This window comes from Cydia strobilella, chromosome 7, assembly GCF_947568885.1.
Source record: "Cydia strobilella chromosome 7, ilCydStro3.1, whole genome shotgun sequence".
In the NCBI taxonomy this organism is placed as follows: domain Eukaryota; kingdom Metazoa; phylum Arthropoda; class Insecta; order Lepidoptera; family Tortricidae; genus Cydia; species Cydia strobilella.
In genome coordinates, this window is record NC_086047.1 from 2,519,824 (window position 1) to 2,591,912 (window position 72,089).

At 37.2% G+C, this 72,089-nt stretch overlaps 1 protein-coding gene across 9 annotated transcripts; it reads right to left on the reverse strand.

Annotated features, from left to right (window-relative positions):
- Positions 1-15,236: 15,236 nt before the first annotated feature.
- LOC134742906 (alaserpin-like) lies at positions 15,237-57,662 on the reverse strand. Of its 9 annotated transcripts, none has more exons than XM_063676106.1 (10): positions 57,545-57,662; positions 37,028-37,116; positions 36,062-36,205; positions 35,467-35,670; positions 34,840-34,938; positions 34,213-34,353; positions 33,487-33,696; positions 33,096-33,240; positions 20,806-20,930; positions 17,179-17,193 (listed from the first exon to the last, which is right to left on the reverse strand). In XM_063676106.1, the coding sequence occupies exons 1-9, from the start codon at positions 57,618-57,620 to the stop codon at positions 20,806-20,808; spliced, it is 1,233 nt and encodes a 410-aa protein (XP_063532176.1). In that variant the 5' UTR covers positions 57,621-57,662; the 3' UTR covers positions 17,179-17,193. The 9 variants fall into 9 exon arrangements, with proteins under 9 accessions (XP_063532174.1, XP_063532176.1, XP_063532177.1 ...); XM_063676109.1 differs by lacking the exons at positions 17,179-17,193; positions 20,806-20,930 and adding exons at positions 25,060-25,243; positions 29,439-29,557; XM_063676108.1 differs by lacking the exons at positions 17,179-17,193; positions 20,806-20,930 and adding exons at positions 28,229-28,428; positions 29,439-29,557.
- Positions 57,663-72,089: the final 14,427 nt, after the last annotated feature.

Sequence of the window (72,089 nt, forward strand, 5' to 3'; positions counted from 1 at the left end):
TGCTGATGACATTGTGCTTGTAGGTGAAAACGAACTAGAGGTGCAGAGCAGACTTGAGAAATGGCGGCAAAAATTGGAGAATGTTGGCCTAAAGATCAGCAGATCTAAAACAGAACACATGTTCTGCGATTTTGGCGGTCTCTCCAGTTTTGCTGCCATAGAACTCGATAGCGTTACATTGCCGGTCTGCTCCGACTTCAAGTACCTCGGTTCGCTCGTACAGTGCGATGGCGATATTGACCGTGACGTGAAAAACTGGATTAGCACAGGATGGATGAAATGGCGACAGGTTACGGGAACCATTTGTGACGCCCGTATGCCCCTTCGGTTAAAGGGTAAAATTTATAAAACGATCATAAGACCTGTCGTCATGTATGGATCAGGGTGTTGGGCCCTAAAGGTGACGGATGAAAAGAGATTGCATGTAGCGGAGATGAGAATGTTAAGGTGGATGTGTGGCGTGACGAGAATGGATAGGATAAGGAATGAGTATATAAGAGGAAGCCTGAAAGTTGCACCCATAACAGAAAAAGTAAGGGCAAATCGCCTAGCATGGTACGGGCATGTGATGCGGAGGGATGAAAGTCATGTGACGAGAAAGGTATTAAGAATGAACGTGGAGGGAAGTACGAGGAGAGGAAAACCGAGGAAAAGGTGTATGGACTGTGTGAAAGATGATATGAAACTAACGCAAGTGAATGATGAGATGACGGGTGACAGAGATGTATGGAAGAAAAAGACATGCTGCGCCGACCCCAAGTGAATGGGACAAGGGCAAGCGAATGATGATTAGCAATGAGAATGCTTTTGAAAAAATACCGGCTTCTATGTCCTGTCTACATTCTTCTTCTTCTTCCTCGCGTTATCCCGGCATTTTTGCCACGGCTCATGAGAGCCGTAGACTAGTTTTTACGAAAGCGACTGCCATTTGACCTTCCAACCCAGAGGGTAAACTAGGCCTCTTCGGGATTAGTCCGGTTTCCTCTCGATGTTTTCCTTCAACTAAATGATATTTCGTACATAAGTTCCGAAAAACTCATTGGTACAAGCCGGGGTTTAAACCCGCGACCTTCGGATTGAAAGTCGCACATTCTTACCGCGAGGCCACCATCACTCTCCAGCGTTCTTCTGAACAAATAAAACATTATTTCTTATCTAAATCTTACGTTCTATACTCTGAATCACCTATTCATCGCTCGATCGTTTCCTCCCTAAATAAGATTACACAGCATCCTCCAGGAATCGATGCCGGCTCCAGTTGTCATCAGCAGCTCCAAATATTTGAGCTCGGTCCTAAGCAAACAAACTTTGCGGGATGACGCCTAAGCCGTTCGACGGGTTGGTAAATTATATATCTTTTCATATAAGTCATTTTCGTAGAAAGGGTGCGAAAGTGTAAGGAGAGTAAGCAGAGTGTGTAGAAATTAATATAGTCTAATGTAACTACTTTATTTTTATTTTTAGTGTGTATATTTAGAGCATAATGGCAAATTTCTAAAGGATAAAAGCCATTTTCCAACACGTATCTATATATTAAGTATAGGTACATCTTTTCATACCCATCAATATCGTAATTGACGTAGAAGGAGTGTGATACAGGATGTGAGAATTTAATGTTTTATTACAATCTTTTGTGGCTAACTGTACGTTTTGAGCCACAAACATCTAACTGTTTTTGTGCTAAGTTGCCAACGCAACGGGCTGAACTTGACTTAAATTACTGAAGCAAAAAAGTAACGCACATTAATTTTGCTTTCTTTCTCTCATGATTTGTTAGGTTACTTATGTATGCCACTTCTCATGTCGACTTTTCTTGACGTTTAAGTACGTTTATTTTAGATCACATTAGCCTCTCAAACATACTCCAGAGGATATTTTCTCCGAGAGCACTTATATTTATATCGTCGCCTCTGAAGGCGTATAAGTTACAAGCGAGAAAGAGTACAAGTTGCACCCTTACTGGTATACTGTTCCCAACTTCCAACGTAACAGAGGACCTACCGCCAACACAGCAGTTCGCTAATTGCGGGCATCTTTCTCTGTCACTTTAATTAGGCCTTAATTGGAGTAAAAATCTAGTCGTCTTCAAGCCTAATACCAAGACTCGACCTGCTGGCTTTGAATAGCCCCGACGCATCTGGGTGCATGCTGAATCGGATAAGGACGGGAGTTGGGAGCTGTGCTTATTTATAGCACAAATGGAACTGGTACGAATCACCAGTCGGTCGGTCTGTCGGTGTGGAGCACCCGAGCAGACCGTACACCACACGGAATTTGACTGTCCTCTAACCAAATACCACGGGCAAGTGGAGGGATTTCACCACCTTAACCAAGGAAGCGGTACAATACTTAAAAACGGTAAATCTCTGAAGTAGAGTAACACAAAAAGCCATAGGAAAAAAATTCTAGTGAAAATTTAAAAGTGCACATAATGTGTAAATTAGCAGAACTATTATTAGAAGAATTTCAGTCAGAACACCAGAGGGATTGTTTGATTGCATTGTTTGATCGTACAGAGCTCTTCCTATATCAGTTTGTGTGCGTCGAATGTTCGCCTATACTCTGAAAGCGGTGGGATCAAAGCTTTAGCTAACAAAGGGATCGTTTTGCTACAAATTGATGTCTCCGGTTCAACGGAGGAGGCTCTGTTCTCTTTGTGTGCGATTTACGATTTCAGCTAAGATGTGTGAATTAAACTGTCTGAACTCTAAATTTTATAAGTAACTAAATTTTCAAATTCGAAGAATAAAATGATGCTTTTATGGATAAAAAAGTAAAACTATAAAACTCCCGTGAGACTCAAACATATTAGATTATTTTCCGAACCGAACGGCTCACCGCTGCGAACCGGGTCACTCACGTATTATTGAGCTATTCGACTTAATAATACGTGAGTGACCCGGTTTAAAATAATCTAAAAAAGTAAAACTTCAAATTAGATTAATAGCCTGTTTCACAACATCCAAGTAAAGTATTGGATAGCTAATTAACTAATAAATAAACTGCCAGATAAAACTACCTTAATTTGTAAAGGTACCAGTTATGCTTATTTGAAGATTGAGAAACGCCAACGATGACTTTATTCTTCAGATAAGTGGCAATTTAAGTAGCTTATTCAGGACTACTACTTGGACATTATGAAACAGGCCATTAGTCAAATTGTAAAACGTTTTAAAAATGCAAAATTTTAATTGCCTTATTAAATTACGGGAAACTAATGGGGAAACAAACGATAGCGTCATCTGAAATACAGGCAGAGACATCTATCGGTGAACAGTGTGACTATCGCTAGGGCTCACAACGGGACAATGCCTTCTATTAGCGCCATCTGTTTGCGCGCAATGGTATTACAGTATTAAACAAAATTTTGAATTTATATAATACTAGCTTTTGCTGCCCGCGACTTCGTCTGCGTGGACTGAGTAACAGCAGCTAAAGTAAGTATAGCGCCTGGAAAAATTCTCATAGCAATTCAATTTGAGCATATTATGCACACAAATTAGCAGGCACTTCATTAATTATCTCAATTCCACCCCGCTTTTTACTTTCCTAAGGGATGATTTTCGGGATAAAAACTATCCTATGTCCTTCTCAGGGACTCAACCTATCTCTGTGCCAAATTTCATCTAAATCGATTCAGCGGTTTAAGCGTGAAGAGGGAACACACAGACAGAAAGACAGACAGACAGACAGACTTTCGCATTTATAATATTAGTATGGAAGTATGGATATATTATGTTACTACGGGTTATGTTAGAAGGTTGATTAAACTTAACCCTTAACTACCTACGTCCGATTTCTATAGCATTACCACCTACGAGAGGTCATGTAGACCACTATTTGAAATGGGTCTAAAATATTTATAAGAATTATGTTAGAGGGACAATTATATAATATTTACCTATCTAATGGTTTAAAGCATTTATTAACAGATATCGATACAACATTAATCAATAACATATAACTTGAACTTAACATATAACATTTTTCTTACTTTTAACAAAAAAATCATTGTAAATCCTTTGGGACAAGGGATCACAAAATATTATTTGAATGATATATTTTTTTATTAATAAATCTTAAAGAACAATAATCAGTCTAGCTATTCAGCTATAATTTTTATATAAAAACGTATTATTATTATAAAATTGCAAGCTATTCAAATAGCTATTTTTCGCTGCAGCCAATGCACAGCCAATAAATACAATACTTACACATTTTATTCAATACTTCATGATGTCTGTCCTAGAAAGCTGAACTTTCCCATGTAGTCTAGGTTTTAGATACCTACATAGAACAGTAAAACTAATAAATCTGTAACTTTCACCCTCACACCTCTAAAAAAGGGGGTGGTTCTGAATATATTACAAGTAAAACTAGGACACTTCTCGATGTCCTGATGAGCCTAGGGTTTACATAAAACGCTGTACCTTAACCCCCCCTCCCCCTCCCCCCGCATGCTATCCTAAAACTGCACCCCTTTATAAAGGGGGTGCAGTCCTAAATACTTATACAGAACTAGTGTACCCAGGGCACTTCCCGATGTCCTAGAGAGCTAAAATATTTGGTATGAAGCCTATATGATTTCTATACAAAGATCATAAAAATTAAGAAATTTGTAACTTTTACCCTCCATCCCCTATTAGTGGAGTACAGGCATAACAATTTTACAAAGAAAAAATATAAAATGTGTTAAAATATTAAAAATTTGAAGCTCATAAAAACACACGTAACCTCCTAGGCAAGGTCTCAGAGACCAGCGAGATATAGTATATAACCACCTAGGCAAGGTCGCTGAGACCACCGACGACAGTCTTTTGCTCACCAAATTCACAAAGACACACGTCCGAAGGCGTCGATCACATGGCCGGCACTGAGACGGCTGCAGGGAAAGGTACAAGGTCACAAAGGTCCGTTCAATGAACACGTGTTGAGTTATTCACTATTTTGTATTTGCAAAGGTCTGAGAGACCTTGCGTAGGTGGTTAAGGGTTAAGTTTACCCGGGTATAACTAGTATTACCCAAGCCTTTTGGGTGAAGTACTTTTCATCATCATTTCAGCTCCATCTCGTTGGAGGCCTACCGGCAGTTCGTCTTCCGGTACGCGGACACCACTCCAGAACCTTCCGGCCCCACCGGCTATCAGTTCTGCGAGCAATGTACTTTTATATCTTTCGAATCACGTCTTAGCGGTGTTTTATGCGCTAGTAAATGTCGAGTGATAGATTTAATTTGGTACACCAATATTTTTCACCTCAACAGCTCGAGCATTAGGGTACTTGCTATTGCAAAACAGGAGCATTCCACGAGAATGTCGCTTACGTAACGCCATTCTTCAAATATTTCTGAAAGTGCTGTGAGAGCGATATTGTCTGGTAATATTTCATGACTTGTCTAACAAATTGGCAGTATGTTCTCGAGCTTTACGGATTTAATTGAGGTAGCTGCCAAGGCAAAAGCTTTACGTAAGCGACTTTCGTGGAATGTCCCCTAAATGTGCGAAATCGCATTAAAATTTGGAGACTAAAAGTACTTTGACAGTGTATGCCATAACACTTATAAGCGTTTTTAACATTCTTAGCGTTCAAAGGGCAATCTATTATATAATCACAACCGACATCGACCTTTGACGCTGAGCCTCCAATATCTTGCCTGTTTCAAAAATGTCCGGGCATTAGGGCCTATATTGTCTCATTTATCCTAAGGCACAAAAATAGATAGCTTGTGTTGATAGAAGTGTGTAAGGTGAGTAAAGAAAATGGGAGGAATGAAGAAATTCGCACGCTTTTAGTAAGCTTTGGAAGTGCAGATGGTCAAAGCGAACAGACCGGTAATCTGAAAGGTCACGAGCTCGAATCTAGCCAAAAGCGGGTAATTATTCAATTTTTCCTTTTATAGAAAAAGGTGTGTGCGTGTAATCTTTACGCGCGATTGAAGTAAAACTTTTTTGACGTTTATCGCTATGTTGGCACTTTGACATTGTTCGTATACTGAGTGTTACTTCCGTCAGAAAAAAAAATCTGAGTTACACATGTGTAGATGCGCCTAAAGAAGTTTTACTTCAAAAAGAGTGAACTGTGTCTAATTCGTATTATTCATAATAATACCTACGTACAAAAGATCAAACATATCGACAATAAGGCTGAACTCAGCGGTTGCAGAAGGTGGAGTACATTGTCACAGCGCCGATTTCAGTCCACTCCTGATATCACGAACCTAAATAAATCATCATGAATCAAGAACCTAAATAAAAGGGATGTCGAAGTTTTCTAAAAAAAAAGATCGGTGCACGAGTGGTTGTGCAACGATTGAAAATACGAGTAAATTATCATTTCGCTAATTTTTGCCCGGCGCGGCGGCCGCACTCATTAATTTCATTTTTTGTCCGACTTAGGCCAACCGCGTTTGAGCATTGGAATATTGCATTCTTCTATTTTTTCAAACAGTCCGCCTCTTATTTTGTAGAAAATGTATTTCTATCCCAATTTGAATACTAACTCAGGAACAACTTTGATATATATCAAAGAAAATCCACTCAAAATTGTCGCTTGCTTCAAGAGGATGCTTTTAACAAAATCAAATGTAGCATTATGTATATTTTAGACTTAGAATGGTGCAAAAAAGAATGTTAAAGGAACGCAACTGATTCAATTTCACTTTTTCTTTGCAGCGACTTCGTTAAGGTGAAAGGTCTATTTTCAAAGACTTTGCTAAGCAGGGCTGTCATTAAAGCGCCCTTCGTTTGGCGCAAAGTCAGCAAATTTTGTTGAGCGGCAATGTGTTAGGTAGTGACGGCGGCAGAACACACACTTTTTATTTATTTAATGGCTCAAAGAAAAAAATTCCTAAACGTTATTTTTGTGATATTCGATTTATCATTTTTACTAAATAAAATTAATTGCACATCAATGTATTAAAAAATCTTATAAAAGCTATTTTACTCGATTTAGATAGGACAAAAATAAAATAAAAATTAAACAGCAGAATCGGTTGAGTCTCGTGTTTATTTAATTCGTCTCCCATGTTCGTAGCTCGGAGCCCGAATTTTGTTAAATTTTTTATGCAGAAAATGGGACTCTGAACCCACAGTAATGGGTGAGTAAAATAAATATCACAGTGCTCCTTATGAATGAATAATATATATCGAGCTAGAATACTGCAAACACAGTGCTGGGAGTTTCACTGACTTCTTACCTGTATTTTCGGTGAATTGAAAAATTTGAAAATGCTTCACGATAAATTCGGAATTGTATCGCTCGTGTTCTTGCCGTCATATCATCTCGCTGCGGTATTGATTTTTTTTGCATCGGGATTGGACGAGAAAAAAGCAGCATCCGGAGCTACATCGTGCATAATTCATGGAAAGCTATTGCAATTTATTTTTATAAAGAAATCCAATTCGTTTCGTTTTAGTTTCGCTGCGAGTTATATGGAGAAATTGAACGTGTTGTTTCAATTTGTAAATATTGGCTACACTGTATTGCCCGGCTTTATTGAAATATATAGGTAGTAATAACTCTTTCTTTGTGCTATATATTTCATAGTTCCCTCATTACGCAGCGTGTTACGTAAGCGAACAACTCACGAACGCGAAGCGAAGCGGCGCGGCGCGGCGGGTTCACGGCGTGCGCAATGAGATCGCCCACGTAGGACACTTCTATAGGTATCAAAGGATTGATTAACCCCGCGCCGTGTTTGTTCGTCTACGTAGTACGCCGCGTTACGCTTTTTTATTTGTAACTATTTTTTTTAACACTTTGTAAACATAATTAATGTGATTAACGCCTTTACACTGCGCAATTCGCCACACGACTGAGCGCACTGGTGTAACTAAATGTAATTTTGACTCCAATGTATCGGCCCCATTCGTAGTGCTCGTAAGGCCGGTCTTTACGAAGTCATATATGTCTATGATGTAACCTTTCTTGTGTTGCAGGTGTCCATAGGGGACGCGGTAATTGCTTAACATCTGTCTGCTCGTTTATCTCATATAAAAAAACTACCTGTCTAACTAGTAGAGGATACAAAGAATAGTGTAACTGCGTTTTTCTGGTCCCGTCAGGTGCATAGTTAAATAAAGCGGGCTATTCGCTGACGCAGCTCACCGCTCAGGTAATTACGCGCCAGTGCTAATGAATAGCGTTTGTGCCCTGCAAATTGACGCTTTGACGCTGTTGTGGACTGATCAAATAGGATTAGGTAAAGGATGTTACTTATATTTATCTAGTTGAGCGTTGAGAAGTGTGTGTGGTGTGAGATTACAAGATAGAATTAGGAACAGTGTGATAAGGGAAAAGTGTGGACTGAGCGAAGAAGTAGTGACAAAAATTGAGAAAGGTATGTTGAGATGGTTTGGACACGTGGAAAGAATGAGTGAAAGAAGGCTAACAAAGAGAGTGTATATGGGAGAGGTAGAAACGGGAATTGGAAGGGGCAGACCTCGGCGGACTTTCTCTGATCAGATCGGGGAAATCCTGAAGAAAGGCCAGGTCAAGAGCACCCTAAACCGGCGAGCGTGTATGAGGAATGTTATGAAAGTGAAGGAAGCGAAAGAGGTATGTCAGGATCGTAGCAAGTGGAAATCCGTGGTCTCTGCCTACCCCTCCGGGAAATAGGCGTGATTATATGTATGTGTATGTATGTATGTATCTAGTAACATACATAAGTGATCTAAATCAGCTACTGACTGTGATATGTTTGCGTGGCGATGGACGGCTGTGTGCAGTGAATGTATGAGGTTTTGTGAGAGGATGGATGATAGGTGCTCAACTGTAATAATTTAGTGTTATAAATATATACTACTAGTTGTAATTTAAATGTAATTAACTTTCATGGCGCATTAGTTTTACACTGTAATGTCATGTAAATGTGTTTTCAATAAATAAACTACATTAGGTTATGAAGGTTATTTTGCTAGGTTTATATACAAACGTAAATCATATACGTAAGCTAGCCGATAGTTGTTTCAAAAGACTAGGCTTCGTGATCCGCAACGTCAAGGACTTCCGTGATGTTGAGGCCATAAAGCTTGTCTTTAACGCATTGGTGAGAAGCAAGTTGGAGACCTCGTCAATTGTGTGGAACCCGTATGAGTCGACTTACGCCTTACTTCTAGAGAAGATTCAAAAGGCTTTTCTTAGATTTTTGTATAAGAAAATATATGGGCTTTACCCATTTTTATATCCAACCAAGTTTTTGCTCGGAACACTCGGTTACAACTCTCTAGAAGTAAGGCGTAACTGCGACTTACTTGCTACCGTTTGTCGCATGCTGCGTGGCGAATCAGACTGCCCTGATCTTGTGAGTCGCGTACTTAGACTGCATGTACCGGATATCCCTAGGATTAATCTGAGACCGCGGGTGCGCCCACTGTTGGCGGTGCCGGCGGCGCGCACTGTGTCACGCAGAAATTCGCCGCTCCCTCGAGCACTGACATTACTCAATGCGCTCCTGACGTCAGCACCTGATTGTGATTTGTTTGCATGGAGATGGACGACTGTGTACCGTGAATGTCTGAAGTATTGTGAGACGATCGATGATAGGCCTTCCACAGTCGGTGTATAATACTATGTTATGTGAGGTGTTATTTCTGTTTCTTCCTGTGTATTTTGTATCTTGTACCTACTTTTGTACTATATTTTTCTGGAAATGAAATTTTCTGTTAGGTTAAGTTTCTCGGCGCATTGGTGTTTGCTGTAATGCCGTTTAACCAGAATTGTATTAAATAAATAAAAAAATAAATAAAATGGATACTACCCCTATATGTATCCGTCACTATTTGTTTCAGCTATGGTGGGATTGGACACTGGAATTGAGAAGGAAGTTGTTGCTCTGTACACTACTATCAGCTTTTAAATTATAGAGTTGACAATCCGAGTGTGTTAGGGCTGATACGACTGCGCGGGGTCCCTTTGTTTGACATAATTATTGAGTCATAATTTTTTTTTTTTATGTGATATTCAGCAAATGAGCAGACGAGCCGCCTGATGGGAAGCAGTCATCGTCGCCCATGGACGTAAGCAACATCACAGGAGCCACTAATGTAACGATTGTCATATTATCATTAGTCATCATTCTGAAACCGTTAACTTTTCAGAATTATCTATGTAGATAGATAGGTTAGGTTAGGTTTGTTTTATGCCAATCCTGAAAAGTTACGCGTTTTCGAGAAAAAACAAATTATGACTAACGAAAATGTGGACAAACAATACATTATGACTAAAAACTTTATGGGAAAGAATAGAGACCCTAGGACAGCACGTCCCCGTTCTGAGACGCCCGCACCCGTTCGCAAGGAGCGTGCCGTGCCCCCAGTTAAGCATTATGTATTGTTTTTGTATATATGTTTATTCGTATTTTGTTTTTATATCCATATTTTAAAGAGTTAAAAACCCTAACCTAAGAAGAAAAATAAATCAAGAGATATAATAATACTAGCATCGTCTGCGTGGAATTAGTAATTTGGGTACCTTAATCAGCTACGGCTGGTGATTCTATATTATGGGTGTTCACTATCACAGTAAAAAACTACACATTCAATTAACCGACACAAAATACGGTCATTGAACTCTCTTATAGAATTTCGCTATTACGAATATCTTGACGACCGATAGACGCTAACTGCAGTTCATTTTACAAATGGATTCTAGGTTGTGAATGTTGTTTTAAAATTTTATGGAAATATGTGCTAAATTGTTAACACATCGGTTTCGGTCCAAGCAAACTCAACGCACAGCCGTCGCCCGGCCCGCCCGCGCCCGCTCCAAACAAGACATATGTACTTAGGTAGGTAACACGATAAACTAAAACACCTAGTTACTTTTATCACAGCGACATAACACAACCACGGTGTTTTTGCATATTGATCTTATTTAATGACATATAAGTTTTTGTTTTTGACGAACATTGTTACGAAAGTTCAAGGTTTTCCTTTTATATTGAACTCGAGTCGATTTTGTAAACTTTTTTCACATTCTCCCGTTAAATTCATTCATTTTAAATACCTCACAACAAACAAATTATGTGCACTTACTGCTTAAACTCTTGGTTAATTATTTATAATAAAAAAATGCCAAAATTCCATTCACGCGCGTACTTTAAAATTGACTACTAACTAAGGTCTGTTTACAAACAAGTGACAATATGGCGCGCACAATGCGCGCGCATTCGACGAGAGGGCGCAAGGTCAAACGGGCTACGGAGCGCCGCTCCAATTTTACCTCTTTCTTCATAGAAAATCTTCTGTTTCACGTGCGGAACTGTAGCGAAACTTCTCTTTCGCTCTCATTGAATTTCCTATTGATTTTATGTACTAAATCTTTTTCATAGGAGCGCAATCCAAAGCGCTCCGCTTCGCGCGTTACCTATGATTCCTATGAAATTATAGGAGTAGGCCGAGTAGTATAGGCCGTCTATAAACTTATAATGAATAAAGGTAATTATTTAATTGGTATTTTACTTTTGTACGATAGATCTTAAAGAGTAATATATTAATTAGGCACTATAATTTCATTATGATTATTTATGGGAGTGCACTGCACAAGCGCTCCTTAGAGGAAGCCGCGCCTGACCTTAATTCTTAAACAAATCTGCTTTTTAATCCACCCTTTTGTCACCCCCAAATTGGTCCACACTATACATTTCCACCCCATTTTTTACACCCTTAAGGGATGATTTCGGGGATAAAAATTATTCTATATCCTTTCCCACAGCTCAAACTATCCCCATACCAAATTTCATCTAAATCGGTTCAGCGGTTATTGATTCCCCATACAAATTTCCACCCCCCTTTTCACCCCCTTGAGGCGGTGAGTTCTGGGATAAAAAGTATCCTATGTCCTTCCCCGGGACTCAAACTATCTGTATACCAAATTTCAACTAAATCGGTTCAGCGGTTTAAGCGTGAAGAGGTAACACACAGACAGACAGACAGACTTTCGTATTTATAAATAATATTAGTATGGATAATGATGATGGTGATATTGCGTATCTATATTGACTAGAGAAGAAGAAAGGAAGAACTGCCAACCGATGTAAAACTTAATTGCTAAAATCATCAAGTACAGTACATTGTAACAATAACATTTACATGAAGCAACAGTTGGTATTCCTATTCCCAGCAAGCTAAAAGTCGAATTTAATACCTATGCGTGTAATCCGAGTTTGCGCAATGCGCCGGGAGAAAAATGAGGACTACGTTTGTCTAGAGCAGCCGTCGCCCACTATCCTCTTAATAACACAATCTTAATCACATTATCCCAAATATCAGCTGAAAAATCAAAAATATTTTACCATTTTAGTCTCTAAAATAAAAATTGTATCGTGGACTGTTCCATCAATTAAATATTTCTGAGCCATTACGCAGGTGGCGGGCATCGTAATGGAACCCATTAGACCTCGATACAATGCTGCAATGCAAACTGTGCAGCATTGTATGTATTATTTACAGCTTGGATCGATCCATCGTTCAGTTCAGGACACGGCCAATTTTTGAGAAGCTAATCGCAGTGGAAATCGCCAGTTTTTTCTTAAAAAAGCCGCACATGTTATTTTAGTGAAATATGAAGAAAAAATTTAATATAAATAGCCTTGACCATATTTCTTTACTTACTTACTTACTCCTCTGGCGCAGCGACCCAAAGTGTGTCTTGGCCTCCAACACGACAGTTCGCCACTGATCCCGGTTCTGTGCAGTTTCTCGTCAGTTTCTTTAGGCGATCTTATTTATTTTTGTTCAGGAACATATTCTGTCACAAAATATAACTCATCCGTCAGACGTATCGGTGAAGGTCTATCATATATAACGTATCTCCTATTAGTCCTACTATACTATAGCATCACCGCCCTACTAGAGAGCAGCGGGGCGCCTGAGGCGCCGACGGTGGCTTGGATATGTGCAACATATATGGATAGAACTCGTTTGCCTAGGCAGATCATGTTGAGCCTAGTAGCATTTCAAAAACGTCGTATTGGACGTCCCTTGCTGCATCCTACCCCGACACATACATTATCAAGTCATAGACTATATTAGTCATAGAATGCAACAGAGACCTAAATGGAGACAGCCTATTCGAGAATTCCAAGAAGGAGATTTGGTTCTAATAAAAGATCAGAGGCTTCCTCCTGGTCGTTGGCCTATGGGACGAATTATAATGAAGTACCCGGGAAAAGACTAACTTACCAGAATGTATGACCTGCGGACCTCGTCAGGAGTTTTACAACGTTCAATTTCAAAATTATGTCCTTTATTATGCGATGTAGAAAAATAGTTTACGTCCGTGATAAGCCATTATTTTATTTTTAATTATGTGCAAGTCTGAACTTTAATTTAGTTTATTATTTTCTAATGACGTCAAGTCATTTAAGGCGGGAGTATGTTTAGTTTGATGTCCAAATTACTTCAAAGATGTCGCTGTTCCCGACGCAAACTAGATAACAGTAGTATTACTTAGAACCTATATAAGAAACTGTCGCATACCTATAGGAATAAATGATTGGTAACGTAGCAACGTAATAACGTTTGAAAGGAAATTCTCATAGAACAGGTACATATATTGCATGCTATAAATACGGCTAAATGTGTGATATTTATAATTATAATAAGACCTATTGTTAAACCACATTTAATGCAAATAAATGATTTATGATTTATAGAATTGCGCCACATGTTAAGAGTCTCTGGCAAGCTCGGCCGAATTTCACCTTCCCATACAAACGGAGTTCCGTCTCGTTTTAAAACTACGTATTGGACTATAATAAAACTTTGCACATACAATGACATGAGGTATATCTGCTTGTTTTTGCTCTATTTCGATTGTATATATACTAGAGCTATCTAAACTAATTTCAGACCTAGATATACCTTATCCTATTGTAAGTTCTAAGTTTCAGAGCATTCAGAGCAATGTAGCCAGTCGTTTTAAAATGAGAGCGTAACTACGTTTGTATGGAGAACCGAGCTTGCCGGGGATTCTTAAGAGGAGGCTATCGCAAAATTGTAGTTTTTATATCGAAATTTTAATACACAAGGGTAAATGTAATGAAAACATTCGCACGGAAAGGCAGATTCTAACCAAAACCTTAAAAGGTTTTACTCGTAGTTGGGTTGATAGAAAAAAACACGAAAGCATCTTATATCCATTTAATTTCAATTATATATCGATACCAAGCATACCACAGCAATATTTTAGTATAAATTAGCTAGTGATATAGCCGAGGAATTTGGAAAGCAAAATATTAACAGAAGTATAATTCCAAAGTAATTGAGGTAACATTAAAAGCCGCACGATCGCCCTTCGTCTCAAGTTTCGCGCGGCGCGCCGTCCCTTTTGTTCTATTCCAATTTCCTGGTTTTACGCCCCCTCTTAACTTTAATAACTAAGCTAACATTTCGGCTAGCATATGTACCTTTTAACTCAGCTATTGTCCGGCGCACCCAGCATTACAGCACCAATTTGTAAAAGCGTAATATCACTTAGGAATAAAACGACATAACAACCTACAGTTTTCGATAACTACAATCCCTTTTAGGTGGTCAAGGCTAGCACGGAAATTAGACGATAGACCACGCTTTTGTGCCTTAATGAACGCTGTCAGAGGAACAAACCAGAGATTAATGTGGGTTACCTTTAGCTTTCCATGTTATCTTTATGTTCGCCATTGTTTGAGCTTTGTCATGATTTCACTTAAACATTAAAACTGATATTTAAGCGAATAGGCTGTCGTGTTATCTTACATTTCTATTTTGGTAGTCGTTTATGTAAGGGTGAGAGAAATGATCTATTAACAGCAATGTTAAATAATGGCAATTTGTACTGAAGTTACTAGGTACTTTAATACTTTCAAGAACTTTAAGAGCTGCTGGTAGACATTTTGGAATAGGTCCTTGAGGCAAGTTGAAAATTTGCCTGATACTTCTATCATACCCTAACTCAGTACTGCAAGTCTGGCTGCATTTACAAAACATTATTATAAATTCGGTCCTATTTCAGTTAACTATATCCCTAATAACACTCATACCAAAGTGAATATATAGGAGAGGACTGTCATAGGAAATTTTGTAGTCACCTATAAAATAAAAATAAAATACTGTGTTGTTTAAATCGTACCTACCCTACGATTTAAACGATTTTTTTTAATAAACAATATGAAAACAGAAGATTACGACAGACTATGTACTTACGAAGACATTTATAAAAATAATAACTAACGTAACTACGGAACATAAAGCAATAGTCATTAATGTCTATATCTAGTTGGCGTAAACGCCGCTGAAGAGTGTTCTGTCTCCTGCCTGAAGGATGAACGAGAAGGGATGGTCGGCACGCAACTCGTATATTCTCGGGTTGACCACGAGACTCGTCGCAACAGCTACGAACGCTGGAATAGAAATTAGGTATTATTAACCACTGTATTGAGCTGCATAACCCTAAAATCCTTTCCACTGATCGCCATTTATACAGTAGAAAAGTGCGGGAAGCCATTGAAAAAAAAAACTGGCCAAGTGCGAGTCGGACTCGCGCACCGAGGGTTCCGTACTTTTTATTTCTTGTTGTTATAGCGGCAACAGAAATACATCATCTGTGAAAATTTCAACTGTCTAGCTATCACGGTTCATGAGATACAGCCTGGTGACAGACAGACGGACAGACGGACAGACGGACAGACGGACAGATGGACAGACGGACAGCGGAGAGTTAGTAATAGGGTCTCGTTTTTACCCTTTGGGTACGGAAACATTGCAATTTTAATCGGGACGAGGGTTTTAGGATCTCATCCACATGGAAACTAGTCATTAGTAAATGTAAGCGGAAACGAATATCGACGGTCGATAAAATAGTGTTGTTTCGACAACAGAGTAACATCTCTAACGCGCAAAAAGTTTAAGTAGATAAACAAGACTCGGCTAAAAGATGTTGATGTCAACTTTAGCCAGCTTCTCCGAGACCACGGGGACAATGCCGTCCTCGAAACGTAGAAGGTAAAATAAATATAAAGTTCAACGGGGCACTCGGTAAATTTAAGTTTAATTTCGCTTGAAATATGTCGAGGATACTCGTAACAAATCGAGCGAAATTCTATCTAAATTACATGCTTGAATGTCACAAGAGTTTTATAATTAAAATCTATTATTGTTTATAAACGTATTACCTACTTATGTCGTAATGTCGAATATAGGGTGATGAAACCGAAATTCTTTAACCGAATAATACGCCTTTTGAATCAGGAAACACTTGAGTTTTTTTTTATAAAAATGAGATCTGGACAACATCCTTTATATCAGACGGTAACTTGTTATAGACGTGAGGATCTATAATTTGGAAGAAGTTACCTGTTTTTATGCCTAAGTATTACTAGTACCTGCAAAATACATTCAAGAGCAATGAAAATGGGTCTATGCTAATGCAAGTTTCCACACAATGTTACCCATTTTTCTTACTATTGAGTGGTTTTAGGTTGGTTCTTTCATCTGGCAGTTGGCTGCATAAAGGTGACATTTGAATGGCAACTGCAGCTGCATTACGGTAGCGGCTTTACTGCGTCGGCGTGAACGCCGACGCTTTAACTTTGTTAATTTAATTAAAACGATTGACAAATTGGACGTTCAGCAGTAATGCAGCTGTATTTACCATCCGAATGTCACTTTAAACAATGCCAATATCTTATGGCAGAATTGTTGCAAAAGTGCCCGCTTTCAGCTTTAAATAATAGTTCCTAATCTCTCCGGTGGCGCTAGGTAGGCTCTGAGACCAAAGAGTATTGTAATATATAGGAGACTCTATGACATGAACCATAGAGGTTTAATAATGTAGATATGAAATGGGGGGAGGGGCAGCAAATAACCCGACCAAATAACGTATTTCTGGTACTGTCAAGAATGTTAAAACATGTTTTTAATTTTGTCGCATTGCGTATGGTCTGTCCCTCACGGTCGCACGGGTGCACATCTATATATAATACTAGGTGTATGGTCTAGGTACTTCAGTGTATGGTGGCGCCGCCTATTTACTGTCTTTTACGGTCACTTTTTGATACATGAAGATTCATTTCCTTACCTCTACCTTCCATAGATATAAGTATGACTGAAATAAAATGACAAGGGAAATTTCGATATTTTTTTATTATTTTAAAAATACTTATACACTTGTTCTGTATTTGTATTACAATGCGGCTGCACCAGCTTACCGATGTCCCTGAAAAAAAAAATAAGTTTTACTCAGTTTAATAGAGAAGAAGGTACATTGAACTATTTCAAAATATTTAGATGCCTGAGGAAGGACTCCCGAAGAGTCCGAAACATGTGAAACCGTAGTGATCTAAATATTTTAAAATATGTCTCACATTAGTTTAATTTCGATTATTGAAATATTTATTAGAAGTAAGTATAACACAGTAATTTATAACCGAGCATGTAAAATAGGTTGTCAAAAACCTGTTTAAGGTACAGTATGTATAAGTTACTGCATGGTTTACTAAAAAGGCTAGTGCTGCACTCTGGTGGCAGAACATTGCGGTAATATCCCCTATTGATACATCTGTCACACAACTCAACCCAATAAATCGCTCTGTCATTGCCTAGAGACCTGTATGTGTATATACCGGATGCGTGTGCGTAAACATGCATATGCACGTTGTAAGTAGTCAAGTAATTATATTCACTTTCAACAACACACGCACACACACACACACACACACACACACACACACACACACACACACACACACACACACACACACACACACACACACACACACACACACACACACACACACGCGCGACCTAAACAGTACCTATACACCCAAAATTGCACATGCATCACCTGTAAACCTAAGTTTAGTTATGTATGTAGTTTTAGTTTCACCCTGTCTTAAATTTAGCTTTGTAACTAGTATTATTGTTATTACCTACTGATTAGTAACTTCTTTAAATTTAAGTATAGTGTCTTATTGGCATTTCGCACAAATCATGTCACAGATATTTCGTGTCTGGATTGGTTACCTACGTGACAGGCCACGCCTAGTGTAGGAACCGGTGCAACCGTCATTGTAAATGCATAAATGTACATAAATTGTCCCTTAGTTTTTTGTCCCTTAGTTTTTTAATATAGCGATCCTTATGTGAGACGATACACCGCTTGCGTTACGTGTGCGTGCACGGCTCCAACATTTAAGCGTACGAGCACGTGCTCGGGCATCCCGGCGTGCTCTGGCCTTTAATCACTAAAGCAATGCCAATTTTGATGAACTGCATGCAAATCAGTTTAATCAAATGAAAGGACTAGGTTCTTTAAAATGTCTCAAGAGTTGAAAATGTTTCTTATTTTATGAGGATTCTCTATGATCTAGCAAATATTTTTATGTGTATAATTATAATAAGAGGACAAACGTTTTATTCGGAACAAATGTTATTTCTGTTATATATAAATTAGTTAAATACACAGGGACGTTATAGGTTTTCCTAATAAAATACATCAATGAATTTTTAACTCTAAAACTACTACTTACTACCAACTAACAAACAATGTATACCTATTGTTTGTTAGTTGGTAGTAATATTCACTAGTAAACTATAAATAAAAAATAATAATAAATAAAAAATATTGTCTTCGGTTACCGCGATAGTTACTCATGAAATAAAACTATGAAAACGGATTATATCGCGTATATTGAATTTATAATACATCCCGACGTTTCGAACTCTTTACAGCGTTCGTGGTCAACGGGTGACTGAGGAAAAATTACAAAATGCAAAAATACCCACATACTAAAATAATGAACAATCATAGACTACAAACTTTAAGGCTGGTTGTACATGCAAAATCGGTTCATAAGGCTAGTTATACACTATAATTATTTTTCAAGTAAAGATATATATATATACGCGATAAAAATAAACTATGCCGGCTCCAACCCTACACCACGGACCCGAGAAGATTTAATTCCCTCCTAAATTGTAGGAGGGTATCCCAATATGAGACCGGCAACAAACTCACCCGTCACCCGTTTTTCCTCAGTCACCCGTTGACCACGAACGCTGTAAAGAGTTCGAAACGTCGGGATGTATTATAAATTCAATATACGCGATATAATCCGTTTTCATAGTTTTATTTCATAAATAAAAAATAAATAATAATAATAAATAATAATAATTTACTACAATGTTCCTACATACATATTGTACTTATGTACAGGGAAAATGTGGTATGTAAATACGCTTTCGGTTTCGTAAATAGAACTTTAAAATAGAAACTTTTCAATTTCCATTTTGTATCCGAACTAGTTGGTTTACTCTTCCGTGTTTCAAACTCATCTTTGAAAGCGAAGCTATCCGGAGTGAGCAAATATGTAGTTACACCACTAGTTTAATTGAAATGTGTTTTCTCTACGTATATGTAGAGCGGTGTAAATGAAAACAATTCATTATTTTAACGAAACGAGAGTCAATCGCGTACCATAGGTACTTTTTTTGGAATGTAACGAATTTTCATGCTTTTCAGATTGTAAAGCGAGGTTTAGACTAGCAAGAACTGGCATGCAATTTACGTTACATTGCTGACTACTAAGGTAAACTGCATTCAAAATGTTTATCAGATACAGCAATGTAATGAAAATGGCATGCAAGTTCTTGCTAGTCTAAACCTCGCTTAAGACTTTATCTTCGTAGAATCCAGTACAAACGTAAACTATAAGTTTCATCACCCTATATTCACACTCTTTACGGCAAGAATGACTACCGTATGACATCATATTTTTCTATTTTTTCTTATATATATGTTACGATTTATTATGTATTTTTTCACTAACATAAAAAAAAAATTCTTGCCCTTCCGTTTTGGTTAGTAAATACAGATCGCGGAGAAACATGGATCAAAGATTTTTGAGAAATTGTTTTTTTTAACGAAAGCGTAAGAATTTTATGATGTGGTTGTACCTGAAAGTTTAAAAATCAAATTGATGATAAATGTTTCCCCATGATTCAAAGTAGCCTCAGTTTACAGTAGATTCAAGAAGAGTAGATCATACTTGTTATACACATTTCAAAGTGGGTTTAAATATTAAAGTCTATTTAATTTATAATGAGAAAGCGCTTACCTATTCACCAATTTAAATTCACACTTAGAAAATTGCAGCCTCTGAACAAATGCTAGCCTTTTAGGCGTATACATGTAATAAAATAAGCTAAGCAATCACCGTGTTCGCAGCGAGTTCAAAAATTCAGGTCAAACAGGGTAAAAGGTTTTTTTTTAACTTTAAAAGAAAACGACCGAATTCTTGAATTTTTTGCCAATAATGGCAGATAAATTATTCAAGTTATAGAGTCAGATGGGTAAGAGAAAAGTAGTTTATTTTGCGGCAATCAAAATACTTGAGAAAATTTACTGCGATGCGATGACTGTATCGTATTCGTTTTCAACTACGACCAGTTGGTCCAGAAATAGCTATTTACGATACAAGTGCGGAAAGTGGGAAATTCGCAACGAGTGGTGATAAATGTTTTAAATCGACACGAGTTGTATTACCTATTCGCACGTGTATCGTACAACGTTTTACAGTACATATGGCCCTTTAAACTTTCAACATAGGCACGGAAAGTGCTCATTCCCGCACTAGTGCGAGAAAGTAACACCATACGTGCAGTCAGCTGCAGAGAAAGGTGACCCCCCTGCAAACAAATTTCTATGCAGCAGACTGTATACTGTAAACAAGAATTGGCTGCTTTTTACTTTTACCCCAAATCACCCCAAATTACCTTAAATATAGACCAAGCCCCAACCACAATATAACTGAGGCAAAATTAAAAGTACCTAATGATGGAAAACGCCATTGAACAAGGCGCTTTCTCCTGACTTAAGAATGAAGATGAATGGATGGTCAGCCTGGAAGTGGATTTCAGGCGTTACGTATGCGCTCAGGTACGTTGCACCAAATTCTGAAAAAGGTAAACGCGTCCATCACAATAAAGGATTCACGCTAGAAAGGGTCCGGGCAAAGGAGTCTGAAACTTCGTTTTCTATGACGGGTATTCGGTAATCACGTGAGACTGTATAGAAAACGGAATATCGGACGCCTTGGCCCGGACCTGAATCGTTCTAGCGTGAGTCGTTAGAACGCACTGCGGTTATTTTTTTGCGGTTTCAGTCTTTTAAGTGCGTGCGCTTATGAAGCATGCCGTACGTTACACGTTTTGCGGTTCTGAAACCACAAAAACATAATCGCAGTGCGTTCTCAGCATTAGGCAGTGTTTGGCTGCTGGCGATCGATCAGCAAATGGTGCATTCCAGAAAAGTGACTTGATTATTAAATTCTGATAAAGCTAAAACACCGATATTTAGCATGAAAACGTTCGATAACTTAGCTTCAAATTAAATTCAACGATATATAACATAGATTTCTTCATTAAGGTAGCTGCTATACGCGTCGCGTCCCCGACAAAGTAGACTTTTTTGTAGACTGCTCCAAATAGCGACTAGCGTTGAGAGACTTTGCTTCCCGAGTGAGTGTTTCTACGTGAGTGTGAGTGTGATTGGTTAGCGTAGGTACGGCGATTAAATAATGCTACACTGAATTTGTTTTTATTCCAAAATTACATTTCTCGCGCGAATAGACGGTCGCTACTCGCTTTAGGCGGATAAATGCTTTAAGTTAAAAGATACAAAAAAGTAAACGAACAGCTACATACATTAAATAAATGCGTAGTTGTATGACAAGTTTCTAGATACCTCTCATGTTGCGTTTATATCCGTTGTTATATACGATAGACAGGTGGGCGTTTTCTATAATAAATATTGAAAACCTGATTCTTTCAAACCTGGACATTCTTGAGCTCATTCTACTCAGAATCGACAGCATTCTCCATCCTGCCATTAAAAAAAGATGTCCCAAATGTCCATTCCATTACGTCACGTTTTAGTGTGAACAATTTTTTTTACTTATATGTGCGTGACGTAGTGAAACACATAATTTTCATTAAAAAATTTGAGACATTTTTTATCATCAGGATTGAATATAATAGTGATTTTGATTTGAGAGAACTCAACACCAGGCTCTGTGAGAATCAGGTTTTCAATATTAATTTTAGAAAATGCCCAAATACCTATTTAAGGGGTAAGGAAAGAATGATGAAAACATTTTTATATATTAGATTCAACTTTATTTTATCCTCAGCAGTGAGAGTCTTAAAAATAGTTCACAAGGTAGAAGTGGTTAGAAAAACAAAAGTATTAACAAGCTATTTAGGGTAGGTATTTAAGGCACTGAAAAATATAATATCCTACTTACCCCACTAACAAGCAATCAAAAAGTACTTAACCTACAACATAGAACAAAATTTTTATTGTAGAATATTTTCGTCACTGTTATCTATCTTTTTTTTTAAATACTGGTATGACATTCAATTCAGAAAGCAACGACTCCGTTAAAAAGTGTGCGGGCTCCTTGCCTAAGATGGAAAATAAAAGGACGGTCGGCGTCAAAGTACAGCTCTTCGACTAGGGCAAACGACTCCAGCACGATAAATGCTGAAATAGAAAAGTTTTTGCCTGACTATATTTTCAAACACCAAGTATACCATCACCAGGTCAAAACCAATTAGTGATTTTGACAATAATTAATTTGTATGTTTTTTTCGTAAATTGGTCAAAACGAAGGTACCTAACATAATTAAATGAGATGTGGTTAAATGATAAATATGAAAACTGGAGGAACGAAAGTAATTTGTGATATATTATGCAACAAAAAAGGGTTCCGTACCATTACGGAAAAAAACAGCAAAAAAATCACGTTTGTAGTATGGGAGCCCCATTTAAATATTTATATTATTCTGTTTTTAGTATTTGTTGTTATAGCGGCAACAGAAATACATCATCTGTGAAAATTTCAACTGTCTATCTATCACGGTTCATGAGATACAGCCTGGTGACAGACAGACAGACGGACGGACAGACGGACAGCGGAGTCTTAGTAATAGGGTCCCGTTTTTACCCTGTGGGTACGGAACCCTAAAAAAGTACCTATTGTTTTGTATTGTATAATAAATATTTTAAATGTTAACTTATTCTTCATTTTGGTGACGAAGGGATGAATTTTAAAATAAATCTTTTCTTATTGGAGTTGAGAGCATATAACGCCTTGCGGTTTTCTATCAGAATCTAAGTAAGGGGAAGGAATAGGATAATTAAATGAGATGTGGTTAAATGATAAATATGAAAACTGGAGGAACGAAAATAATTTGTGACATATTATGCAACAAAAAACCGGCCAAGTGCGAGTCGGACTCGCGCACGAAGGGTTCCGTACCATTACGGAAAAAAACAGCAAAATAATCACGTTTGTAGTATGGGAGCCCCATTTAAATATTTATATTATTCTGTTTTTAGTATTTGTTGTTATAGCGGCAACAGAAATACATCATCTGTGAAAATTTCAACTGTCTATCTATCACGGTTCATGAGATACAGCCTGGTGACAGACAGACAGACGGACGGACAGACGGACAGCGGAGTCTTAGTAATAGGGTCCCGTTTTTACCCTGTGGGTACGGAACCCTAAAAAAGTACCTATTGTTTTGTATTGTATAATAAATATTTTAAATGTTAACTTATTCTTCATTTTGGTGACGAAGGGATGAATTTTAAAATAAATCTTTTCTTATTGGAGTTGAGAGCATATAACGCCTTGCGGTTTTCTATCAGAATCTAAGTAAGGGGAAGGAATAAGTTCTCAAATATGGTAATTTTTGAGAAATAATTAAATCCGTTACCGCGAATTTATGGCGCGTTTGCCAGACCTGCGGGCTTAGCACGGTAGCATTTTTATCGCCTGTCACCATGCCTGTCACGTTCTAACAAGTATGTAAGTGCGAAAGTGACAGACATAGTGACAGGTGATACAAATGTAACCATGCTGACACCGCTGGCTCCTTTTAAACTACTGTGACATTTTTGTCACATGACATTTATCCTAACTTAAGTTTAAAGAGAAAAATGAAGGAAATAATAATTATTATTCACAACGACTGGACTTAATCGCGTATAATTATGTTTTATATTTACCTCTGACGTTTCGAGGACGGCGTTGTCGCCGTGGTCTCGGAGAAGACCTCCGTGGTCTTATTCATATTTAAATTTAAAACGTAATTTAAGCGATTAAGTCCCATCGCTGTGAATAATAATGAGTAAAAACCGTGAAAATTTAAATCAATGAAATAATTATTAACTGAAATAAATATTTTACATTTTTTTTAAATATTATATAGGACATTCTTATACAGATTGACTAAGTCCCACGGTAAGCCCAAGGAGGCTTGTGTTATGGGTACTCGGACAACGATATATAATATAATATATAAATACTTAAATACATAGAAAACACCCATGACTCACGAAAAGATATCTGTGCTCATCACACAAATAAATGCCCTTACCAGGATTCGAACCCAGGACCATCGGCTTCACAGGCAGGGTCACTACCCAAGTACCCACTAGGCCAGACGGGTCGTCAAATATAGATCATATACATATATGATATCTATTTCGACCGGTCCGCGAAATAGATGTCATATATTAAAGAAAAAGTGACGAAGCCCTCCAGTCTATTTTAGTTTATAATTTATATATAGTAATTAAAAAACCACAAATCAAAATATTCAACAAAATTATTTGATTTTACAAGACTTATATTAACCGTGATTATATTTTGTATTATTTATGAGTAATACAAAATGTAATCACGGTCTATATCCCGTGTCAATATCAGTCTAGTGAAACTAACCGTGAATCATTAAAAACTATAATTTGATTTGTTCCCAAAGTTCAGTGAAATTATAATAAGTTATCCTGCGTCCCGTAAGTACAAAATACTAGTAATGCATTGCGTTGCATATGACGAGTATGTTTCCAAGCATACACATTTCAGGGTTCAGATTTCATCGCCATTGCATACGTTGCGTACGTGGGCTCAGCGTGTCCTTGCCTTAAGTGTAGCCATGTATTAGCTACTTATTTCTTTATGCTAAAAGTAAGGTCATTTTTTGCTAACCCATTTTGGAAAGAAACGGCAAATAAATGCAAACAATGTTTATTTATCAACAATACTCGGTCAACAATGTTTACTAAACGTTATCAAACATCTGAATGCCGTTGAATAAAGTGTAAGTAGCTTTCAATTCAAAATAAAATGGTCTATCCGCAACAAAATACTGTTCCGGCGGTGGTACAGCAGGCACTGGGGGTCGGATATTGAATACTGAAAATACAGAAAAACATATTTAAGAAATAATATTTATAAAAAGCATTTAAAATCTACTTACCATGCAAATGAATAGAGTGATAAATGGAATAGATTTTTCATTTCTGACAAAGACTATAAAAAAGCCATCATGCTTTAGCAAGATATCGTAATATCAATGAAGAGGGAAATATAGGCCACAGCCAAACATTATTTATATAACATACACAACAGGAATTGGCAGAACTTATTTAAAATTAATCCATTTCCATGAAAATAGTAGTTAGATGGGGTAAGAGAAACACTTATAAGGAATCCTCATACTGTTTCTCTTATCCCACACGACCTTAACAAAAAGGAAGGATTGCTATTACTTGCAACTGAAGCTTCCGGAAACAAAGTAATTTATTCACATTAGAAAGTTCCCCAAGTTACACTAGATTTATATTGACCAGGATATGGACCGTAACCTCTTGTATTGATTTGAGCTCCCAATATTTCGACGCAGTTACATGCATCCATCCATGGTTCACATCCCGCTCAATATAAGTCTAGTGGAACTAACCGTTAATCATTCAAAACTCTCCCCAAGTTAGTCTACGCAACATGCAAAACGTGCAGAAAATCTAAAAATCAAACCTGTTTGGAATATGTTAACAAACAAAAACTATCCATCAGTATGCAGCATTGTGTAAAATTGTTTCTCATTATATCATAACAGCTTTTGATAGCGATATGACATTCAATCTAATCATCTATCAGGACCAAAGTCTGTTTCATCTCTAGATTGATATAGTCGCAATGAAAATGGTGTTATTTTTACATCGAGATTTAAAGTGCGTAATGGCCTTGGCTTTAAATGATTTCTGCTTGTCATTTTAGAAAAAACGCAAACGATGTGAAAGTAACAGCATTCATTATTTTATCGCAGCCCCCCCCCCGCTCCGCGCCGCGCCGCTTCGCGTTGGCGTGTTGTTCGCCTACGTAGTACGCTGCGTAAGGAAAACAAATGCTTGCGAGTGTACAAATGTTTTTTAATCTCTGGTTTCACATTGTGTACTTGTATAATCTTGATTGTACATCTTACAAAGTTTTCAATTGAAAAAAGTCTCATAGTGGATAGAAAAAACTAACAATGTCTATTCTATTGATGAGAATTTATTAAACCACGCCAAAACATAATAATTTAAATAACACTTTAAACTCTCGCGTTTTGTACACATAATTAATGTTACTAACGGGTTTAACCACACAGCTAGTGCAACTTGGCTGAAACGTCGGAAAAAAGGTAAAATACCTAATGAAATTTAATCGCTTCAGACCCGTTAGTAACATAAATTATTATAATTTACTTCATCAGCTTTCCATTAAATTACTTAAAAAAATGAATTCCATTGAATAAAGTGTAAGTAGACATCAATTGGAAATAAAATGGTCGGTCTACGACAAATTCCTTAGGTGGCGGAGGCATGACACCACTAGACCCAGCTAAGAAAAAATCTGAAAAAAAAAGCAAATACTTAATATCAAAAGAACCATTCAGAATATACTTAGCATGCAACTAATGTGTCTAGTATAGGTAAAATGTGTATCAGTGGAAATTATGTGTGTAAAAAAGCTATATTTACAAGAAAATTATGAAAAAAAAAAATTGTCTGTTAGTTCTTCACGCTTAAACCGTTGCACCGATTTAGATGAAATTTGGTATGGAGATAATTTTAAACCAGGGAAAAGACATAGTATAGGGTTTATCAATACACACAAAATACAACACAATATAAAAAATCTTACACATAAAAAGTCAGAATTTTTAAATAACATCAATTTTTAAATGTAAGAGAAACGAATTAAAAAGTACACGCCCAAAATGATAACGAGTGTAGTATTGAAACTGTTTCATTTAGGATATGTAACTACTTTTATTAAAGAACCATATAAAGTGGACACCCATTCATAAAACACCCTTGTCATAAAGCAGAGACGCTTTCCAGATAAATGTCCCGCCCATGACGCCGGTTGTCAATGTCACTGTGCGAGTTTGACAGTAATATAAATATGCGCGTGCAATAGAGATGGCAACAGGCGGGTCAATGTACGAGAATCTATCTGGAAAGCGTCTCTTCTATATTAGTGATGTCCTTCACCAAAAAGTTCATGCATCATGCAAAAGTCTAATTTAAATAACAATGAATAGCTAACCTTTTTGGGCCTAAAGGCAATTTATGAATATGCGGCACTATGCGTAATTGATTTTTAGATAGAATTATATCTATATTTTTGATACTTAACCATGGTTTTTGACGTACAGTCAAGTGTAAAAATATGGGTGCATACAACTTACTTAAAAAATATGTCCCATAGTTCTTAATTCGTTGACATACGAGCTATGGGACATATTTTTGAGTAGGATGTGTGCACCCATATTTTTACACTTGACTGTACACAAATCAGAAAGCGCCACTTGCACCATCTCACTAACCCGTTAACCAAGTGTCAAATTGTACTGGTAACTATGGTAACTCCAGGTTTAACTGGTTAACCCCGGGTTAGTGAATGGTGCAAGTGGCCCTAAGTCTCATTAGCTTTATAAACCTATAAAATGTTTTTTACTACACCAGCTCGGAAAGGTTCCTTTTTTTATCCGTGCAAAGTTAATTTGAATATGATTAGTAATGTTCTACACCTATGTTTGACATTGTTCACTTGCTTGGGATTCTAATGTTAGCACACGAGGGGTAAAAGTCTAGTTTAGCCCCTTGCTTCATAAATATTTGCAATAGACGAATTTTTCGCTGTGCATGTACATTTCGACATTAGCTCGATTTTTGAAAATTTTATGAAAACCTGAAAACGATACATATCTTAGGTATCCAGAAAAATATTTTTAACATCGTGTCTACTAATTTTCAGGACATGAGTAGAATCCGGGGCCATAATAGCGCCAACTGTCTACTATACGCCTTGTACGGAAGGATATACTAAATAAATAAAAAATAACGAACATTAAATGACGAAACTTTTATTCCACCGTAATCCAGAGACAAAATAATAATTTATACAACGAATTTATTACCTATATTATTTAAATGTCTGAACACCATTAAATAAAGTGTACGTAGATTTTAATGCAAAATAAAATGGTCTGTCTACTGCGAAATTCTTAACTGGCGGCAGAGTAAAAGCTGAACCCATCGCTGTAATTGCTGAAAATAGAGAAAATAATACGTAAAATTTTTGGATTTAGTGAATATTGTAAATAAATGTACCGATAAATTTCTGTCGTATCCAGTGTTATAAAGGTCTTTATTTTATGTAAGGTATTGCCAGACATTACGTAAATTATTATTTTGTGGAAATATTTATACCTTACTAGAGTAAATGCAGAGATAAATATTATTAGATAGATCGTATTATTGAAAATAAGAATAATAATTGAAGTAAATTAAAAGTAGTAGGAACAAAAGTGGCTCGAAAAGCAAACAAACTTCATTTAAACATGGTGTGGCAACATTCATTAAGCAAAGCAAACTCTCTCTAAGCTCCCTGGCCACTATTTTTGACACATCCCAAACAAAAAGTCCGTGCAGCATGCACAACGTGCAAATTTAGAATCAATAATGTGAAAAGCTAACCTGTTTGTATTGCGATAACCTGAAGGCGATCACTCCAGTGTACGATACCTTGCATAACTGATAAACTTAATTGTATTGCAGCCGTCAAATCAACGGAAAGAAGAAAAAATCAAAAATGTTTTACCCTTTTTGATGTTTCATAAAGAGTACCCAATTTCTGATTTGACTGGTGTTTTTATCTAATACAAGTTTTATAACGGCAAATATATCTTATTTTTTTCTTGGTGAATGTCTAAATATATATTCTGTTATAGAATCCTTCGCTTCGTTTAGGATTCAATGTACGCACCGCCGTAAATATGTCATTTTGCTCCCTTGTGACACAATCTACTATTTGGAACGTTGACTTCTAAAGATGGTTGTGAACTCAACTGTATGTACGACGTGCATTAGGAAGACCGATCTCGCCAGTTACATACCTAACATGTGTATGTTTGGCAGACCCGGGAAAGGCCTGGATAAGAGCACAGGACCAGGCAAAGAAGTGTAAGAATGAAGCCTGTTCTTGACAGTCAATGAGCGTGGAAATTAAAAAGGTAATGCATGTGCAAGATATTAAACCCTTATTTAGAATTTTGTACTTAGGATTGGAAGGAGCCGTTGAACAAAGCAGTGGAGCCGACGTTAAGGAAGAATAAGAACGGTCGGTCCGCCTTAAACCAATTTTCTGGTTTTAGCATCATTAAATGTGCTCCGAACTCTGTAAGACAAATATTTAATGTATCAGTTAGTGAAAATTATTTTAAGTAGTTTGCACTAAATACCAGTGCTATATATAACAAAGAATCGGGGTGATAAATTAGGAGAAAAAGAAGCATTCCTTAATTCTCTAGTTGTCTAGTTCCGTTTGCGATTTCCACTTGTAAATAGTCTACTCAAGCCCAGTTCATTACGAGGATCTGTTAGACCGCTTTGGCGATGACTAGACGAATTGGACTCCTTTTCAAAGGAATGACCATAGACTGCCCAAGACTGGAAAAACTAGAAAAAGCGGGGGGAGTGGGACACTAAGGGCCCCCAATAATAATGATAAACAGTCTACTAACGTTCTGACAAACTGCCGCTAACATTATTTTATTCATAAGCTTTTCTATCACTAAAATACAGGAATGTGTGTTTTCAGTTATTCTTTTGACTTCGGCTGTTAATGTAAGTATGTATCGTGTATTGTATTCGGATTGGCAAGGAACTTGTCAGTGCTTAAGTTATATTTCGCGTAAGGAACTCTTGTGCATTAGCCAATTAAGTGACGTTTAACTATGGTCAATGTTGAGAAGCCCGTCTAAAGACCGTCTACAATGTCTTTCATCGCTCGTAACAGTCGTAACTTTTTGTATATGACTAATACTTCACTTACAGAAGATCGGTAGAACAGAAAGAGTGAAGTTCTTCCTTTCTAACTGTGCCAAAGCGACTTACGTATACAAACAACACGAGAATTCTTACCCTATGATGGTACAGAAATTAATTTTGTATTCCGGTCTTACCCCACATTGACCTTATTGATATTATTTAATTATATTTTTTAACTACAAGAAAATAGTAGTGATGGTGCAGAAACTACTAAAACTATCTACTAATTCTACAGCTAGTAAAGTATATGACTCGTACAGTATTGAGGTTTGTACCTATACTAAGCTTGAAAGGCCCCGGTAAAAATATCCAGCGCTCTGATTCTTATGAAGTAAATGAAAGGAGAGTCCGCCACAAAATATTGCTCAGAACGTGCACTCAGCATTACTACACGATCTTCTGAAATATATATTGATTTCACTCAAGGTTTATACAAAAAATGGACAAAACGACCAATTTTTGAGGAATATAAAGTAATAAGAATTTGATTGTACGCTATAAAAGCAATATTCTCAATTGATCGGTGTATCCTAGTTTTACTTAGCTTAGCTTTGTAGCTTTAGGTGTAGACAACAATAATTATAATGGTTGTTTATTACTTGCAGTTTCCATATAATATCTAACAGGCCATAAAAGGCATATATATTGTTTATAAATAATTTGAGATGATTTTGACAACTATTTAATAATTTAAAAAATACTATTTCGTACGTATATTTTACATTATTACTGCTAAATTAATTTAAGAGAGCACATAAAGTATTTGACAATTTTTTTAAATTCTGTAACCAATATTTATTATTGTTATTTCCTTAACTTTGTTTCCTGTAAAAGTGTTTTTACTATTCATAATATTAATTCATTTTTTCATGCCAGATACAGGTAAAATGTGCGAAACCATAAAACATTGTTATTGTGAAAAAAAAAAAACAATAATTAATTTAGTTCATAGTTTGAGGATCAAAAATGAAAAAAAAATCTCAATATGTTTCAAACAACATTGTAATAAAATTATAAAATTAGGCAGGTACAGTCATAACGAATTATTTATAATTGAGGTAGTATAAAATTATCATGCAAATTAACGCTAAAAATAAATAAGTTAAATCAATTTATATAAGCGCCGCTGAAAAGCTCGTTTGTGTGTCTGATTAAGAAGAAGAGGAAAGGATGGTCAGCGTTAAACTCTTTTGGTTCAACGTAGTAGAATTTGCCTGATCGGCTTACAACTTGGAATGCTGAAAGGAGAAAAAAGAAAATGGTTTTTATCAAAATGCATTATAATCACAATTTGTTTATTAAAAAAAAATTTAGGGAGGTTTAGAAAGAAAATAATATGGAAGTGGAAAAAATGTCCTTAAGCAAACAAAAAAGAAAAATATTTCTTTCACGAGTATAATTTTACTATCGTAATCTAATTTACGATGCGAGTCCTATATTTAGTATAATAAGATGATATACTCGTAAACCAAGTAAAAATTATAATGAACTTTATTACTTTAAAATCAATGTTGTTTAAATTTAAATTAAGTAGATTTTTTGAAGTTTTGTTTAATTTTTACTACGAGAAAATTGGCTCTAAAAAATATTTATCTGTTAATAATAAATTTATTTCATTACATTACTTATAACGAATACTTTATTATTTTCAATTATATTTTCAATTAAATTTATAACTATGTTAATATTAACGTGTTTAGTACCTACTTTGTTTTTATTAAACATAATGAGTAGTGTCAGTTGTAGAGGATTGATTATGTAAAATTAAACTTTGCAATATCCTTTAAGCTATGATAATTATCGAAACCAACTAGTTAGATATCAAGTAGGTATCAGGTAGGTAGTTAGTTAGGTACATGACAAGGACCGGTAGGTATTATGGTTTAAAAATCAGTTAAGGGGCCTACTGATTACTTACCAGTCCGCCGGACGATATCAGCCTGTCATTTGTTCGGAACTGTCAACTTTTTGTTCTAACTGACAGGCGGATATCGTCCGGCGGCTGATAATCAGTCGGCCCCTTTACGGTTTGAATATTGATATAATCTCTCACACTGATTGATATGCACAAAATGCACAGCGAGTGATGTCAAGGTCGTATCATAACGATAACAAAACTTTACCAAAGTATAAAATCGTACAGTGATACTTCAGAAACTAGCAATAAACTTCCACTGGCATAGTGTAAACCCTTCTTATCTTCTTGTTCTCGCTTAATATTAGTTGTATTTAATGTTTACAAAACAAACACAAAAATTTAATATAGAAATCGCCGATACGTTAATAACATAAAAAATCTAGATACTAGAACGCGCGACACTCGTTGACGTATTTAAAAATGAACTTATCAACAAGTTTTTAAGCAGGTCGCAAATTCCGTATAAAACACATCAAAATAAGGTAAAATTCTCGACGACAGGCAAGAATTATGTCTTAATCGAAGAGTCGTTAATACGTAAGGATTAATAGAAGAAATACTCCGTTGTCAAACAGAAGTCCCGACACAACTAGTTGCGATTCTCAGTATAACCAGTTTCTTTTTTTATACAAGGAAATATCGCAATGACCAGTCGTGCTCTGACAAAAACCAAAATAAAAGCTGAGATTTCCCTCTGCTAAAATTCAAATACGAAGAAATCCCGTAATCAGAGAATATAGCCACCAAATCACACCCGCACACACACACACACACACGCACACTAATATCACTGTAAAAATACAGTAATTTGTCTGAAAAACAGAAAAATTGTTCGTTTCACTAAAACAAAAACAGAACGCCTGTGATTCACTAAAATATTAGACAGAAGTTTTAGTGAAAATTACTACCTTTATACCATGTAAATGTTAGATAACGAGTGACAGATGTCATAAATTAGAAAACTCACCATTAGCGGCACCTGCCTCGGCGCCCTCTTCGTTGACTTCGATGAAAGCCTTCTGGATAGCATCACTGACGAAGAGACCACTCTCGTTCTTTAAAAGATTGTCCAGCCTGGCTTTGGAGGCGTCGAAAAGGCTGGTAACGCCAATCTGAAAAAAGATAAAAATAAATAAACATACCCATACAATATTTAACAATCCTATCAAAAAGGAAAAACAATGTTAAATCTAGTTATCTTTAAACCTTCATAACAAAAGACAAAGTGGTGTCATACTATTTTCAAAATAAAAGGTGATCAAAATGTAGATCAAATTGGCGTTATATTCGTATTTGATACAAAGCGTGGAGCTTTAATTATGGGAAGATAATTTATTTATTAGCATTTCTTAAATTACCTTTTGCAGAACTTTCTTCAGGTCGATAGTAGTTTCAATCTTGAACTTAGGAAGGTATACATTGACTTCCACTTCGCGCATCTGAGCTACAGCCTTGTCCAAGGCAGTGGGGTCTTTCAATTTCTCCTGCAAAGCTGCCAAACCGTCGATTTCGTTGGGTAAGACGATAAGTAAAGATGCCTCCTTTCCTTCATATGGCAGTTCTAAGAGCTAAAAGCGAAAATAAAAGGTTTTAATTTGCAGGAAAATTAAATTATAGTCTGCGGGCTTAGCACAGGACCATTTTTATCGCCTGTCACCATGCCTGTCACGTTCTAACAAATAGGTAAGTGCGAAAGTGACAGGTGACAAAAATGCAACCATGCTGACACACCGCTGGTCTATTAAAATTTAATGTCACCGCTAAATTTAGCGTTGACATTCAATTTTAATAGACCAGACAATGTAATTACATTGTGCTAATCCTGTTATATAGGAGTTGTAAAAAGCAATAATATAAAAATCTGTTCTTCAAGATCATGATTAGCTAGCTTAGCTGTACTCAAACTCATATCATCTCCAACTGCTCTCAGGTAACAACCAGTGAAATATGTAGACCCTGCTATAGCAGGGCAGCTCTTCCTCCTGTTTTTATAACAGGAACTAGCGTTTATATGCCACATAAGGATGCAGGATGCAGGGTATAAAATAAATAAAAAGAAAGATAGATTTTAAGATATCAGTTACCTTAGCATCGAGCTCTTTGCTCTCGGCGTATTTGAAGTCGTCTTTCTTGTACATCGTCGGCACTTTCACTGTCTTGTCTTTAGTTACGTGGAAATCACGATCAGTAGTGATCTTATTGTCGAATTTCTTTTCCCATGAACCCTGTAAGAGTAATAAAATATATTAATCAAATTTTAAAGTTTATCACTGATGTGCTTAGAAGCTGGCGACACATCAAGTTAGTCATCATACACAAAATTATCGGATATAGTCTGCTAATAGTGCTAATTTAGTCACAAATACTAGGAAAATGGGACTAAAAAATATTAGCGTGGGACGTTGACCTTCCATATTTTTTAAATACTGTGGATTTTATTGTGACGATCACAAGAATGCAGTATCTATTACTTTTATTAAAAATCGGCCAAGTGCGAGTCGGACTCGCGCATCGAGGGTTCCGTACTTTTTAGTATTTGTTGTTATAGCGGCAACAGAAATACATAATCTGTGAAAATTTCAACTGTCTAGCTATCACGGTTCATGAGATACAGCCTGGTGACAGACAGACGGACAGACGGACAGCGAAGTCTTAGTAATCGGGTCCCGTTTTCCCTTTGGGTACGGAACCCTAAAAACGGTGTCATTTACCTTGAAGTACAAAGCGTTGACGAGGACGGCACGAGTGTCAGCTCCCAGGGAGTTCGGGTCGACCAAGTCTTTGATTTTGTGGTTTGTGTGATCCTCTACCTGAACAGAGACAAATCTAATTGAAAAAGTTAAAAAGAGATGCTTGATGAAAATAACTCAGTAGGAACTATTTTACATTAAACGTCTTTATGTAAATGTAAGTTATTATTACAATATGTATGCTTTCAAAGTCGTCCCTGATCATCACATTGGATTTTTATAATTGTGCAAAGCTGTCACCGAGCACGAATGTCAAAGTGGTAAGACGTGTAGCTTCCAATCTGCCAATCCAACAATCGTAGGTTCGAACCCCAACTCAAACCAATGTGTTTGTTAGACCATAATGTACTTATACAATTTGATAATTATCAGCTCCTCAGTTATAGAAAACATCGTAAAGAAACAAGACTAATCAGCAAGCATAATTTCAATCAGCCTCTCTTGAACCTCTTGATGGAACAGCAGCTCGAATCCTCCTATCGTGGAAACCAGCCCACGTGCTAATTCTTACGATTTGACCCTGGGCTCTTGTCAATTGTAACTGGAAAAGCGAAAGGTAAAGAAGAAGATTACGTCGCCCATTCATACCCATGAGTTGATTTCCTGAGCAGCAGGCACATTTTTCGTAAAGTCAATGTTCTTGAATTCCGAACCGAAAACGCTCTTTGAGAGTGCGGCAAAGTCTTCTTTTACTACAGCATTTGGGGGAATGTATATTTTGTTGGCCATGTTCAGTTGCACTCCTTTTACTGCTCGGAGTTGAGCGGTTACTTTGGGGAACACTGCTTTGGTCTGGAAATAACAGAAATGCGTTACGTTATTAGCCTACTTGGAATTTAAAAAGGTCGAAGTGAACTGATATAATTATAATGCTCATATATTATGACAAGACTAGACGCCAGCGGGGCAACGAGCCGAGCGAGCGAGGTTCAAAGCGTACATTTGAGCGAGCGCAATGTACGAACGGCCTTGATTGGCTGCTTATCGCCCCGCTGCCCGCTAGCATCGAGCCAGTGGATTAAGATAAGAATGAATTTCTAAATGATTATTCGTACATGAACATACATAATGGAAAAATCATTTCATATTGCCAAACTGGTAATTGAAACAAGAGCAAGTGCAATCATTAAGCTCATACATTCCTTCGAAAATCGGCTGTAAAGTTAATTATGACGGTAGTTACCACATTGTCGTTGGGTAGGCCGATGGCCTTGAGTAGCTGGTCATGGGACTCGCCGACAGAGGCCAGGGCCAGCTGAGCCAGCGGTTGCAGGACAGAGAAGGCGGACATCACCACGCTCTTGCCTGCCTGCTCTTTTACCACCTCCTGCGAAAAGGAAGACCGATTGCTTTCATTAAGAGGCGTAAAGACAAGAAATTAGAAGGGAACACATGATACGGCGCGCGAAATTTGCGACAAAAGCTGTGATATTACTCTGAAAGTATCTTTCTGTTTTTGGTCTTTTTACTCGTCACGTCCCTCGGCTATATCGCTCGCTGTTTTTTATACTAAAATAATACTCGTACCTACTGCTGTGCTATGCTGGGTAATTATAATTATATACAATTTAAATTAAATCAATATTAGACATGTTTTCGCGATTTATTTTTTATTGAGCCACCTGTGACCAAGTAAGGTTTTGTTTGAAGTCTGTCCTTGTAAATATAATTTAGTTTCCGTGTGATTTTATTCAAGGCAATTGCTTTTGTAAAAACGTAAAAATTCAATATAAATAGTAGTACAATTTTGCGTTAGCCCCTTCTTCGTATTTTTGGTATGAATTTATAAGCAAGCTTAAATATGTTGAAGTGGGTATCTGAAGATATTCCTATTGGTAAAATTGTTAAGTTAACCGCATCTTTGTATATCATCATCATCATCATTTTATTCAGTAACAATATTACATTGTGTTTGAAATCTTAAAACTAGGCACATGCATAAAAAATATAGTTTGAATCTTCTCAAATGATTTTTACGGCAAAAACCCTAATCTGTTAAACAAAAGCTATTTTTTCTTCTATGCGAGCGCGTGGCCATTGTGACTGAGCGCGTGGCCATTGTGTCACAGCGCGTGGCGGGCGCTTTGCCGTAAAAATCATTTGAGAAGATCCAAACTATATGAGTATCAATAATTATTTTAGCACTCACCGAAAACATGTTGGCGGTGAACACGTTATTTCCATCGTTGAGAATCTTCTCCTCACCACTAGCTGAAGCCATGGCCACGGCGGCTGCAACTGCAAAAGGAAAGTTAAGTCAAAACTAAGAAACACAATTATGAGACATAACAAGAGTTGACTAGTGGAAGAAAGTAAGGGCTGTAAATTAAATCTAAAGAATCACAATTGTAAACAAAAGTGTATTCAGTACAAAGAAGCTAGTACTTTTAAAACTAACAAGGGACTCGCGTAAGTTAATAATCAAGATCAAGTGCGGGTAGTTCGCAAAACCCGCGCAGCAAGAAGATGTTGATACAATTTTTCGCCAGTCTGCCTGTGACCACGAACGTAACGTCACGTTCGAAACATCGGGACATAAATAAACGTAAGTTTTTACGCGATTAAGTCCCGTGTTAGTTTTAAAAGTATGAGTGAAAATTGTGTTAGTTTAAATCAATATAAAGAAGCTAGTGACACAATGCTGGTGACCATGCTTATTTATATAGGCATTATCAATATTAAATGCAAGAATTTTCAATACTTAAAACAAAAATGTTACAGTAATTATTATCAATTACCGTTTTGCCTTACATAGTTTTAATGACATAACATGTGACACACGGACAGACCGGTTCTTGACAATAATACAGGATCAAAGGTATACCAAGATTATCCATTTACATAATTATGTAATTATAGGCTATTTAGTATACTGCGAGTAAGTATTTTACTGATTTCGATGACTTTTACAAAACTAGATTTTTACCAATGGAAATGTCTACATATAAGACAAATAAGCTATAATAAAATACAATGGTTTTTGAAGACGAATCATAAGTAACAATTGATGAAGAAGCACAATATTACATGTGAGTGGAGGTTAAAGAACAGGCGGTCAACCTTTGGATAGTGGAGATAAGAAAACTTAAAGTACCTATCTAGGTATTTTGCGTGATCGTCGGAGACACATCGTTTTTTGTTTGTTTAACATTATAAGGGCCACTTGCACCAGTCACTAACCCGGGGTTAACCGGTTAAACCTGGAGTTAACAGGGCTACCTACTGGTAAAATTGTACTCAATTTGACACTGGATTGGCGGTTGAACCGCTTAACCCCGGGTTAGTGAAATGGTGGAAGTGGCGCTTTGAATATTTAGATTTGAAATTTTAATGATCATTCATGTTTGTTCGTTTCATACGTTTAATTGACCATTTAGAACATAAGAAAATGGATTATTAATATTTTTAACGACAAGATGACTCGATTGATTTATGATTTCCCTAAGCTATATTTAAATAACCACAAATTGCCCTCAAAAATGCATAAACATTACAAGGTACTAAAACAATACATACCTACGCAATAACCCAGTACTGCGAAGTGTTAGTTCCGCTGTATTTTATGACCACTTCAATTTTAACGTTCGGTTTTACCAATGACATGTTCTCAAAACTATGTCGCTGTAATTGTGCAGTTTACCTAATTTTACTTTGAATGGCGCTGATAGAATGGAAGCATTTGAAATGTGGTGCTGGAGGCCATTGGAAGGCATTTAGTTGGAGAGACAGGATAACGAATAAGGAGGTGCTAAGAAGAGTGAGTGAAAGAAGAGCTATTGTGAACACTATTGCAAATAGACGCGGGAAAATGATTGGACACTTAATACGACACGACTACTTCTTTAAAACTATCCTGGAGGGGCGGATAGGAAGGAAGCGGGGTAGAGGAAAACCCAGAAGCAGCTTTTTAGATGAAGTGAAAGAAAAAGTAGGGGTCGTGTCGTATCAGAAAGTCAAGTCAAAGAGCTGGAAGATACTCCACCGACTAGATAATAACTCTTAAGTTAATGATGATGATGATGATGGCGCTGATGTTTGAAACAATGTGTTGTTGATTGTTAAAACCTTTCTTTATTACAAAGTGGATAAAACACCTAAATAGACGTCTCACGTACAGAGAGCTGAAAATTTTCATAGACACTATAACAGTGTCTTTTCAAAAGGGCTTTTTTAGTATGATGTTCATAGAGAAATAAGTCCTTTTGAAAAGACTCCTCATAAATTTAAATATTCATAAAATGTCCATGAATTTTGCGCCTGGGTGTACCTCAAATGTCAGTGATGAATATGACGTAGTATTTAAGTGCCCGGCAAAATATGAAAATACAGCTCCCTTCGCTATCTCTTATGGGGATAAAGTTTGTCTTTGTACCTTAATTTCTGTAATAGTTATTACTACATCTGCATCTACTCAAGAAATTAGAAGGGAACACATGATACGGTGCGCGAAATTTGCGACAAAAGATGTGATATTACTCTGAAAGTATCTTTTTGTTTTTAGTCTTTTTACTCGTCACATCCCTCTGCTATATCGCTCGCTATTTTAATACTAAAATAATACTCGTACCTACTGCTGTGCTATGCAGGGTAATTATAATTATAAACAATTTAAATTAAATCAATATTAGACATGTTTTCGCGATTAATTTTTTATTGAGCCACCTGTGACCTAGTAAGGTTTTGTTTGAAGTCTGTCCTTGCAAATATAATTTAGTTTCCGTGTGATTTTATTCCCGGCAATTGCTTTTGTAAAAACGTAAAAATTCAATATATTTAATGTAATTGTATTTATTATAATTATTTTCAGTTCAATATATATTATAGAGCAAGAAAATATAAATAGTACTACAAAATATGTACGTACGGCAAAATATGAAAATACAGCTCCGTTCGCTATCTCTTATGGGGATAAGTTTGTCTTTGTACCTTAATTTCTGTATTAGTTATTACTACATCTGCATCTACCTTTTTTTATGAAATAGGAGGCAAACGAGCAGACGGATCACCTGATGGTAAGCGATTACCGCCGCCCATGGACACCCGCAACACCAGAGGGGTTGTAAGTGCGTTGCCGGCCTTTAAGATGGGAATACGCTCTTTTCATGAAGGTTTGAAGGTCATATCGGTCCGGAAATACCGCAGGCGACAGTTCATTCCACAGTTTAGCTGTGCGAGGCAGGAAGTTTTAAGAGAAACGCACAGATGAGGACTGCCAACCATCTAAGTGGTGAGGATGGTATAGTTATAACTAGTCTTAACTACCTATTAGGTATTAATATTTTAAATTTTATTTGAGTCAAAACATTTATAAACAATATACTGTAGGTACAGAAAAAGTCAGTTGCATGTGGTTATAAACCAGTGGTTATAATGCGGTGCAGTTACATGGTTAAAAAAGTATATATTTAAACCTATAAGGAAATATAATAAAGCCAATATAAAGAATCCGACCACAAAATAATATATGCAATAAGTATGCTGTACGGTTATTAGCACGCAAAATAGGCGTGATACATAATATGAGGTGGACAAAGGCTTAAACAATGGAATACTCTTGACATTCAACTTCTAAGCAGAATCGATAACCACGATTGATGATTTCCATTACCTGGAGCATTGACAGTTTAACAATGAATCGTAAATGTAATATTTTTTAATAAGAACAAAAGATCAAAAAAAAAGTTATTTCCAGAAATCGATAACAAAGAGAAACATACTGTATTAATCATTGGCAGAGCTTTTGACAATTTGTTCGAAATTATGCGGCAATGTTGACATTTGTCAAAAGACAGAATCTTATTAGTGATATAAATAAAAAAGAAAATCAAAACGGTCGAAGAAGGTTTTATACTATTTATTGCCTCAGGAGCTACTAACACATACAGGCTGCTCCAAAGTAAAAAAAATTGTAAGTAGTTAATTTCTTCGTAGACATAATATTGACCGGGATATAGACCGTGATTACCTTTTGTATTATTTATGAGCTCCCGATTTATAAATAATACAAAATGTAATCACGGTCTATATCCCGGTCAATATAAGTCTAGTGAAACTAACCGTGAATCATTCAAAACTCTAATTTCTTTGTAACCGCTGCACCGGTTGTTATAATACTTTGTAAACTGGTTATAAATACCCTATGCATATATACATTTCGGCTTTGTCCAATGTAAGATATGTATGGCCACATACAACGCACGTATCATTATTATCATTTAATTTAGTTTGTAATGTGTTTATTGTTTAAGTATCTTTTAGTTTTTATATTCTTACTGTAATTTATTTTAGTTAAATAAATGTATTTTTAATATGAATGATATTTACGCACTTCTATCTTTGTTAGATAGTATCTAAACCTTCTGTAATTCTAACATATTCTACGATTATATCAGTTGGTTACCTTAGCAACTAGCCAGTAAAAAAAGATAAACAAGAACTAAATTAGCATCACGCTATCCGAAGTAAATATTGCCTAGCGTCTTGAATGCCAAACGATCAGGAATAAACTCAATATCGATACAAACAAAGTCTCAATTGCTTTGTCAAGTTGACTTAACAAGTCAAACAAGCAAATAAAAACGTATTTTTTAGTATAAATAGAGTCTCGTTTGCAATGCCGTTGACACTTGAAGTGACCAGACGAGGAAAACTTGTTAGGCCAGTGTCAAGGGTAGATCGTAAGTGATAGGCAAATTGAAGAATGTTTTGTTTAGCCTGCACGGAATATCGACTAACATAGAAATGAATTCGACAAGTCCGTGCCGTACAGCTGCGATCGTGGCCCACAAATGGACTCGCCGGAAGATCAGCGCCGACACTTGGGTCGGCATTATGCTGAGGCGAGCCCATTTCGTGGTAAACACTGCAAATATGTTTTTTTAATTTTCCTTGTAATGCTAGTATGTAAGTTTATCACGAAATAAATGATTTATGATTTATGACAAGTCCTAATGACATTTTGAGACAGATCGACACGAGGAAAAAATTTCGAGACATTAGTTACATTGTAAGGCGAGTTTTGAGAAAAAATAATAGATGATCGGCGAACTAATTGACAACCTTTGTTTTCAAAAAGGTTACAATATCACTGTGTCAAATACCTATATTTTATCTTTATTTTATTTTATTTGTTTTTTAATTTTTTTTTATTTATAAGTTGTTATTCTATGTTATATTATATCATAGTGATATTATAGTTATAAACGTAGATAGATCAAACGTAGGCCAGTGATAGATGATGATATTGATAATAAAAGCTTCCGGTTATTTTATCTACTAGGTTAAATACATGTAAAGGTTTTATTAGTCCCCGGCAAGCTCGGCCGAATTTCACCTTCCCATACAAACGGAGTTTCGTTCTCATTTTAAAACTACGTGTTGGATTGTAATGAACCTTTGCATATACAATGACATGAGGTCTATCTATGCCTGTAATTAGTTTATATAGCTCCAGTTTATAAAACAAACGAAATAGAGCAAAAACAAGTTTTGTATGAAAAACAAAAATTCGCTGTGTTTTTAACTATGGTATCTGAAGCTACATAAACGAATTACAGGCATAGATATACCTTATCCTATTGTAAGTACAAAGTATCAAAGCAATCTAGCTAGTCGTTTTAAAATGAGAGCGTAACTACGTTTGTATGGAGAACCGAGCTTGCCGGGGACTTGGGACCTAGGAAAACGTAACCGTAATAATGGGAGTTTTTAACAAGTACCATAGAGTAACTTATACTAGAGTGGTACTGTCATAGTAAATTTTGTAACCACAGTAAATTCACTGCCATCTGTCGACACACTTTAAAACTAAAAATGAAGATTTATAAAAATACGATAGAATGTATTTAAATATAGATAAATGATTTTTTTATTTGCATTAATTATTTTTATGATTTTGACCCATGTTCTTTCACTGATATGCGTTAAAATTGTTAAATAACAAACGAAACCGTCAACGCCATCTATACGACTGTAGGCCAAAACTAGTAGCGCCCTCTGAACGAGAATCAAATTTTCTTGATTTTCGAGGCACGTTTTTTCCTTAGACTGTATCCATCTATTACGGAGTTATATCTATCTTTGCAAGTACGGACGGAGTCGCGGGCAGTTGCTAGTCATTATGTAAGTATTTTGCACTTAACTCCCTTTTTCCTAAAGATGGAAAATGTTTATTAAACAAATAGGCAGGGAATCCCAGACCATAATAGCGTTGGCGCCGGTTGTATAATGACATCACCACATGCAGCGTTCATGGAAAACTAAACAAATTCTATGCGACTGTTTTGTTTCTGTTCTATTCACGTGTCTTATTCATTGTTATTATACAGCGTGTAAATCCAATACGGGCAATAAATTAAACCTGATATATAATTTATCCGTCTAATCATTAATAATGAATAAGCTTTTTTTAAAGTTACACTTAACTATGACCCCGTAATTATTTTTTTTTAGGGTTCCGTACCCAAAGGGTAAAAACGGGACCCTATTACTAAGATTCCGCTCGGCTGTCTGTCTGTCCGTTTGTCATCAGGCTGTATCTCATGAACCGTGATAGCTAGACAGTTGAAATTTTCACAGATGACGTATTTCTGTTGCCGCCATAACAACAAATATTAAAAACATAATAAAATGAATATTTAAGTGGGGCTCCCATACAACAAACCCGATTTTTTTGCCGTTTTTTGCGTAATGGTACGAAACCCTTCGTGTGTGAGTCCGACTCGCACTTGTTTTTAATTTACCGAGCAGCAATGTACTGCAAACATTAAGAAACATGACAAAGATAACATGACATTACGGGATACGAGCTTTTTATAGTAACTGCCAACAAGCGTTAACAGTTACTTCAAAAAGCTCGTATTCCGTAACTTGTGGTGTATTAAATTGCGGGCCGAATTATTTTGTATGATTAAAATTTTCATTGTATCTCTAAGCAAAATCTATCTCAATATACTTTTGAGGTCCTATGCTACACCGTTTAAATATTCGCACGTACTTACCGCTCATGTGCCGTATTGATTTCGATTTTCGTCACAGCGACAGAAATATGAAGTTTCTCACTTTTTTGTGTCTTTGTTCTTAGGCGTACACGACGCCGTTTGAGTTAAAGTGAGGAAGAAGGAAATACAATACATTTAGTAACGCCACTTATCTAATTAGTTACATAGGTTCATAGAACAAACTCGGGCAAAACGGGGATCCCCTTAGTAATAAGAATCGCTGAAATTTATCACAAAAGGGCAGGATTTACCACTACTGCGGCATTACTGTTGCGACATTACTGCATCAAACTTCAAAAATTAAAAAAAAACTGTATTTGTCAATCTCTTGGGCCGTGGGGACCTGGTGCTCACGGCATCTTTAAGGAGCTGGCGAAGCGCATCGTGGATGCGACGGGTAGAGATGGGTAGGGGTGAGTAAATACTGAGTATTTACTCAGTATTTACTCAAAGTATACAGTAAATACTCGTATTTACTCATTTTGGTGAGTAAAAACGATTATTAACAAAATTTCAATATTTTGGTGAGATTTAAGTACTAAATTGGTTTTTATTTAATTGTGTTAACGTGTATTAATAATATTTATATTATAAGAAGCTTATTACGCTTAGTTTTTGGCAAAAAGGTGATTATCAGTGAGAGGTAATTTGGAATTTAGCGGATATAGACGTGATAAAGTATAGTTAACAATTTTGTTTTAAATAAGAAGGTACTTAATTACTTTCAAAGTTACTTATTTGCCTACGTTCTAGATAAGTGCATGTTGCAAGCTGATTCACATATTATACAGTTTTTAACCAGTTCTTTATTAAAATAAAACTGCGACGAAAATACTTTACAATATAGCTCTTACCAGATAGCGCGGCGATTGTTACATAGTATGTATAGTAGTTCTTACGGCTAACTCTTTGTCTATTGTAAGTAAAAACGCACGTGCTACTACCTGCAAAAAAGGTGCGATCATTGGCATATAATTCTAATAGGGTATTTGACTACTAGTCAAATCAGTTTCTTTTTGTTAACTGTTAAAACGATTTTGCTACTACGGAATTTATATGAAACACTAGCATGTGACGTCACAATCAAATTACCTACTCTTTATTGTTTTATACGGGCTTTAAAATAGAAATTGTGTCTAAAAATAACTGCTGTCTACGTTTCTCTATTAATCTTCTTGTATTTTGCGTGCTTTATTTTATGCATGGTGTAAAATAATTAATTTTAAATACAGTCAAATACGCTATTGGCTTATCAATATTCGGGAATCTAAAATATTAAACACGAACTTTCATTGGGCATATAATAATATAATTTGGCTGTGTATAATATTTTAGCACCCATAATTTATATAAGCCTCAAATATATAGCCGTTTTCTTTTTTAAATGTGGTCTCCTCCTCCTCCTTGCATCGGTTACCTCATCACTGAGGGTCGTGGTCACTTCTAGGTAACTTCTAGCTTCTCTTGGACAATTTGCCGCCACTTCTTTCTGTCTGTCGCCGAGTGTAGGGCACCGTGGAGCGTTACATCAAGGGCTGAGCGAATTTGGTCTATCTACCGCATTGGGCTCCTGCGTTTCGGCATATCGCCTTCGATTTTACCAGTGATTACCAGCTTTCCAGGTTATCACTGTCTTTCCTGGCAATGTGGCCAAAATTCATAAAATTACAACTCATATTGATTAATTTAAGGCTCCGTTTTTGTTGCCAATTTATTAATTTGAGTACCCATGGCCAAAATGGTTACTGAGTGGAACCCACGGAACACCATAGACGGTGCAGGCCAGGGTTCAGGCAGACCGAAAATGAGATGGCGGGACGACTTGGACGCATTCTACCCCAAATGGTGGGAAAATGCCGATGACAGGGTCGAATGGAAAAAAACGAGGGGAGGCCTTTGCCCAGCAGTGGGACACCAAAGTAGGCTAACTAAAAATAAAAAAGCACCCATTTCTATTTTTTGAACTACCCAAGTTCGATTAATTAGTTGACCGGTTAAATACGTGGCAATTACAATGGAAAACTATTAATTAGGGAAGAGGGGGAGAGGAGTTACAAACTTTGTGACGTCACTTTAACTTCACTTGTAGTCGAAAATTGTTTTGATTGTTTGTATTCGCGATACAACTAAATAAGCTAGTTTTTGAAACGGTATATCGTATCGGTTTCGTGTCATAAAATTTCTAATATTCCTATTATTTAAGATATTTTTATTAAAATAACTATATTTCATTCAATTTGCTAATTTCTTTGAAACAAAATTGTCAAATATGTGAAGTCACACGAGAGGGAACGGGATTGCCAAATGTGAAATCACTAAATTCGTGTGATGTAATTTATGGATGACCCCCTAGGCCAACGCTCAAAAACCAGTATAAGTGCGCTCTCCGATAAATATATATTTTATATCGGATAACGCACCTTTGTTACGCATCTCGTTGACTAGGTATTTTAGACTGGTTCTGTAGTGTTCGACTCGCCGAAACTCAGTAACCGTAGGGGGACCCCACACAGCCTCGCAATTTTTCCGTAGTTCATTTTGAATCTTATTGCAAGTTCCATAGAAATTGTAATTCAATAACCGGTTAAATTGACCGAACCGTTTTTTATTGAGTGAGTAGCACGTGCGGTTTAACTTACAGTAGACAATGAGTTAGCTGCAAGGGCCAGCTTGAAAATTAACGACTATACATAGTACAGCCGTATAGTATACGCGGTCAAAGTTAGCGATTCTTTTTTTGCAGGTAGTAGCACGTGCGGTTTTACTTACAATAGACGAAGAGTTAACCGAAAGGGCCAGCCTGAAAACTAACGACTATAATTAAATCATATTTTAACCACACTAAATACATAGTTACGGTATACGGCAAATACGGTTATTTTAGGTAAATATTTGGTGGGTTTTTACTAACTACCCATCTAGTTGCGGCCAACTGCTGCTTAAAAAGCGTCGTTCCACGCTGGGTTCCACTCTCCCATTAAAATAAGTGACTGAGGACTGGAATAGAATCCACAGGTCCGCCTTTTAGAATCCTGAATCCCCGTACAAGCAAAATTACGTGTTTACGCGGCACTTACGTCCTTTTATGAAGAGTTTTTTAATGAAAACTCAAAAATGACCCGACCGATCATGTTTAAAATATTTTTTTCTCAAAGTGTTTTCTAGGGTCTATTCTTCCGCTATTTTTTCATATTTTATTAAACTTTGTTCCAAAAGTTATAGAGGGATGAACATTATTTTGGCCTTTGGAAACGGTTTTTTCCCAAAAGTAATAAATTTATCGAAAAAAGTGCATAATAACATTGAAGTTATTTTTAAAGACCAATTTAATGATGTGCCACACGTTGGTGGTTTTAGATTTTTTTTATTGTGACACTTAGTTACATGTATGGAACGCCCCTCTTAAAATATATTTTTTACTAATTGGACTACTAAATCCAGTACAAAATACACCTTTATTTCAGATTTCTATACCCTGTCAGCAGTGTCAGCACTCTAAATAGTTTATACCCACCAAATTGGGTATAAACGAGTAAATACGGGTAAATTGAGTAAATACTGAGTATTTACTCGGTATTTACTCTTGAGTATTTACTCACTACCCATCTCTAGCGACGGGTGACAGGAGAGCTGGCTCCTACCTCGCGCAACGGATTGGCATTGCCGTCCAGCGTGGCAATGCCGCCAGCCTTCTTGTCACCCTGCCACGAGGCGCTGAGCTAGAGACATTTTTTTATTTATAGTTTTAGTTTTAGTTTAGTTTAGCTTTTAAATTTAGTTTATAATTTTTACTTTAAGGATTTATTTGTTTTTTGGTATTTTTTTGTATTAATGGAAATAAATATATATCTCCTTGATAAAACGAGTGAAGTTCGCCGCCGCGGTATTGGTGCGATTATGACGTTCATTCCGTTACTCATCAACGATATTGACACTGTGTCCTGGGTCCTGGCCATTGGACAAACCCTGAAATCCCCCGCGTAGGGTTACTTCTCAGGAATGCTCTACCGTTAATATTTTTTTTAATTAGAACAGAAGATAAAAAAACAATTTTTCAAACAAAAGTTATTTCCAATAATCAACAACAAAAAGAAATATACTGTATTAATCATTGGCAGTGCTTTTGATAATTTGTTCGAAAATGTGCGGCATTGATGACATTTGTCAAAAGTCAGAATCGTATTAGTGTCATAAATAACGGACCCGGGTATGTCCTTAAACTGCGTCCGGACCCGGATATGTCCTTAAAATACGTCCAAAAGAGAGGTATGGGCACTGTGAATGACATCTCGCTTTGTGTGGTAGGGCACAGGACAGCGGATGTCATTCCAGATCTAGAGCAGAGCCCAACTGGGGAAGTACCTCCACCTTACAGAAAACCGCAGCCAAATAACACTAGACCCTACTCATAGTGTTGTGTTCCTGCCGGTAAGTAAGGTTGCCAGAGCTCAACGAGGGAGAGGAGTGTTAGGGTCGGCAACGCGCGTGTAATATCTCCGGTGTTGCAGGCGTCCATAGGCTACGGTAACTGCTTACCATCAGGCGGGCCGGATGCTTGATTGCCACTGACGTGGTATAAAAAAAAAGGTCGAAGAAGGTTTCATACTATTTATTACCTCAGGAGCCACTAACACATACAGGCTGCTCTAAAGTAATAAATCGTAATTGGTTAATCTCTTCGTTACCGCTACACCGGTTGTTATGATACTTTGCATACTGGTTCTAAATACCCTAATGCATAATAAATGTACATAGGGACACCCTGTATTACTGGTCAGGCTTTATAAGTTACTCTATGGTTTATGATGTGCACTAGTGCTGCACTGCATAGAACATTGCAGTAATATTCCCTATTGCTTTCAGTACATTCACGGTTCTCAAATCGATTTTGAGGTATAAGAGTTATAAGACCGACCTTGTAGTAACTTCACATAACAGCATTTGTGCGATAAGAGATTCGTTTAGGCGTAACATGACTGTTCGTACAACGCGCCTAATAATAAACTTGATTAGTATTTAATTGATTATTTTCGTGTTTTAATGGGTGTATCGAATTAGGCAGGTATTCTTTGCAAAGCATTAAAAAGATTTGCTTGTTGCTATGTGATGTAGATAAAACCTGCGAGTGCGAGTCAGACTAACGGCCGTATTCGAGCAATGCTTCTAAGAGATCATTGCGGTACGAAAACGATCTGTAAAGGATTTGATTGATTAATAATTTATTTGTCAATATGGGTTACAGAGGTCTTAAAACTATTTACAAAATTACATAGGATCTCCACATTGTGCCTACAAACTGGCATACAAATTTAATTAAACTAGCCTAAGTCCATGCATTAACTTAACTATTAAGGAACTCGCCCACACTGTAGAAACATTTCCCACACAGCCAAGCTTTCATCATTTTCTTAAATGTTGTATTCTTTTCCCCTTTAAATTCATCCGGTAACTTATAACTTATTTACCACACTGGATGTGTTCTGCGGGCAGCGGTCAGGTCAGACTTCAACTTCAAAGGTTGCTGTCAATGTTGTTCATACATAATGCGGGTTTGCCCTGACCGCTGACCGCAGAACGCATCCAGTGTGGCAAATCCTAAAGTGTGAAAAGTGACATTTCTTCAACCAAAAACGTCACTTTTGACACTTGCAAATCGATATCGTACCGCAGTGAACTATTAGAAGCCTTTTCGAATTGGACCGTATAAGGGTCTCCTACATATGTCGACGCGAATTTTATCGTACGTGCAGGTAGCTAATTACTTGAATCATTAAAATAAATGTAATTAGTGTGAAATCATTATTTGCAAGTAAGTACTTGTGTTCCGGCTTTTAAAAAGTCACAACATCTATTATAATTAGTTCATTTGTTAAGGTTCCATGAAAAATAAATGGAGCCGGAGCTGGATATTTACAATAATCCATACAGTAAGAGTATACTTTGCAAAAAGTGTATTATAGTTTATAATTGTTGTAACTATTTTATTATTATTTTTTGTTTTGTATGTACAGCGAGGTGTAGCACAGACCAAACATGTTAATTTTTGTGATGAGGTGCCACCTCAAATCTTTTGGTATAGGTATACCAAAAGATTGAAGCCAGTGAAGAAGAAACCAGTAGAAATAAAATAACTAACTTTTCTTCTGAATGAAATTACGGTATATTGCTAAACTTGCTTCACAACTACATAAAAAAATAGTTTTTAGGGTTCCGTACTACAAAGCCAACTGCCTACAAAAACACAGTCGTGCGCATTTCACCTGCGAAATCGGGACGCAAATCGACCGCTCAACATAATCTGGGACGGCGTTAACATTGAGCATTGCCCGAACCCGAGGTACCTGGGAATTTCCCTCGATAGAACTTTGTCTTTTAAGAGTCACTGCCTAAAAACACGCCAAAAGGTCACAACACGAAATAACCTGCTGAGGAAACTTACTTCTACGCACTGGGGTGCCTCTGCACACACACTCCGCACAACCGGCCTAGCACTCTGCTATTCGGCGGGTGAATACGCATGCCCGGTGTGGCACCGCTCCCCCCATGCAGGACAAGTTTCTTCAGCACTCAACGACACCTGCCGCACGATCACCGGTTGTCTGAAACCCACGCCGCTCGGTAAGCTCTACCCCCTGGCGGGTATAGCGCCCCCGGAGACCCGCAGGGAGGTGGCCTGCGCTATAGAAAAACTCAAGCAGGAGCAAGACCCAAGACACCCTCTCCACGGCCACAAGCTACCACCGTCGCGTCTAAAGAGCCGAAAGAGCTTTATGCGGTGCACTACCGCTATCAGTGTCCCGCCACCCGAGAACCGGCTGGCACACTGGCAAAGTACTCGCGCCCCTCCCGATGACTACGTCCATCCCGCCGAAACGCTCCCGGCCGGACACAAACAACCATGGCCGATCTATTTTTTTTTTTTTTTTAATCTACATATTTAAAAGGAGCCTTTATCAGTGAGACATGTCGGCTCCGTTGGGCCTCTAAATTACAGTTTCAATAAGTGTTAGTATACATCAAAAAAACTGTACACGAATTTCGCAGTTTTAGACAGGGGTTCCGCCAATATCGTGTGAAAAACCCCAATGTCAGTTACTGCATAACCCCTAGCTTCAAATAGTTGCGCCCTCTTGTCTCGAGTCCGAACACATTCCATTAGGAAGTGCTGTACATCCTCGACAGAGTCGCAAATATCGCAGTTGGGCGACTCTGCTTTCCTCATCAGATGAGCAAACATATTCAATGGAATGTGACCGGACCGAAGCCTGTGAGCGCGTACAATTTTCGCCCGGTTCAAGTCAGCCACTTCCCACCAGGGTATCCGAGGAGGCTCACATTGAATGGTCTTGTACCAGATTCCTTTCTCTTGCGATCTTTCATCAAAGAACTCCTTCCAGCGACCATATATTTTACCTTTATACTGTGCGACTATTTCTGAGAAGTCTGGAGCGACATCAAACTCAGTTCCCTCAGAAGCAGCCGCTGCCGCCAACCGGTCAGCCTCCTCGTTTCCCACCAAACCGATATGTGATGGAACCCACTGTATTTTCAAACACCTTCCGCAATTTCGGAGCTTAGAGATTTGCATTAAGATTTTGTACGCCAGTAAAAAGCACCGTTCGCCTGAGACACACCGGCTCAAATGCTGAATGGAGCTTTTACTGTCCGTGAAAATTGCCACATTAGGATAATTTTGATTTTCAACAAACACTAAAGCCTGATAAATCGCACTGAGTTCCGCGGTCATTATAGAAACTCCAGCTGAAATTTTATATTGTGCTCTTGTGGCACTAAATGGATCGAAAAAGGCAGCCCCTATTTTTTTACCGTACTTCGACGCATCAGTGAATATTCTATAAAAATTAATATATTTTCTATTCAATTCTTGAACCACATCAATACGCAGAGCATTGACGTTGTGTGTGTGTTTTGCACCAATAACAGATTCTAAACCGCTGTGCAAGACTTCATGTAATTCAATTTTTGACACCCAAACATCTAATTGAAACATTGGTAATGGGAATGACGACTGAATATGTTCTTCAGAGATTTCCTCATTTACGACAGCTAGCAAAGGTTTTTTCCTTGTCTTAGTCCAGTACCCTCTTTGGCATGAGGCCCGCAACTCCAGAATCTCATCAACCGTGGCGCTATTTGACCAGGTCAGTGATTTCAAGCAAAACCTAGTGGCCAGTAACCATCTACGGAGATGTAATGGCACAAGACATAATTCACTTTCCATCACGTGGATCGGTGTAGACCTGATAAAGCCTCCGATTACCCTTAGAGCTTGGTTTTGAATTTTTTCAAGCTTATAGATGTGTCTGTTGGCGCTATTGTGAAAAAGTGCACTCGCGTAATCCAGTCTACTTCTAATCAAGGAGATGTACAACCTCCGTAGGTGCTTAGGATGTATTCCCCAAGACGCGCCAGCTAAAGTTATCAAAATGCTAAGGTATTTTTGAGTTTTTTCGACTACATAGTTAATGTGCTCTCCCCATCGTAGGTGTTGGTCTAGCAACACACCTAAGTATTTAATAGATTTATCAGAGCAAAGCGGTTGTCCTCGAATTAATAGGTTTACTTGTTGTTTTTTATCACCTTTGCTGAAAATGCAAAACTTTGACTTACTAGCTGAGACCTCTAGTCCTAAACTGTCCAAAAATTTTAACATTGTGTTTAAACTGTCTTGCATTGAGCAGACACTGTCATATAAATTCTTTTGCCTGACATATAACACAAAATCATCAGCATATTGGGAAATTGAGACATTGACTATGTCGTTACAAATCTGATATGTAGCAATGTTAAACAGAAGAGGGGAGAGTGGATCCCCTTGAGCTAGGCCCTTGTCTGTCCACCGCACCATAGAAAGACCGACATCAGGGTCTCTTAGTAGAAGATGCCTCTCGCTCAAGAAGGCCCATAAATATCTACAAAAATTGCCCCCAACTCCTAAGGTATCTAGAATATCAACAACTTTAGAAACCGAAACATTGTTATATGCACCTTCAATGTCTAAAAAACAAGCTAGAGTACAAGTGTTCTTGGCAAAACCCACTTGTATGTGGGATATTAAGCGAGCTAGGCAGTCCATACAGGATAGACCTTTCCTAAAGCCCACGGTATTTCGAGATAGAATCTGGTTGTGTTCTATAAACCATTCCAGGCGTCTCGCTAGCATTGGGTGGAATATCTTAGATACGCAGGACATTAAAGAAATCGGTCTTAGCTTCGAAGTGTTATCTTGACTTGACTTAGGAATAGGTACGACCTGGATAACTCTCCACTGCCTGGGCACCTCACCTGACACAAAAATCAAGTTATACAGTTTTAGTAGAAACAACAATGCTTGTGATGGCAGATTGCATAACACAGCATACGTTATTCCATCTACCCCTGGAGAAGATTTCTTATTTTTTAGACACCTTGTTAATTCTTCTAGCGAAAATTCTACCTCTAATTGTGGGTTCACAGATGTAAACGTCGGTGACTCCTGTCGCACGAAATCAGGCGTGAGAGAACGCAACAATTCGACTTTTTTTTCTTCAGATGCAACAACCCTAGAACGCTTATAACCTTTTATCCACTTCATACGATTCCACATGTCAGACGCGGAAGTAGTTTCATCTATACTTTGGCAAAACTCCCGCCAACTCGACGCCTTAGCATTACGAATGAGGCGTTGTGCTTCTGCAACCTTTTCTTGCAGCAGTTTTAGATTAGCAGGGGTCGGATTCCGTCTGAATTTTGCTAATGCTAGTCGCCTTTGAGCTACAGCCAAAGACAACGAGGCATTCCAATAGCTTTTGGGTTTGAAATTCCGTGTAGGATCAGTACACATTTTAATTACAGGGATATTAATCGCTAAGGACTTACTGATACCAGTCTCAAAGATGTCATAAGTAACTTGAACATCGTGTTGCGTAGGAATTGGCTGTTTCGAAAGGTATTCTTTTAGGAATTCGCGAAAGCCTGGCCAATCCGCTTTTTTAAAATTTAATCTTTGCTCAAAGTGCCTGATGTCTTGATAATCTAAACTAAACTTTACAATTAGATGATCACTCCCTAAATGTTCATTGGAAACCTGCCAGGCAAAATCAACAGCAATATCAGACGAGCAAAAGGTGATATCTGGAGAGCTTTCCTGAAGTGACCCACTTACGAGTTTAACCCTTGTCGCCTTTCCATCATTAAGAGACACAAAACCATGCTCGATTGCCGAATCAAACAGCTGATTTCCTCTACCGTCACATTTATATGACCAATTAGTATGATGGGCATTGAAGTCCCCTGCTATTAATGATTTATTCGAAAGAGCCGTGAAAATTGAATCCCAGTCGAGTTGAGTTGTTCGCACTGATGAAGGGCAGTACAGTGATACAATATTATTTAAAGAGGCACAGTTTAAAAGCTTAACACATACAATTTCAATACCAGGGTTATTTAATGCAATGTGAAACGACTGGGCCTTGATGGAGTTATGTATAATGACCGCGACACCCCCATACGAGTCAGATCTATCGTTACGAAATATAGTGTACGAGTTTATGTTGAATGTAGAATTACCATCAAGCCATGTTTCACTAACTAAAGCAATGTGAACCTTTTCGCTATTCAATAGGGCTTCAAATTCAGTTAACTTAGGCCTAATACTTTGCGAGTTCCATTGTATGAAATTCAATGTTGATTTTTTAAAGGAACTAGCCATTTACATTTGGAGAAAGCAACTTAAAGAAATCTACGGAGTTGAAAACCCTCATGAGCAGTACAACCAATTCCTTAACTAAAATTTTAACTGTGAGGTTTAGCTTATTGGTCCAGTTATCTTCAGACATAAGAATGTTTTTCACACTTTCAGTTACTCGTGTAAAAGCCGAAGAACCCACGTTGTCATCCCTAGCGGTAGAATCTTCGGTATCAGGGGTGTTCAAGTGTAATGGGGGTATTCTTTGTATTGGTTGTTCGGCCTCTTCGTGGCTTTTCGCATTCTCGTTCTGTCTAATGTCTTGATATGTCGTTTGTATTGGTTGTTCGGCCTCTTCGTGGCTTTTCGCATTCTCGTTCTGTCCAATGTCTTGATCTGTCGTTTGTACTGGTTGTTTAGCCTCTTCGTGGCTTTTCGCATTTTCGTTCTGTCTAATATCTTGATCTGTCATCTCTTGTTGCAGTTGTGTATTATTACTCAACTCTTGGGCCGCGCATGGTTTGACGGTGTCGTCGGACTCTTTATTTACTTTTTGTGATAGGACGGCGTCTCTGTATGATTTTCCCAAAATAACTGGTTTGGAAATAGGTAACTGGTCTGACAGATGGCCGATCTGGAAAGCCTTAAATAGACTGCGTTCCCAAGTTGGCCGCAGCAAAGAGAATTTGGTAAGGTGGGGCGGCCTAAACGGCGCAGATACCCTATGCGTATGTGGCACGGCTCCCCAAACGATGAGACACATGCTGTCCTGCCCAGCGAACCCGCACACATGTTCCGAGCAAGATCTACGGGACGCAACAGACAGGGCGTTAAGCGTCGCTACCTTCTGGTCCCGCTTAATATGAAATGTATACGAAACCATCGACACGAGAAGAAGAAGAGGGTTCCGTACCCAAAGGGTAAAAACGGGACCCTATTACTAAGACTCCGCTGTCCGTCTGTCTGTCTGTCACCAGGCTGTATCTCATGAACCGTGATAGCTAGACAGTTGAAATTTTCACAGATGATGTATTTCTGTTGCAGCTATAACAACAAATACTAAAAAAGTACGGAACCCTCGGTGCGCGAGTCCGACTAGCACTTGGCCGGTTTTTTTTATTTAGTTGTAAAGAATTCTCCAAAATTTGAATAACATAATAAAGTGAAAAAATATCACTCAGAAAATTCATAGGTACTTGGGGTAAAATTACTTTACTTTAAATATGTAATATAGAAAAAATAACTACCCTCTTGGAAACTCAACAATAGCATATAAAATTTAAGTAACTTGAAGATTTAGGTAGCTTGAAGAAAAAGGTTACAGAGTATCGCTGATGTTGATGCTTCAAAACAAATATTTTTTAAATATCACCCAACTTTCTTTAGAAATTTTTGAAAGAACAGTTAGGTACTTACTAAATAATACTTGGTTTAACATATAAATTTCGACCTTTCTTGCTCGGCCGAATTTCACCTTCCCATACAAACGGGGTTTCGTTCTCATTTTAACACTACGTGTTGAATTGTAATGAAGCTTTGCACATACAATGACATGACTTATATCTATATGGTATCTGAAGCTACATAAACTACCTTATCCTATTGTAAGTACAAAGTTTCAGAGAAATCTAGCTCCCAAAAAACGATGGATGGATTGTGTGAAAGAGGATATGAGAAAGAAACGAGTGAGTGCTCAGGTGACGAAAGATAGAGGAGAATGGAAGAGAAAAACATGTTGTGCCGACCCCTATGTGGGATAAGGGCAGGAAGAAGAAGGAGCGTAACTACGTTTGTATGCCGGAAAACCGAGCTTGCCGGGGATAAATTAACTTCTTTATCCTCTACTTCTGTTTTCTTTCTGTATTGTTTTTATTGAAGTGTACAATAAAGAGTATTTGTATTGTATTGTAGATAGGTATCTAAAGTTTCGTAGGTCACATGTGTTATCTACCCATTCTACCCACTAAAATATGACTTAAATAGTTCCTTGCCTATACTAAATCCGTTTTTAGGGTTCCGTACCCAAAGGGTATAAACGGGACGGACTGACAGACAGACAGCGGAGTCTCAGGACTCCGCTGTCTGTCTGTCTGTCCGTCTGTCACCAGGCTGTATCTCACGAACCGTGATAGCTAGACAGTTGTAACTTTCACAAATGATGTATTTCTGTTGCCGCTCGGCTATAACAACACATACTAAAAACAGAATAAAATAAAATATTTAAGTGCGACTCCCATACACCAAACGTGATTTTTTGCCGTTTTTTTGCGTAGGTACGGAACCCTTCGTGCTCGAGCCCGAGTCGCACTTCGCCGGCTTTTTAATTAAGTATATATAGGTACAAGAGTGATAAAAATGGGTTTATTGTTTCATAAGGAGAGACACGAAAAAGCCATGCAACTTTATTATTGTCTTAAAATAACCTATACCGACTAAAAGAAGTACCTATACAAGCCAATAGAATAATTCACAAACGTGAATAAATCATTGGTATTCTTAATATTTGGCGACAAGCTTGAAATACAAATATAATGTTTATAGTAAAACAAACTACACAGTTAGGTACCTATCAAATTTTTTGCTGTTCGGATAAAGTATGGAAACCTACCGCGAACCACGTTCAACGCGTTGCCCCCTGTCACACTTGCGTACGAATTTACAAGTGCGACAGAGAGACAACATGTCGAATATGGTTCGCGGTAGGCCCTCTGTTGCTGTATCATGTTTAATTTGTTCTGATATTTTAATCTTAAGTTAAACGAAATGTAATAAAAAGTTTGCATTGAAAAAGAAACGTTTTAAAGTGTTTTCGTAATATAAAAATATGATGTCATCCTTTGGAGAAGCGTTGCAGGTCAAGAAGATAAGAAGTAAGTTTATAAAACTAAAATAGTTATTCACATAGACGATATAGCATTTAAAAAAAAACCTACATCATATCAAAGTCGTAAACAGTAAAAATAAGCGTTTAAAAACTTACAGAATATAAGAGTATTCATGTTGCTATCCAGTGTTGCTTGCGCGCCCACCGAACATAAACTAAACCGGTCGGCCATTACTATTCTTATATATTATTATGAAGCTTACCAAGTGACTACACCGGCAAAACCAAACGGCCAACGGACGAACTATTTCATTAGGACTTACTACCTTTTTCTACCACGCGCTTAATCGTACAGACATCATGTACAGCGTACAGCTAGTGCACTGCGGGGCTACCGCGAAAACCGTAATTCGCAAATTGCGGGGATCTTTCTCTTTTACTCCAATGTAGGCGTAATTAGAGTGACAGAGAGAAATGCCCGCAATTTGCGAACTTCGATTTTCGCAGTTATAGCCCTGGTATTAACTAATGAACGACTAAGTGGTAAATTGTTTTGGAGTTCCCCATATGGTCATGTATTGTTTTGAATGATATCAAACTTTCTTTTCTAGTTAATGAGGAAAAGGGTTTTAAACTTAACGTGGTAATCACGGATTCCGTGTATTTGAATAACGAATACATGAAAAGATATAGGAATGCAAATACGTATTTCGAAGTAAATGGTCTCGTGTTCATTTCAATTTTGTGCGCTGAACTATATTATAACCAGTGATCGGAATATAATGTGTAAGCTTATTAAAACAGTCATGAAATGGAGACTTCCTTGCATTAACATTTTTTCAGGACTTTCCAGATTTAAAAAAATCCGGGACTTTCCGGATTAAAATGATAGTAATGTCTGTTGATGCTGAAAAACCGTTTTCAACTTACAAGTGGATACGAGTATAACACAACAAGTGGATTTTAAGCGTTAAAAGAAATAGACATATCATTGAAAATATGGAAAAAAAAATAGTAATATATCTAGAAGAAAATAATAATAGATTTGAATATGATTCTCATTCTGACGATATTGACGATATATAATTTTTTGTTTAAATTTTAGAAATAATATTTAGCAAAATATTTTTATTACCCATTGATCGTATATTGGACAAAAAAAGGTATGCATTGTTTGTACCCTATGTATAACAATATTATTTTCCGGGACTTAAGTTGCGCAATTGTAGTTGTAAGGAAGTCTCCACTTTTTGTCTATATTCTACTATTTTAATTTTTTTTTAAAGATCATGATAGAAATTCTTATATCTTTGACATCAATGCAAACTTATTATGTATGCAACTGTCTTTCATGAAATAAATAATCTTATCTAATCTAACCTAAGGCCCAACAGGCGGTGCATCTCGCTCTCGTTTATTGATGCGCACTCCGAGTTTTTTATTAGTCTAATTTAGTGTCCCACTGGTAGGCACAGGCCTCCCCTCGTTTTCCCCGTTTTCTGTTGTTTGTATTTTGTTGTATAGTATTTTCCCACCAATTCTGGTAGAATGCGTCCAAGTCTCCCGCCATCTTCTCGGTCTGCCTGCTCCGTCCTGCACCACCAGTGTTCCGTGGATCCCACTATGTAACCATTTTGGTCAACCTTTCTGGGTGTATGCGGCAGACATATCGAGCCTACGTCATATTAATAACAAATCAAGTTTTAATTTCGGAGTTCCTAATAGGCCTCCAGGTATCTTTGCCTTCATCAGTCAGATACAAAGAGTAAGACAGTGAAAAAAAGTTGCATGTATTTTTGGACGCAAGTGAACACTGTAAATTTAAGTTATGTCGTGTTCGTAGGATGAGCAGTTACTCTTGGCCTCATATTATCGTTTTTAGGATTCCGTACCCAAAGGGTAAAAACGGGACCCTATTACTAAGACTCCGCTGTCCGTCTGTCCGCCCGTCTGTCCATCTGTCACCAGGCTGTATCTCATGAACCGTGATAGCTAGACAGTTGAAATTTTCACAGATGAGGTATTTCTGTTGCCGCTATAACAACAAATACTAATAAGTACGGAACCCTCGGTGCGCGAGTCCGACTCGCACTTGGCAGGTTTTTTTAATTTATTTGCTTGTTCTTTGAAAACAATACAACGTCAGTAAGCACACAATCCATACTTTTAATAATCCATACTAATATTATAAATGCGAAAGTCTGTCTGTCTGTGTCTGTCTGTGTGTTACCTCTTCACGCTTAAACCACTGAGCCGATTTAGTTGAAATTTGGTATACAGATAGTTTGAGTCCCGGGGAAGGACATAGGATACTTTTTATCTCAGAACTCACCCCTCACGGGGGTGAAAAGGGGGGTGGAAATTTGTATTGGGAATCAATAACCGCTGAACCGATTTAGATGAAACTTGGTATAGGGATAGTTTGAGCTGTGGGAAAGGATATAGAATAACTTTTATCCCCGAAATCATCCCTTAAGGGTGTAAAAAATGGGGTGGAAATGTATAGTGTGGACCAATTTGGGGGTGAAAAAAGGAAGGATTAAAAAGCAGATTTGTTTAAGAATTTATGTACCCAAATTACTAATTCCACGCAGACCAAGTCGCGGGCAAAAGCTAGTAATATTACAAATGCGAAAGTCTGTCTGTCTGTTTGTCTGTCTGTCTGTGTGTTCCCTCTTCACGCTTAAACCGCTGAATCGATTTAGATGAAATTTGGCATAGAGATAGGTTGAGTCCCTGACAAGGACATAGGATAGTTTTTATCCCGAAAATCATCCCCTAAGAAAGTAAAAAGCGCGGTGGAATTGAGATAAATAACGAAGTGCCTGCTAATTTGTGTGCATAATATGCCTAAATTTAGATTGCTATGAGATTTTTTCCAGGCGCTATTGTTACTCTAGCTGCGGTTACTAAGTCCACGCAAACGAAGTCGCGGGCAAAAGCTAGTATTATATTATAAATGCGAAAGTGTGTCTGTCTGTCTGTTACCTCTTCACGCCTAAACAGCTGAACCGATTTAGTTGAAATTTGGTATAGAGATAGTTTGAGTCCCGGGGAAGGCCATAGAGTAGTTTTATTCCCAGAAATTATAATTTAAGGGGATGAAAAGGGGGGTGGAAGTTTGTATGGAAAATCAATAAAAAACATATTGGATAAAAAATGTGGTATTTTCTATAAAAAGGGGTCCTATTGTCGATGCCGCTTACGCCATTATAAACGATGCTCCGATATAAATACAATGCCGCGCGACGCTGTGCGGCGTAAGCGTCATCGACAATAAGGTCCCTTTTCATAGAAAATGCCCCAAATAAAATTAACTAGGAAAAACTTTAAAAATATAATTTACTCGGAATACATCACTGATGTGTTTGTGAGTTGAAGGAATAACGCGTTTCAGGAAGAACACTATGGTGAGATTACCATAGTTGTTCTTCTATTTATAGGTATTTCTATAAATAGATTATCGTCACAAACAATAGTATGTACTTACTTAAGTGTCATTAGTTAAATGATAATAGGTATCTCATAGGTAAGCGTGCTCCACCGTAGACCACATCATCACTTACCATCAGGTGGGATCGTGGTCAAACGCCTGCCTATTCATCATAAAAAATAATAATAATAATAATGATTTTAAATAAAAACTTACCTGTTTCTAATAAACTTGCACGATATAATTAAATAAGGTTTTAAATGCCGAAATACACACGCTTCTTATATGCTGTGAGTAGTATAAAAAACATTGATATAATACCTAATTTGTTGTTACTTGTCATGATTTTTTAGTAATATCAAAAAGTGCAAGCAAATATGAATTTTACTTGGCAACATTCTTAAAATACCTGAATTTAATAGTAGGGTTATGGGTAATGTTTAATGACTTACCTGGCAACACTAAGCGGGAGAGCGGGAGTTAAAGATAAATTCATGGAGACTATATAAGGGAGCCAAATCTCTATGTATGAAAAGTGTCCATCAAAATACAGTAATTAGGCGGCGCCACCATACACCGAAATACTACCAAAAACAACCTACGTAATTTGGTCTGTTATTTTTTGGTTCATGTTATACTCATGTCCCAGACCCTAACTAGGGCCACCGGAGAGATTAGGAACTATTATTTAAAGCTGAAAGGTCACTTTTGCAACAATTCTGCCATAAGAGATTGGCATCCTTTCTATACCATCCATAGATAAATTGTTCAGACTCATTCACTTGGATTGGGGAAGTCAAGGAGAAGACATTCAGATGGTAATGGGTGAGCAAGGTTAAAGAGGTACCTCCATAATATATTATAATTAAATAAGAGTAATCATAGAGATATGTTTATAATAAAGTTTATTTCACAATTATTTTTACAGTAAGTACATTTTATACATCACAACGATAAATTACTCTAACTCTAAACTATAATAACTAACTCTCTAAGCTATAGAAACTAATATTAATAATAATATGTCACAATCAAAATAAATCCACACATTTCACATTTCACAAACACACATTCAGTCACATCTTAAATAATCAGCCGTATAAATCGTCCCGCGACCCCCCCCCCGATGCAAAGGTGCCCATCACGCTCGCCGCGTTGCCACGTTGAACCGCGATGGACAATCTTTGCATCAGGACCCAGAGCGAGGATCCAAACCTCAAGTTTATAATATACTCAAGGAGATTCTAATCTTGTCTGAGACGCCCTTAAAGTTTAAGTGTCTGTAGGTAGGTTTACTTTTTTAAACCTTACAATCCTACTAATGTCTGTAGGTGGGTAGCAAAACCACACGGAATCGTATAAAATGTGTTCACAGTCACACACACAATAAATAAATATACAGATGCATTTACCTTATGTATTATTAGAAGTAGTTTCATTATGGTGGGCAAACAAAGGCGCAAATGCGTTACAAGCCTCAATTATCCATAAATCGTTTGTCTTTATCTGTCATTTGACTTGACTTATGTATTTGGAAGAAAGAGATAAAACGTATATTAATACTAGCTTTTGCCCGCGACTTCGTCTGCGCGGACTTACTAACAGCAGCTAAAGCAAGCATAGCGCCTGGAAAAAATTTCATAGCAATTATTCAATTTGAGCATATTTTGCACACAAATTAGCAGACACTTCATTAATTATCTCAATTCCACCCCGCTTTTTACTTTCTTAAGGGATGATTTTCGGGATTAAAACTATCCTATGTCCTTCTCAGGGACTCAACCTATCTCTATGCCAAATTTTATCTAAATCGATTCAGCGGTTTAAGCGTGAAGAGGGAACACACAGACAGACAGACAGACTTTCGCATTTATAATATTAGTATGGATTAACTCGAGGCTTGTAAAGTTTTATGAATAAGGGCCACTTGCACCGTCCCACTAAACCGGGGTTAAGCGGTTAAACAGTTAACCCAGTGTCAAATTATACTGGTAACCTGGTAACTCCAGGTTTAACCGGTTAACACCGGGTTAGTGGGATGGTGCAAGTTGCCATAGGGGTTTCGTTACGATCGTGTTTGAACGGTTACACTGATATTATGTATTTATGTGCATTATAAGATAACGCTAAAAGATAGATTAACATTTAGACCGGGATCTCAGTGAAATTCTGTTTGCAACAATAGGGAATATTACGCGAAACTCTGCATAGGGGGCGCCAGGGCGCCGCTACCACAATCTGAGGGTCTATCGTGAAACAAGAAAATTTCTTTATCTAACATCTTTGTCACTCTTGCATATTCGAGCGATAAAGAGGCAGATAGCGAATTTTCTTATTCGTGTTTCCCGGTAGGTCCTCTGTAAGCAAACCGCCTTGATGCATCAATGTCATACTTTATTATCTCTGAAAACTTGTCAAAAAACTGTTAAAGGTACAGTAGGTATAAGTTACTCTATGGTTTACTAAAAAGGCTAGTCCTGCACTCTGGTGGCAGAACATTGCAGTAATATTCCCTATTGCGGACCGCAGTTTGACATCTGATCCTTGTAGTGGGGTTCCTACGCTCCTAGAAACCCGATGTTGCCGGGCTGAAAAGTGGTGCCGTTACCCCCACTAGCCCTTTGAATTTCCCCCTTACAATTCTCATAGGTACATCAAAAAAAATCACCTTTTGCACAAATTGGACTATTTTGAGTCTAGCTCTTAGCATAACCTTACCTAATTAATATTGGTATCAGTTTAAAGAACGTTAAATTATCTCTACATTGACATATTTTTTGTTTTCAAAAAGTATTATTTATATGAGGTTTAGACTTTAAAAAAAAGTTGGTTATGCATGTTTGTAAAAACTTTATAACAATACACATTCAATGACGTTAAATTTCATTTCATAATATCATTCGGTGGTGATTATTTTAATATATAGTTTATGTAACATTTTTGGAATTATATAATTAGTTTAAATATAAGTTATATACGTTTAATTTTAAAAATACCCGCTTTGCACAACCAGTCAACCACTACCATATTAATACAATAAAATCGTAGATTTTGACGGTCGTTGTTAGCTTGCCCGTGTTGGGCCCGCTTACTCTATGTGTCAGCCAGCCTGTCAGTCATGTGGACCGTTTATTATATCCCAAGAGTATGGATGGTATAGAAAGGATGCCAATCTCTTATGGCAGAATTGTTACAAAAGTGACCGCTTTCAGCTTTAAATAATAGTTCCTAATCTCTCCGGTGGCGCTAGTTAGGCTCTGGGACATGAGTATAATATGAACCATATAAGGCAACAAATAACCCGACCAAATTACGTAGGTTGTTTTTGGTAGTATTTCGGTGTATGGTGGCGCCGCCTAATTACTATTTTTTGATGGACACTTTTCATACATAGAGATTTGGCTCCTTTATACAGTCTCCATGCCCAAGAGCTTCACCTATACATATTAAGTCTCTGGTAGTAGTGAAGTATTTGAACAGAAGTTCCATATTTGATATAATAGGTATGATGACGTAATGCATTTTCGTAAACTGTACACAACTTCATTTATGCATCGCGGCTTTAGCAAAGGTTTTTCCCATTAGCAGTACATAACGAGACCTCGTAAGGTTCACCGAGGTTTGAAATTGGAAACGCGTCCGTCAGCGTCAGGAAATTGTAGTCGTGAATGGCGCTGACGGGTCACGTGACTCATTACCGTCACGTTGTTAACATGGGACGGCATTCGAAGTTTGAAAATCTGTTACTGATTTATTATTCATCTTCTTTGCACTATTTTTAAGGTGCGAGCCAGCAGTTGAAGTCGTAGCACTTTTTTGATTATGATCAAAAAAGTGTTTTGGAAACCGTATCACAATACGAATAAGCAATCTTGAGTCTTCTCTAGTTAATTATTTGATTCAATACCAGATCAACTTTCGCTATAGTGATAGTAAAAAATCACGAACATAGGTCTTAACGCACCATTAAAAATGTGTAACTATTTTTGCACAAAAGCTATTAACATGAAAACTGCTTTTAGCAACGAAAGAAGGCGGCTTCGTGAGAATCATATATATATGTCACCTACTACTATACTTACATACGTACCTGCATAAATAGACTGCTGATATTAGTTGGGTATAAAAATATGTAAGTACGTAGTTATTATTATTATTTAAAACGTCACTACGACAAAAATGGTACATTTTTACAGTGAGATAAGTAGATAACGTAATAAAGTGCACAATAACAACATGGCCGTAAAAGTTTTGCAGGCGTTCAATAGTTCATTAAATTTTACCTTAAAGTTTGAATTTTCTAAGATGATTTTTGCAGGCTCGGGCCCTAATCTGTTAAACAAAAGGTATCATTTCCTTTATGCAGTGGTTACACTGCTTACTGCTAATAGCCCCGACATAAGTAACGTTACGGGAACAAGCTAAACGGGCTTATTACTATTAAAGCAAATTTACCATTCTATTTATATGGTTAAAATAAGATAGCACGTTTTGTTATCTACAAAGAAAAAAACCACCCTGATTCTCTGAATGAACTGTCACATAAATATGAACCTTAATACTATCACGATAGTTGCTTTTTAAATGGCATGGTTGCTTTGGTACGTGATGAAGTCGGCTCTTAAAAGAAACAATTGTTTAACAGCTTCGGGCCCGAGCCCGAAAAAATCATCTGAGATCATTCCTACTCCTCTCGCGTCAAATGATGATTCCTACATTTTAATATGAAATAGCTGTCATCTAAAATGTTTTTTATATGTCGTAGCCAAATCTTAGAATCGATCTTATGAAGTGGCTATCACACGGCTATCTTTTCATGAAACGATCGGTTGACCATATCATGAAAAAGTCAAAACTAACCTAACGATATGAAGTATCAGCGTATTACAACACTGAGTATATATAGGGCAATAAAGCAATAATGACACAATTTTTTACTCTTATTGTTCAATAAATATAACGTGTATGCTAATTTGACTTTTATTTATTTGCTAAATTTTCATTGCTAAGCCGTTAATAAGATTTTGATGACAGAATATCTCTAAACATAATTGTAAATGCGACTCGAGACTCGAGATTTGTATTAAGTACCTACTCCCATTAGGAGTATCGTGTAACATTATCATAGGTACGAATATTCTACAGACGAGAAATAGTATTTAAGGAGGTTGTTGAATAGTTACTTAAGGTTGTATAGTATTCGTTTCAAGTACCTAGGTATCAAAATTACTGCGGCGTAGGTACAGTCACATACATTTTCATTAGACTGAGTCTAGTAACCATGATGTATTTTAGCATATGCTGCTAGTCTTATATTATGCTTAACTAATGCATAAATAACAGTAAAGTTAAAAAACTCACACGAAACAACATGAATCTAGAGCGTAATTTCAATTGTATGGGACCGGCTTTTTAGCGGCGGATTCGTGTGACTTAAATAAAATAAAACGTAATAGATTAGCAACAAGCTTAATCTTCAAAGAGATAATCCCAAGTCACCATTTAAATTAAGCCAAAGATAATATTAAGATTATTCATTGCTGAGCGGGATTAAACATAAACAATAGAAGCTTAATCAACTAATGGAAAACAAAGATTCGCGAATTTAATAAGTCTTCCTCGTGGAGTTATACGGTACTGGAAAGTGCACAAAACATTAGATTTTTTTAGGGTTCCGTACCCAAAGGGTAAAAACGGGACCCTATTACTAAGACTCCGCTGTCCGTCGGCCATCTGTCCGTCTGTCCGTCTGTCTGTCACCGGGCTGTATCTCATGAACCGTGATAGCTAGACAGTTGAAATTTTCACAGATGATGTATTTCTGTTGCCGCTATAACAACAAATACTAAAAAGTACGGAACCCTCGGTGCGCGAGTCCGACTCGCACTTGGCCGGTTTTTCCTTCTAGCTTCCTTTTTGGAAGGAATCTGTCAAAAATGTAGCCATCAATAAAATTTAACGAAAAAATTAAAAAGTTCCAAAGTTCGCCCTCTGTTACTTGGTGAAAATTGAAAAGAAGAGACTATATATTACCTAATATTATATCATGTTACTTAAAATCATCCCGTTCGGTCATCGTTATTATTACGTTCTCTTGTTTATGCTTAAGGCGCAGTGAGTTCAGGTCCTTCTCCGAACGCATCAACGCAGCTCGCTGAGCACTGAGCGGACGGCCGTGCGTGCTTGGAATCGCGGATATCATTGTTATTTTTAGTTAGTTATAACAAAAAAAGTAATCGATGAGTTCAATCTAAAATAAAATTACGCATTTTTAGAAGCCATTTCCATTACATAATTTTTGTGCAAAAATAGTTACAAATGTTTAGGTAATGGTGCGTTTTAGACGCGTTCGTGATTTTTTTCTATCGTGCAAAAGTTGTTTAATCAGGTTCCTGATTAATGAAGTTATTAGAGGGGCCTCAAGATTGCGATTCATATTTTTTGGTAACCGTATGATCTAAAAAAGCGCTACAATTTTCCAAAAACTGCTCGCTGAACGCACTGCGCCTTAATACTTAGTCTGAGCACTTTCTAGTGTTAGGTATATTTTAACTCCTTGTTTTGTTGCAGCCGATTGTGTTCTATTGTTTGAAATTTTAGCTTTGATTTCGCGTTTTACTTTTTAATTTAATTATAAAGTTTTTTCCCTAAAATCAATATTGTAACGTTAAATATTGTTGTTGTTGATGATACAAAGTAAATGATGTCATGAAGTACAAATAAGAAAAAAAAAGTACCGTCGAGTTCATAAACTTTACAAGCTAACGTTACAAAAATATATTTAAGTATAGTTTGAATCTTCTCAAATGATTTTTACGCCAGACCCTAATCTGTTAAATAAAAACCATCGTTTCTTTTCGGTGAGCGCGTGGCCATTGTGTTTGAGCGCGTGGCCATTGTGTCTCAGGCCTCTCAGCGCGTGTCAGTGCCTTGAAGGCGTGTAAATATATTGTTAGAGCGTGTTTGTAAATATTTCACTGCTGAACTCAAAAATACCTTATCTGGATCTGGATACACGCATGGTTATACATTGTAAAAGCGAATTTTTTTTTTTAATAAGGCCAATATTAGGTTAAGGATCCGTTTGGTGATTCTAAGATTCAGCATCATTCATCAGTCGAAAGGCAATTTTAGTTTATTTATCTCATTGTTAGAAGTTGTTTTCAACTTTGCTTACTCTTTGAAGCGTGATTGTTGATATATAAAAATCGGCCAAGAGCATGTCGGGCTATGCTCAGTGTAGGGTTCCGTAGTTACCATTCTGTCACAAAACCACATGCAGTCACTAGTCAGATTAAATATATATTATTACAATATCCGCTCCGGGCGCCCTGTACACTCTTGGCATCGGTCCGACATGAGTGACACAGAATAAGTAATAATAGTATTATCATACAGAACGGCCACGCACCACTCCGCCCCGACTCGAATTACCTCGCCCCGCGACAGCAGATTGACGGCCGTTTGCCGGCCGCTCAGTACTATTTTTAAGCAACTTACTCACACTATGACGCATGACGCGTGTACAGACATGCCGATCACACATAGAAACGCAAGTGATTTTTGATGTATAGCGTGTCCGCCCTGTAGCTACGAGCGGTCGGGTTGAGCTGGAGCGAGGCCAGAAGGGTCGCTGAAGATAGGAAAGCGTGGCGCGAGCTTGTGAAGGCCCTTTGCACCTCTGGGGTGCCATAGGACAACAACAACAATATAAAATTTGTCTAGGCATATCCGTCATTCGACATCCTCTGAATCCCAACTAATTTTGTGCGATATTAACTACGCCCAAGTTGAGGGTTTGGTCGCTTAATTGTTCAGTAGTTTAAATGTTGGCTTCCAGTTGAAACGATCTCGTGGAATTGTTGTATTTGACTTGCTCTTACCCGAGATCCGACGAGGGAGTAACTTTGCGAATTTGGTAGTCTTTATACGTAACTAAAAAACGCCTTTATGAGACGGACAGACACCAAAGTGATCCATATCATAACACTGTGGGTGTATACCATCACTTTGGTGTGGGAGCCAAAAGTATGGAAACAAGATTTTCATGCGATTGATTTTTATACTAGTACGTAGTATAAAACCTACCAATGGGTAAAAAAGAAAAACGGGGAAGAATGGGTAAAAAGGTTCTTTGTCAATGGATAAAAACCTTTTTAGGCTTCTCTACCCAAAGGATAAAAACGGGACCTTATTACTAAGACTCCGCTGTCCGTGGGCCTGTCTCTCTGTCTGTCCGTCTGTCACCAGGCTGTATCTCATGAACCGTGATAGCTAGACAGTTGAAATTTTCACCGATGATGTATTTCTATAACAACAAATACTAAAAAAGAGAATAAAATACATATTTAAGTGGGGTATACAACAAACGTGATTTTTTGCCGTTTTTTGCGTAATGCTACGGAACCATTCGTGCGCGAGTCCGACTCTCACTTGGCCGGTTTTTTAAAGTAAATTCTGGTTACGATAATTTTATAAGGCAATTTAAAAGGGCGATATATAAATTTGTATATTTTTTACTATATATAATAATGTAAAAAAAATTATAATACATTAATAAATAATATCTTTGTTCAGACAATTTACGGTCCACATTATTTGTTACTCAGATACGTATAAAAAACTAGGTTAATTCTACTTTAATACTTACGATGTATTTTCCTACACAGATGTATTTTGTGAAACAGTTTTCAATTGTCATATAATTATGTAGAAGCAAATATATTTTATAAACTTTCGTTTTTTGGCTGCATCGCAGTCGAATAAAAATATCTGGTGCATTTTGTATAATATGTTTAATATACTAAGCATTGCTAGGAATTTTAATAGTTCTGTCTGATTATTAACTTGTCGTTAACTATTTGGGTCCAAACGTTTGTATGTATACGACAGAACTATGTATACTTATACAATATTATTACCAAATATTAAACGAATATCTGAAGTTCACAAGTTAAACAGATAATTCATAATCTCCCGAAGTTTCAAGACATCCTCCAAAAAGGGTCAGTCGGATCGCTAGAAATTTAATAACGTTATTGGATTTAGCTAACGAATAGATTAATTAAAATTAGTAACTTCCTTAATTAAGTAGGTGAGTTGATTTAACGCATTAGGCTAATATTTAGTCGTTTAGATAATGTAAAAGTTGGTAATAGCCCATGAACACTCACAACACCAGAGGACTCGTAAGTGCGTTGCCGCATGACATGGCCACGTGACAACAACCGAGTAATCCTGCGTTTGCGAGGAATCAACGGTAAAATTTGTCTACCTACTGTACGAATATAAGCTGCATTTTCCTTTTGCATCTAGTAAATCGCAGTCTGGTCCGACATGGGCATGGCTTACCCGGTCGATGTGGACGTCATCTGCATTTCCAGCCCATAATAAACGTGGTTCTACTCTTTGAGTACATACTGCAACGAGTGAATTATGATATGATGAAAACAGACGCCATCGCCCAAATGAGAATAATGCTGTCACTGGCAGGCCGCAACCATAGGCATAAACATTATGCAGCGCGCTAACAAAATTGTTATAATTTTGTGACAAGACATTAAAGAAGAAGTGTTTCTAAAGTCACAGTGGGTCTTGGAGACTAGTGCTTGGGTCGATTATCGTTCAGGACCACTTGACCGCAATCAGAAAAATTCAAATCTGAAATGAGATTTCTTTCTAATAGATATCTAATAATTAGATCTTAGTTAGGAAGAAAAATACAATTATGTGTTACAGTAGCCATTAGTAAATTAAATCACATTTTAGATAAAGCGTTGACTAGCTAGGAATTGTTCTATTAGATAACACCACTTATAAGCTTCCACTGTTTAGAGTAAAATAATAAAATTAAAAATAAACCGAATGAAATACAACGGAAAGACGTAAGAGCGCTTGACATGGACGGCGGCCACTTGAGGTTTTAAAGATTGCCAAGAGGAACGTAAATACTTTGCTTGCACCAAAGCTTTTGTCTTATGCATGCTGCGCTAGTTTTATAGCCGCAATAACGAAAATATATTCGTCACTAGAGTTTAGGACTCACATTTGATTAACATTTGAGATTCTGAATAGTGTAATTGACTAGACTTATATTGACTGGGATATAGACCGTGATTACCTTTTGTATTATTTGTGAGCTCCCGATATTTCGATGCAGTTACATGCATCATGTTCACGGGGAGGTAATCACGGTCTATATCCCGGTCAATATAAGTCTAGTGAAACTAATTGTGAATCATTCAAAACTCTTAGTGTAATTGACTCTGACAGTAACGGGGCCCACTGACTATCAGTCTGCCGTACGATATCGGCCTGTCAGTTCGAACAAATATTTAACAGTTCCGAACAACTGACAGGCCGATATCGTCCGGCGGACTGATAGTCAGTGGGCCCCTTTAGTATATAAATATATCAAAAAGAGCGACCGTTGGACCGGCATTCGCTCCTATAACACGTGGTATTTTACTTTAGCTGCAGCGTAGAAAAAGCATCACCCATCAAAAAATTTGGCTGCAGTTTTTGTCTAAATAGGATTGTGAGCCCATAATTGACATTCGATTTCAATCTAAATATCAAGGAATTCCAGATGGGAGGTCACGGGCACGGATCGAGACTCAATTTGAAAAGTGTCAAAATGACGTTTCTGGTTTTTCTCTTGGAAATTCTTGACCTGTTATTACAATCAGAATACGCCTCTATAACCGAATAAATTAGTGTGAGCAACTTAATGATGTATGCTCAATTGTTCATGTCTGCAGTTTACGATTGTTTGAATAGCTTCGTTAACCTCATATTCCACTTACTCACATTCAAGTTTAAGATGTATTGTAATCTCTATTCTAGGGTTGTTTCTCCCATGTGCTTACAGCCCTTGAACAATCTTTTATAAAGTAATTTACGTATATGTGAACAATTTATTTAGTTTTCATATTAAAATAAAAGTTAAATCAACTAAACGTAATTGTTTTGTCTGGAGTTAGTAGACTCGGCAATTAAATGACTTACCTACTTACTTGAACTTCGATCCAAATTTTCCAGTCCATTTTTATAATGATAATGTGAACATGTTTCAGTTTTATACAGGTAATAACGTTACGCATTTACAAAAGAGATTAGCACTTCGATGGCTAACATTCCTACGTTTATTAAATTCTTTTAAATATTAGTGAGTTACGGGAAAACGATAGTGTCAGCTAAAATTCAGGCAGACATTTTATCGGTGAGCGGCGTAGATACCGCTGGGGCTGACAAAGAACAGTACTACTA

What these genes read in the sequence shown, in the direction of transcription:
- LOC134742906 (XM_063676100.1), bottom strand. Translation starts at nt 57,620, where the DNA reads ATGGCCGACCGGTTTAGTTTATGTTCGGTGGGCGCGCAAGCAACACTG. An exon ending in CATGAATACTCTTATATTCT is followed by an intron (nt 37,117 to 57,544) that starts GTAAGTTTTTAA and finishes TTCCTTTTGCAG; the next exon opens with TTGCAGCCGCCGTGGCCATG. An exon ending in GCCTACCCAACGACAATGTG is followed by an intron (nt 35,671 to 36,061) that starts GTAACTACCGTC and finishes TGTTATTTCCAG; the next exon opens with ACCAAAGCAGTGTTCCCCAA.